Source organism: Anopheles nili, chromosome 2 (genome assembly GCF_943737925.1).
Source record: "Anopheles nili chromosome 2, idAnoNiliSN_F5_01, whole genome shotgun sequence".
Lineage (NCBI taxonomy): Eukaryota > Metazoa > Arthropoda > Insecta > Diptera > Culicidae > Anopheles > Anopheles nili.
Genome location: NC_071291.1, coordinates 37164029 through 37232560, shown reverse-complemented (window position 1 = coordinate 37232560; position 68532 = coordinate 37164029). Strand labels below are relative to the sequence as shown.

At 46.8% G+C, this 68532-nt stretch overlaps 9 protein-coding genes across 9 annotated transcripts; 5 read left to right on the top strand and 4 right to left on the bottom strand.

Annotated features, from left to right (window-relative positions):
• Positions 1–17350: 17350 nt before the first annotated feature.
• LOC128721048 (protein O-mannosyl-transferase TMTC4) lies at positions 17351–19575 on the top strand. The gene is made up of 3 exons (XM_053814757.1): positions 17351–17383; positions 17452–19068; positions 19150–19575. Exons 1-3 carry the CDS (start codon positions 17351–17353, stop codon positions 19573–19575), a joined length of 2076 nt encoding a protein of 691 aa, XP_053670732.1.
• A 516-nt stretch (positions 19576–20091) lies between these two features.
• On the bottom strand, positions 20092–22235 carry LOC128722463 (zinc finger protein 239-like). Its single transcript, XM_053816129.1, has 4 exons — positions 21477–22235; positions 20878–21401; positions 20723–20815; positions 20092–20650 (listed from the first exon to the last, which is right to left on the bottom strand). Exons 1-4 carry the CDS (start codon positions 22233–22235, stop codon positions 20092–20094), a joined length of 1935 nt encoding a protein of 644 aa, XP_053672104.1.
• A 457-nt stretch (positions 22236–22692) lies between these two features.
• Positions 22693–23566, bottom strand: LOC128720520 (uncharacterized). Its single transcript, XM_053814193.1, has 3 exons — positions 23248–23566; positions 23129–23161; positions 22693–23066 (listed from the first exon to the last, which is right to left on the bottom strand). The coding sequence occupies exons 1-3, from the start codon at positions 23564–23566 to the stop codon at positions 22693–22695; spliced, it is 726 nt and encodes a 241-aa protein (XP_053670168.1).
• A 428-nt stretch (positions 23567–23994) lies between these two features.
• On the top strand, positions 23995–25564 carry LOC128720610 (uncharacterized). Its single transcript, XM_053814289.1, has 3 exons — positions 23995–24749; positions 24823–24919; positions 25012–25564. The coding sequence occupies exons 1-3, from the start codon at positions 24004–24006 to the stop codon at positions 25504–25506; spliced, it is 1338 nt and encodes a 445-aa protein (XP_053670264.1). The 5' UTR covers positions 23995–24003; the 3' UTR covers positions 25507–25564.
• Positions 25565–25816: 252 nt separating this feature from the next.
• Positions 25817–26784, bottom strand: LOC128720692 (uncharacterized). Its single transcript, XM_053814381.1, has 2 exons — positions 26478–26784; positions 25817–26285 (listed from the first exon to the last, which is right to left on the bottom strand). The coding sequence occupies exons 1-2, from the start codon at positions 26782–26784 to the stop codon at positions 25882–25884; spliced, it is 711 nt and encodes a 236-aa protein (XP_053670356.1). The 3' UTR covers positions 25817–25881.
• A 422-nt stretch (positions 26785–27206) lies between these two features.
• Positions 27207–28355, top strand: LOC128731804 (uncharacterized). The gene is made up of 2 exons (XM_053824946.1): positions 27207–27345; positions 27546–28355. The coding sequence occupies exons 1-2, from the start codon at positions 27207–27209 to the stop codon at positions 28085–28087; spliced, it is 681 nt and encodes a 226-aa protein (XP_053680921.1). The 3' UTR covers positions 28088–28355.
• A 694-nt stretch (positions 28356–29049) lies between these two features.
• On the top strand, positions 29050–36884 carry LOC128730634 (uncharacterized). Its single transcript, XM_053823711.1, has 4 exons — positions 29050–29099; positions 34272–34558; positions 35511–35638; positions 35710–36884. The coding sequence occupies exons 1-4, from the start codon at positions 29050–29052 to the stop codon at positions 35974–35976; spliced, it is 732 nt and encodes a 243-aa protein (XP_053679686.1). The 3' UTR covers positions 35977–36884.
• Positions 36885–37566: 682 nt separating this feature from the next.
• Positions 37567–38767, top strand: LOC128730649 (uncharacterized). Its single transcript, XM_053823724.1, has 4 exons — positions 37567–37609; positions 37714–37922; positions 38000–38195; positions 38293–38767. The coding sequence occupies exons 1-4, from the start codon at positions 37567–37569 to the stop codon at positions 38574–38576; spliced, it is 732 nt and encodes a 243-aa protein (XP_053679699.1). The 3' UTR covers positions 38577–38767.
• Positions 38768–64371: 25604 nt separating this feature from the next.
• LOC128721152 (uncharacterized) lies at positions 64372–66110 on the bottom strand. The gene is made up of 2 exons (XM_053814874.1): positions 65964–66110; positions 64372–65901 (listed from the first exon to the last, which is right to left on the bottom strand). The coding sequence occupies exons 1-2, from the start codon at positions 66108–66110 to the stop codon at positions 64372–64374; spliced, it is 1677 nt and encodes a 558-aa protein (XP_053670849.1).
• Positions 66111–68532: the final 2422 nt, after the last annotated feature.

Sequence of the window (68532 nt, the reverse complement as noted above, 5' to 3'; positions counted from 1 at the left end):
GGCAACTAATACATGCCCGAACGGATGACGAACCAGCGATTGGGTCGGCAAAAAATGCGGCACCCACGAGGGCCCATTATCGGGAGCTGAACAAGCCACAAATCCCTGGACGACCCCATCCACCGGGGAGTTGGCAGATTGCCGTACGCAATCGAATTACGTTCGAGCGGGAAGGCACGATATTGCTGCTCGACTGGGTGGAAAAATGCCATCTAACGCCGCCAGAGCTTGCCGGCTGAAATCGATAGCATGTTCGGAACGAAATCGTTACGCCAAACGACGTCCATGTCTCCACCGACCGCCATGAAATGTGACCACGAAATGTAACTTTAAACGACGCAATACTCACGAACAATTTAAATTCATTCACCGTCGAGGTTTGCATTGCTCGAATGACGACAAAAATAATCAAACATTTGGCTACGATATTCTATCACGTTTTACATGCTACTTATGAATCACACACGGGAACTGGAACTAACCATGCTTTTGCGTGAGCACGAATAATCGCGATATCATCCATGACGGGGTCTCTATGTAAGTCCGCTCAATGCATGACACAACTCAAACCGGCAAGGCTGCATGGCCGAATGTTCGCTCGACGCTCGTCCGCAGTTAATTTCAACACTTCAGCTTGGTCCGGTAGAGCTAATGTGCTTAAATCTCCGGTGGTGGTGGAAATGGTTGGCCAGGAAACGATTCTAATTTCAAGTGCGCCGGTGGGAGATGGCTAATTTATGTCTTCAACACATCGACCGTAAATGCGAACCTCTCCGGATGGATGGAGCTTGGAATTTAAAGCGCTCACCAGCAAGCTGCGTGCGATTCGCAATCAAGAGCACGGATTTTGTGGGTGGGCAGTTGCAGGCTCATAAATTTCAGTAGATCCACGACGCTTTGGTACTGCAGTGGTGCTATTTTTTCTGGCTGCAATGCATTTAGTATCATCGATTGGACCGCATTGTAGCAGAAACATAGTAAAATGGGGGCTTATCATTATTACTTATCGAAGTAAATTGGCGGCATCTTAACTTCTCATGGGACCGAGAGCGAACCGAACTCCGTTAGAAGTGTTACTCTGAGAAACTTACAGAGCTCCGAACAAAAACATATGCTTACATTTCCCACAAAAGATCTATGGGGTGACCCGTTTTAAGCAATTTTTGGGATTGCCATATAATAACTTCTAAATTATAGATTCGATTTTAAGAAACCATTTTGATGATTGGGATAGAAAAACGTGTTTTTTGACAAAAGACCAATATAGCCGGAAGTCTTCGAGAAACTTAAAGAAAATTTATATAGCACAATGCAAGCTACCAAACAAATGGAAGTTGTAAGCGAACAACTCAAAAAAACTGACATTCTTGTCGTCTTCAAAAGCCTAAACGAACCAGCAAAATCATGAAACCCGTGCACGTGAACGAAGCGCTTCTTCATTGCGCATTCAACAAATCCGGTTAATCAGGATAAACCGGAGCTTCCTTATCTATCTAACTCTCGTTCATCCACCATCCACAAGCCAGCCACAAAAAAGCCGATCCGTGTTTGTTAGAGCTCCAAACCACGCCGAAGGACCCACTGATCTACGAACATCGTGACGTGCTGCGCGTACGTCCACTACCGTCCCACTAACAAGACCCGACGGCAACTCGCGGTTGATCGCGAACGGTACATTCCCAGGTCCGGCGCCCTTCCAACTACCAACCCTTCCAGAAACCACCCCTTCTAAACCCCCGTCGATGTGAAAGCCCAAGCCGTTGAGTGCACACTGCGGAATAAGAATCACCACCCCAAGGCACGTTTCGCGCAGTCCATCGCGAAAGTGAACATCGCGCAAATCGCAGCACAAGTTTGGCCAGTTTCCACGCCAACCGGGCAAAACTGCTGCGTGGAAGCACAGCGCAACGAGTTTTCCCTAATCGTGCGAGCACCGCGCGTACGGCAAGATTTCAAAATACCGTCCCGGATCATATTTGCGCTAGCCAAGGCGATCGTTAGCGACGCTTACGGGCACCTGTTTTGGGACGTTTAGCTTCCCCATCCAACCACACTGGCACGGGAAGACCTGCAGCAGGTCAGTGAACTGTGTGTGTCTGCGCACATTAGCCCTCACGGGGGTCCGCGATCGAGCAAGTGCAACGACCACTGGTACCGACGGTTGGAAAGTGCCCCGTGACGGTTGTAGCGCCGACACACACTTGCAGTGGAAAATGGACCATTTTTAGCATTTCATCGCTGCGAATCAACACCGAGAACGTGTTGTGTGGCGTGCTGGTTGAAAATTTGCCTGCCCTTTTTTCGGGCGTACGACAACATGGCTGCAATTGGGCAGTGAAAAGGCCGCTCGCAAGAAAATACGTTCTCGCTCGTTCAAGCAAGCGCTGCACACATGATGCAAATGGGTTTGTTGGACCACAGCTAGGTGGATGTATCACGGAACGAAATCACATTAATTTTACATCACGTTTGAGCTCCACTCGGCTCGGCACCGCCAACCTTTCGTATCGGACTGGATGCCGTAAAGAAAAAAGATATATATATGCCACGATACGATGCGCATGTTCCATCTGACGGTATCCCACACACTTTCCCGACGTCCGTGGAAAATGTCGCGCACAGGAATGATTTTCCATGTTGCTGTGTTTATTTTCAATCATGCTCCCGCACGCGGGATGCATACCGGTGCAATATGCACCGAGTCGCCTAGGCAAACACCAGAGGGAGTCTTATTCTGCGCTTTTACCTCACTACAAGCTCGATGTCTGACAACAAGGGGCCGGTTTTTCCTCAGCACCATACCACCGTATGGCTTAGTGGTACGACACCGGGATTGAAGCCAGATTTTCCGTCAAGCGTGGTGACACGGAGACCTCGAGTGAAGTTTTCCGCATTTTCCGTTCTGTTTACTCTCTTTCTCACGCAAAGACGTTACAGCGTGTGTTTGTCACCGTTGTTTCGCTGGTGGGCTTTGTTTTTTTCCCGGCTGGTAATAATCCCACGGGCACTTAGCGCCCGTGCATTGAAAACTAACCCACCCAACGTAACGAGAAGACATTTCGTTCGTGATAGAGAGTAATCCATAAAATATGCACATGCAGCACGTGAGTGGTACATACGAGAAACGGTACATGCACGTGAATGCATCTCCAATATTTTTCCTTTTTTGTTTTTATCGGCTTATGCAATATGTGCGCCAACTGGCACGGTTTCCCTGGGAACAATCGATACGGTTCCTAACGGGTATGATAACCAGAAAAAGAGGTCAAATCCGAATCACGAGCCAGTGTTGCTGCTCAGCATTTCAAAGGCTTAAGCTAAACGTGCATCGTTACCAATGACATGGTGCATTTAAAGACACATTAAAGACACAAGCTTCATAAAAAAAGGTGAAAAAAAACTTTCAATTAAAACCAAACAAAACTGAAACCCGTCCCGACAGGCGCGATCTCAAGCGTTTGCATAATTCCCCAAAGAAAATGCGCAAACGTAAACACCGGTAGCGCCGAATCGGCTCACGATCTTCCCCGTCACGCAACGCCGCACTTGCGCAAGCAGCTAGTTGCCCCAATTTGTTGCGGACTAATTTGTCAAAATTTATGCCAAACACCACCGTGAAGCGGGCTGTCGGGCTGGTAGTTTTCCGGATGCTCTTCCCACTTTTCGCTCGTGCTTGGTGGTATAAAAGTGATGCGATCTTTACGCGTCTTGCCAGCCCATCTCTCAAACAAACCCCATACCTCGCCGGGAAAGCGGCCTCGAGTTCGGATTAGCTTTTTTCCCAGCCTGTTCAGGTGTCGCAATAAACATCACCGTTGGCGTGATGTTTTAATTTAAAAACCACCCCAAGACGGCGTCACGCCAGGCTTCCTCCAGACGACACCACCGGTGTCGAAAGTGAAATGACATAGATGACTCCGCTAAACAAAAGGTGGAAAATATAGGGAAAAAAATCCACACCGAGATCATCATCATCGGCGGTTAATTGCGAGTCGTCTAGCTGCCTCGTTACCTCGGTCAGAAGGGAAAACTGCTACTTTGGGTGAAGCGACCATAGTGGCGCGTAATGAGTGATTCGTAATTCACTCTCCATTGGAATAAAAACCTCCCTTACTACAGGTTTATTTGAGCTTGTCCGATTTTTCCTAACGCAATACCCAATGTACCACACTTTCGGATGGCGGTTAACATTAATCCGAACCGGTACTGTGTTTTTTTACCCTTTCCTGTTCACCTTTTCGGAGCATTAGCGCCCACCCAAATAAGCGCCAATAATCACTCAATCAGAGCGCTTTCGATTTGTTCGTGTTGGCGCAAAATGGCTCCAACAAATAGGATAGATTTCAGGGCGCCTACATGCGAGAATTTGATTAAAAGGAAACTTCCGCCTCGGAAAGCGAACAAAACAGCAAGATCGGTTACACCCGACACCGCCGTACGGGTTCTCTCCGTTCCATCGGAAGCGGAATATTGCGTTTAATCTTACACACGCAAAAGAAACGACAAAAAAGCCACACGCAAACTTCCGACGCCACAAAACCCACCAACTAAGCAAGAATGACCGCGAAATTCGAGCCCCTAGAGAGAAAAAATGCACACACACACATCCAAGCTTAAGAGTTCCAACCCCCCAAGGATGCAGGGCGGAAACCATTTCGATGAAGCGAAAATAATCGAATCAAACCGACCGGAGTATTAGTTTTTCCGAGCACCATCGGCGTCCCCTGAAGGTGCCTACCAAAGGCACTGGGGTGGAGAGATTCAACCCAACTTTCACCGACCACCGGCGGTCGGTTTGTTTTCCTTCGCCTGTGGCTCGCAGCTGCAGAACCTCGGGCACGGACTCGTTTTCAAACTGACACAGCTAGCCACCCGTTGGAGTTGATTAAAAATCGAATCTCGAACCATATCCCGGTGCGGTTGCGGCAAACATTCTACACCGAAATAGCACATCAACCCCCCCACACCAAGGCTCAAATTTGTAGCCTCGAAAACCAACACCAGGCTGAGGCCAAATTAAATGCACTCGCATGATACGATGAGGCCAAGCCCCCGGTGGAGCTTGCTCGTCCTAAATTATGCAGCTCCATATTTCGTCGGCCATCACACAAATTCACAGCCGTGCGGTTGTGTGCGCTATAAAATAATCGACTCATTGGTGCGCTTCTAGCTCGGTGTGGAAAGCTCGATCGAGGTAATGAATATCCAAGGCAGGCTTTTTTGGACATGGACACCCCTCAACGAGCTTGAATCAACTCTCGTTCCAACAGGATGATGCACGACAAATGCCTTGGAAGCGAAACCGATGGCGTTGGTGGATGACCTTGAATCCAGGAGTAATAAAAGCATGGCCGATGGTCACCAGAGATTTGGGACGCTAAAATCGATCGAGCGCACCGATGGAATGTCGTCAAGTGTTCAGCCATGGTTGGACGAAAAACTAATTTACGATGGTTCTATCATCAAACGGCGAACTCGCAATCAAGCGTGGTGTATCCGTCGTCACCAACGGCACGCCGTGCCTCGGTTTCATCCCTCAGGTTGGATGCCAAGCGTTGGCTTTGTGCCAACCAACAAAAAAATTGGAAACACCTGGATGGATTTTGGTGCAGCATACTGAAGAAGGGGAATTTACACTCTCTCTCGATTTCAATCTCTCTCGATCAGACAGCCGATGGTTGATTAATGCGCGAATGATGCAACCAACGTGTGTCTTTTACACAAAAGAAAGCCGAAAAATAAACATTTCCAAGAGAACATCCTAACAATCGCGCTTTGGTTTGGCATCCTATGTGCCAGATGAATTATGAAGCCCAATCGCGACCAAATGAGCGCCCTTTTCCCGGTCGATCCGGGAACATAAAAATCCCATTAAAATTCCCGAACAGCCACACCAAGGAAGCGAAGCCATGCTAGCGTGTTTCAAGAAAATTATGTTTGAACAAACGGCAGAACAGAATAAAGCAGAACCCACCACAAAGCCATCCCGGAACGGCGGAAACGTTCTCGTCAATTAGTTGTGACGGCGATTTTTGGGGGCCGGCTCATTTTATCGGCAGGCGCCTTCGATAGAGGCGGTTCCCGGGTCTTTTCCAGATCGGGTTTTCTCTTCCACGACGATAGAAAAACGATCCGCGGGCGTCTCTATTTGGCGCGCCGGAGGTCATCGAATGGCGGCACTCTTCTTGGCTTCATTCATTACACATGGCTGTTGTCGCCACCTCCGCACGAACGCCACGGTTCTGCTCCAAACAGTGCCTAGTGGGTGAACGGTGCGCGATGACGCATAGTTCCTGCAGATAGAAGCCTCGTTCGATCGTTGGAGGAGCGGCTTCAATGCGGCCAACGGCCTGAGGAAGTGGCGCATAAATTGTGCGCTAGTGTGGGCAATTCTTTTATGGTACGCTGATGTCTAACTCGTCAACGACCGGTAAAGCATTTAAAACTTGTATTGAAATACCACACGAGAACACAACACAACAACCATCTGTCACACCGAAATGCGTACATTTTGGTGGCTTTAACCACACAATAAGTTCTCGGTTAATAGTTTGTACACGAACGTTCAATATATAATAATGCGAAGTCAAGAGATTAGCATAGATCTTTCCGAAATAAAACGAAACCTTTCCAAGTAGATCTCAAGAGGGTTTCCATGAGAAAAAAATCAAAGCAAAAATACACACAAGTACGAAGCATAAGCAAACAATCATTTTATGATCGTCAAAAAAGGTCGGTTAAAGGAACAAAGTAAACTTCCGACTTTGGAGAGCTTGCTGAAGTTTATCCTAGGCATGAAGTCTGCTTTTATTTTTGCTAACTTCAAGGTGTATTTCAAAGATATACCCCGACACTTACCGTTTTGCAGTTTAGTTTATCATCTCGTGTGTTGTGTTTTTGGCGCCGATAAAAGCCCTCTCGAGAATCCTTTGAGCAGGCCGGGGCATCGTTTGTTTGTGTGAAAAAGGAAAAATGTGCACCACGAAGAGGAAAAACACGCCACTTCGCAGCTGCATCAAGAACGCACCTAGGTGGGCGTTTTGTATGTTTCCTTTCGATTTGCGTGGCCCGTCTTGAGCACTTCAACCAAACCAACACCGTAAACACCTCGTCGCTGTAAACATCTTGGTTTTTCCAGCCACAAACCGCGATGGACAAGGCGATATCCTCCAGCAACAGCTGCCAACCGCACAAAGAGTGTGCGCCTCGCCAATTCCCTCTAGTTTCGCGGTTCGCGTTGATGGAAAATGTTGCACTAGCTTTAAACAGGCATCATTACGCAAGACAAACAAATCAATCACAATTACAAACCGGCAACCAACTAAACCAACGGCCAAAGATGTCAATGGATAAACCCCAGAGGCGCAAAACGGGAAAAGAATGGCTCCCGCTAAACGGAACAACAAAGCAAACTAAACAACACCGTAAACAACACACCGGGCAGCAACGGGGCATGCAATCAGCAAATTAAATTTGTCAACTTCGTGCCCGTACACATGTGCGTGTGCGTGTTTGTTGCGCCTTCCGTTTGACACATTCTGTTCTGCTGGAAAATGGACGGACGGACCGTTCCATGCTCCATGTTGGTCAGCTTCCGGTCAGTGAAAGGTGTACCATCAAGATTGAGGCAATAACATGAAGTTATTATCAGCGTATATGGGATTGTTATCAGGGTGGTTATCAGGGTACATTTAAAGTGGTTATATCCGACCGTTTCTTTTCGTGTGCTTTAACAAAATGCACTTTAAGCTGTCTCACTTTGTAAATCTTGTTTCATAAGCTTTCAAATATATCTACCACATTTGCACACAACATGCACAATTAATGAGACCCAACCACAAGCACCGTCCAGCATTTCCAGCGACAAACCGCACAAAAGGCAAACAAATAAAATCATTGTTTGGAGGAAAAAGCAAACAGCAACTAAAACGAGCATAATAGCGACACTCGACCACACCGTACTTCCGGTAATGGGGCACGGGAGGGCTAGTATTCCGTTTCCTGTGTTTCCCGCGCCTCCCCACCATCACATCCACTTGATGGAGCCCTTTGAGCCTCCGATTGCTTTGTGCAACATGTTGAATGGTCTCTCTCTCTCTCTCTCTCATGAGAAGAGAAGAGAACGAGAGGGATGGAACAATTTCCACACCTTTCCACGCACTGTATTCCCGCCGACCGTCTACCACGGGACGGGTTGAATTTTCACCACAGCCATACCCTGTAGCTCGATCCGATTCCCGTGAGCTGTAACCTTTTCGTTCGCTTCCACAGCCTCTCAAACCAGCCCCACGGGAAAGGGTGGTTATGTTGCGTCTGGTGTTTGGTGTTTCAATGCTAATGCTCTTTATTTACTCTCACTCTCTCTGTCACACTCGCTCTCTATACATATATCTCTCTCAATTCTTTTTCCTCGCGATCATTTCCACACGCCACAGTACGGTTATTCCCGATCGCGCTGGCAATGAGCGCGAAACGGAAACCTCGAAATGAAACGCAACAAACGTACGCATCCCCCTTGCGCTAGCAGGGATGAATGAAAAAAGCCAAGCCCCCAAGTAACGATTAGTTTTGCGGTCGTATTTTCTTACAACCCCCAAAAATCTCCACCTCATCGATCTGGAGGTACTTTCACGATTCTTCTTTAACCTGCCACGAGCTACCGATCGCTAGTAATTGAGGCGATCGATTCCGATTAAATTTCAACATGAGGCTGCCCAAGAAAAGCCTCCATGTTTTTTGCTGTTTTTCTAATGTTTTAGATAACAACGCACCGAAAACGCACACCCTCACGCAAATGCCGATCGCATAAATGAAGCAACCTAACTCCGACCGGCCTCGACGGGCTTTACACTAACCCGGGACTGTTCCGGCGGTCCCTTCGAAGGGGCCGTCACGGCATCGGCATGCGGGTTCCCGTCTGCCCGTTGGCCCTTCCGCGGTTAGGGGGCGCAAATGAACGCCAAAGTATTGGTGTGACGGTGAAACACCACCAAACTGGTATTCAGCTAACGGATCGAGGAGAAACCTCGCGATCGTTCAGCAGCGATCGTGAGTGTGTGTATGGTTTTTGTTTCGTTTCCTTTCTCACTCACCTCATCCCATTCGGTTCTCCACCCCTTTTTAATCCCACAACAACAGACCCTCCCCACGAAAAACCGGAACGGATCGAAACGAAATGAAAACGAAACGAACGCACCGAGCAAAACAAACAAGCGGACGGTGTGCGAGTGTGAACCACGACAGCCGCCATTGGAGTGGGTGAAAGGGATCAACCGACCCATTTAGGGGGTGGAATGTCCCACAGGAGACGGGGAGGAAGAGGAGGAGCGAGGGTCACATTTGCCTGTTGCTCCTTTGCCACGATCGCACACCGTTAGATTGGGAATAGACGCCGTGGTTTCTAACTTCGAGCGAGCAAGCATTATCTGTAAGATTTTTCCTTTCATCATGCGCCAGAGATGCCTCCCACCACTCACTGGAACATTGTTTCGTACGATTCACTACCCGCAGCCGGTAATTTTCACCCTTCAGCACGTGTTTCACCCCTTTCTAGCCGTGAGCATAAACTCAACTACCGAAAACATACACGCAAACGAAGCGCAACCGTAATGATGTTCCATTCGCGCATTCACGATCGCACACGTGCGGGCACAAACATTCACACACACACACACATACACACACACACCTTCAACAACACTTGGCAAATTATGGAAATTAAAACATCGTTTCCCCGCTCGCCCCATCACAACCCCAACAGATCGAGCGTTGGTTGTTTTTGTTTTGATTTTGCCACATTAATTTATGCCCTCGCCGCCTGTGCACGCTGTTTTTCTCCAACATACGTGGATGACGGGGTGATCAGAGGGAACGGTGGGAAACGGGGTGGAGAGTGCAATAATTTCCCCCTTTCGCTTCACGAACGACGCTTCGCTCTGGTTGAATTTTCTCACTCGCGCACACAATCTACCCTGCAAGCGGTTGCAGCACGGTTGGGAAGCTGAGCCTGCATTTTGCCACCATGTGTTTCTCTCTCTCTCTCTTTCTTTTTCTCTCTCTATATAAGCTTCCAAGTGCCTGGCAAACACGGGGAGCGGTTGCACACGAAACGGAAAACCCACGCGACACACACCGTGGTTCAATTGATCGAACGGACGGAGAATGTCCCACACTCGGTTAGGGGGTGGGGGTTGTTGTGTTTCTTTTCCTTTTTGCCCCTAACCGTTGCGTTCTGCTTATGCTGGCTGCGCCCACTCCCAAAACGGCCGCCTACGGCTCGTCCGGGATGGAGCAGCACGAAGGAGTATGCGCGCAGATTACAAAACGGATAAATGAAGGGAATAAAATCGCGATGCTTACTCGATGCCACTGCAGAGCGCACACACACCCACACCGTTTCGAGGGTGGAAAAGGGCACGGTGAGGCCACAGGGAACGTGAACTGTCACGAACCGCACTTTAAACGAACAACGAACCGCGTCAACCGGTCTCCGGAGCGACTGGCTAGGAAATGAGCTCGAATCTTCTCGGAGACGCACACCACGCGATCGATCCCACAGAGCTTACGGTCTATCTACACGCGGCGCACTCTCTCTTAGGCGCTCACCGTTGAACTGACGGGCACACTATTCGACGTCAACGACGAGTAATAATGGATTTTTTCCTCAATAATTCACCCATCCACCAATCGAACATTTATGAGCATTCTAAGTCACGGCTTCTTGGCAAATATCGAACATAATTCAAGCCCACCGATCGTGATGTACGATACGTGTAGGTGGGCGGTAATAGTGAAACGGAAAGTAGCGCACATCAGAGAGCGTGAGTAATGAGCGAATCTGGAATGAGCGTGCCAGAGAGAGAGTGAGAGAGAGAGAGAGTGAGCCTCACACACGAGGTGAGAGTGAAACTGATCGCTCCGATCGAGCGCTCTCAAGTTAGGTGTTAGCATAAAATGTAACAGGTTATCTTGCGCGTTTATAAATGCCTTAGTTAAATGTCTAGATAAAGATAAAATATAAGAAGTACCTTCCCACCCTATCCTTCCCTAGCTATCTCACGTGCGAAAGAGCACCACGGAAACTCTCATAAAATCTCATTATCGTAAATAATTACATCTCGGTGCTGTTAAAAGCGCAAAAGATCACAACGCAAGGGATAAAAACCGATGGGTCATTCGAGTGCTTCAAGCGGTTTTAGCATCTCGGCGGGCGCTCTACCTAATCCGGCAGTACATGAAGAAGCTGTAAGATCTCCGCAGGGAGCCCGTCTCTCTGTCCGTCTCTCAGTACCTCACATCCCGGAGGGGAAATGAAAAACGAATGAAAAACTACCCCGTGCCGAGTGATCGAATCCATAAGGCCACCCTTTCTGGGCACGAAGACGCCGAAACGCGCAGCGGCACTGACCTGGGTGGGTTGATTTTGGGGGTGAATGGTGAAAATTTTAAGTATAAAGTGTGATAAATTGGCGATACCATAAAATCGATACATTTATAGCGAACCCTCGCTGGTAGCACGTGCGTAATATCGCACCAAAACGAGCTTGCAATTGGCGCGGCAAAAACAGAAAGGAAGACAGGAATAACAAGCGAAGAAACGTTGTGCCAAATGTCGCACCAAACGCTTCGAGACTGATGGTAAAAAAAAATTAGGCGAATAAGAAACACGGGAAACAAAAAACACTTGGAGCTCTAGGTTCCAAACCCGACATGCATAAAGTATATTCCATCATCAGTCAGTTTCAACCACTTGCACCCTCTTTACACGGTCCATTTTACGGCTGAAAACGTCACATCTGAAGATTGAGCCAAGTGGCGCGAGCTTTCTGGGTAGCAAGTTCTCTCTAATTAATAAGCTCGAAGCACGCATCCTGCTTGCCGTCCTTGAGACCGTTCGCGGTGAAGTCATTAGGAACTGGCGGCGAAGAAATCAACGGCTATCCCCTCAATATGAAGATCCAAGGAAAAAATAAATAAATAAATAAATATAACACAACCCGCACGAAGTTGGTTCCGCCAGGATGAGCAATGCGTCCTTTTGGTTCACCCTCAAAGTGACCTAACCAACGTTTCAGTTAAAAAAAAACTTGAACAGCTAGCCATCAAAAAGAAGGCACCTTGGACCAACTCCAAGAGAACGTCAGGGCTATGTGTCGTCCTTTTTTGCTGCTTGAAGAGTGCCACCGTATGCAGGTGTGCTCGTGTCCTTATGAGATCCTTGCGAAAACTCGCCCCTAAATCGGACATCACAGAAAGAAACATGCACCAATGACCAATGTGACACGTTTGCACGAACTAATTCCACAAATGGATAACACCGGTTTTGAGAAGAAGCTCACCCCAAACCTGCACAACCTGCAAGAGTGTAAGGCGACCGAGTGATCGTGCCCCATTCACGGTGCGGTAAAAATTCGCACCAACAAACGGACCATCGTCGGAATCGCCCCGTGACGAGGCCAAAAAACCCTCGTAGCCTGAAATCGAAAGTGACGTAAACGGATGCAACCATCGCACTGCTTCGATCGACCCAGTAGGCAACCGAAAGGAAAAACTATTGATCAAAAGGAAACACATACACCTTTACTCAATTGTTCGGTGGGTGCGACAAAACAAAACTCAACCCAACAACGGCCGCTTGGTTTGCCTGGCCCAACGGCGGCGATGTCGTAGATAAATTTAGATTTTCGAAATTTAATTTCAATTCAATCACGCGCCCAACCACCCCAACCTGGTCGGTTATTCGAACGGGGTTGGCATGAGGCGTTTCGGGACCCGGCATTTGTTCGACTTTACGACTGCGACAGGTCGTGCTCATTATCCAGCGTATTAGGTTTCTCACAAAATCCCAAAAGATCACCCAAAATTCTGCTGTTGAAAAATTTCCCATCCCCATAATCCTTCCCATGGCATTTTTCCTAAACCCATTTGCTTCTCCAGAGTAAATCGGTCGTTTTACTGAAACATTTTCCCGATCGATCGATCGGAGCAAGGTAACGGGCTAACGACTTCCGTGATTTATTGCTCGTTAATCTGGGTGGCGGGAAAGCAAGCAGAACATAATTTCCTCAAATTGCTTCACTTTGCATAGCAGGCGATTTTTCTTTCTACCTTTTTTTTGTGCCATCGGGTTTGCCTCCAATAAATAGGGCAAGGGTGTGGCCAAACGAAATCCCTTCGACGCCGGATGCATCCAACACACACTAATTAGATTCTTATCAGCTTTCCTGAAAGAACCAAACAAAATGACCCCTAAATGTGACGGGTGTAGCGGTCAAGCCGATCCCAGCCCAAAATGGTGGAGAAAAAGCGCTCGGTAATCCCGGCTCATAAGGGATCTTTTCGACCATTGCCTCGCGTGGCGAGATCGTTTTGATGAACGGGCTTTTATTGAAATTAATACAGTACGCCACGGTGGAAAAAGCCCATCAGTTGGAGCTGGTGTTACTTCCTTCCTGGGAAGGTGGAAGGTGCAGCAGGAAAAAGCCTCCCACCCAGGCGGAAGGAAACGCAAAAATCAGGTCATGCCACGCCATATTTCCCCCAGCGTCTGCCTGGTTTCGATGCCTCACCTTTGCTGCCTACCGTTGACCGGGATTTGTTTCCTCGGAAACGAGGATCTGGGCACGGTTTCGTTCGTACGAGCGATGCACTCCAACGAACGAACGTCCGGAATCCTTGTGGGGCGAAGGTCACAATGTGGCAGCCATGGGCAGAGGCTCATCGTATTCGGTACGACAATGCCACTAGAATAAGCGCTTGTTGTTACTTATGCAGCAGCTGCTCACACTTTCTCGACACACTGGACACTCCGTGATATGGCCTGCGGGTAAAAGAAAGAAACACGCAACGTTCGTTGGAGTGGCTCTCCTTGTGGCAAAGGACTCCACTCTTCAAGATGTAGCGGGTGGAAAATAAAGTGCGGTGTTAATATTATTCTCTTCTTCGTGCAGGTCCGCATATAAGCAATTAATGTTACCAGATCCAATGCTTGTTTCTCAGCTTTTTGGTCAATATCTATCAACACTAAACTACAAAAATATATGCAAAAATGTAACGATATGGTTTACACATTTTGAAATGCTGCAACCAACTGTGTAGGTGATTTTAGATAATTAAATTAAGTCATGAATACCCTAAAATGCAAAACTGTACGCTATCCTAGAAACATCCAATACACATGGTTTTACGCAAGCAATAGTTGTGAAAGGCTGAGTATGTACAAGGCTGTGTTAAGAAACCAGAAGTTAAGATGGTGTTCGAAAAATAATATATGACTTTTAAACCTATATTTTGTACCTTTTTGATTTTAATTCGTATACCTGAGTAAAATTAAATCAATTTTTAAGTGCTCCAAATTAACTGACTGTGCCCAATCGCATAGAATTTAGACGATGATTTGAGCAATGCTGGATATGAAAGATTCGGCGGTTTGCTATATTATGGAATTAACATGACTTAACAGTTCCTGACTTAACACTAATCAACCTGGTGATTAGTTGTTTATATATACGTTTATAAAAAACGGAACACTTTGGTAGTGCGTTGAAAAAGATGTTGGAGCCTCACTCTTAAAATTGTTAACCTGTTTTGATAATACAATTTTAACATTTATTATTTAAAATTTGTTAAACAATTTGTTAAACAAATACTTTTGCTTCAACAGTCAACATTCATAGGTACCAAAACCCCAATCAACTATATAATTTAAAAAATTTATTGTTGGGGTAGATTCAATGGATGTCTTCTTGCAACCACAACTGCGTACATATATCAAGCCAAACATATTTAAGTGGGTTCCTTTAATAAATCTACTAAAAGTGCGGAAAATGGGTAAGAATGTTTCCTCCGGTGAAAACCACCGAATTAACCAAACAAAACAAACGTAGCCAGCATTCCTACGCAAACCCGCGACAACCACCGCTGCTGGCAGTACATATAAAAACCCCTCCCACGGTACTCGAAAATCTCGTAAAATGTATTTTTTTTCCTTCACTCTCCTCCCAAACGCACAAACACTCGAAGTGCCGCCGGAGAAAAAAAAACCTCTGGAATGGAGCCGCCACCCTTCAGATGACATTTTGTCGCATCAACTTACGGCCAGTGGGCAGAAGGCGGTACCGAAACTGTAAGACAAATGCTCTCAGAAACGCACCGGCGCCCAGAGCGCCAGTAGTAGGGAGGCCAATTCCGATTGCCGGTAGATCCGCACCGGCGATGCCGAGGAACGACGAGAAATTGCTGGTTCGATGCGAGCGGCCCCAAAACCACGACGCCGATGACTGGTGTGCCAGCGCGTGCAAATATTTGCTCTGAAACAGAGCTAATTTTAGGTCCTCTCCGATCGTTAAATCTCAGCTACACGCGAAATAAATCCACGAAAGGGCGCCCCCCAGCAAAGCTTCAGTAGACACCGTTTGCAAAAAGTAGGCTGAAAAGCGGCTCGAACCGACTGTCTCACTTGTTTGGCACAGAAGGCCGTTTGATTGTGTACGTGTTTTCACTTTCCATCTAGTACTCCGGGCATACGTGTCCGATGGAAGCGCATGGTACTTTATGCAGCTCCGAACAAGTGCTTGGCGAATATGAACGAAATTTTACACCCATTGCTAACTTACCACGAAACATTAGTGATCCAATTAGTTCAGGGCACCGTTGGATGGACTATTTTGTACGCTTTCATCGCCGGCCATGGCCATATTTGCTTCCTGCTGCACACTGATGCAGAAGGCAACTTTGATATTGGTTTTCCGTATCGTACGTTGGCCTCGGACCGATTCCACGAAATGTCTCGTTCGTGCATTAACCGAGTGCAGCTAGCCGGGTCATACCGGATGTGAAGCAGCAACACGACCATACAAATAATCGCCACAGGTCTTTGTTCTCGGAATGCACTTTCGTTCCATGGCAAGGCGATGCCGGAGCCCAGGATCACAGGCTTGACGGATTCGAACGTCCGCTTGGAGCTAGTTTGTACAAAGAGTATTTCCGGGCGGTTTAAAGCGAACTTAAATTTCCATCCCTACCGTTTGCGTGTGATGTTCCGCAACACGAAAAATCACAACTGGCTGCACAAACTTTATTTTATACGCTGGTTTTCCACACCTTTCAACGTTACACGGTATTCCCTTCCAGCTACAACCAATCGAACCACACTACATCTATGCCATTAGAAAAGCAGCAGGCATTACAATACTATGCTCGTCGTAGCTTCATATGCTAGTCCGGGACAAACGCCAAGGCCAAAGATAGACGGGAAAAACGGCACCGGAACAAGACAGTTGCTAGCCGTTTTCCCCGGCACTTGAGAAATCGAGGCTCTCTGTAGCTTGCGGAGTCTTAGGCACGGACACTCTTATACACATACATCACACACACGCGAACTAGACACTTAGAAGCTAATAAATAATAGCTAATCTTGTAAACCGTTCACTTTTTCAATCCGATGTTTGCTTCAATCCTAAGAGGCATCGGTGAAATTTGGTAGAAGAAAAAATGGCACCGTACGTTGGCCTCGAGGGAAAGGAACTATCGCGGACAGCAACCCTTCTTTGCACAACAGGAACGAGGCTGTTGTTCTGCGATAGACATTTAACACTAAACTAGCCTACCGCTAGAGGCCTGCTAGGATTGCGTCGCACCTTAACAAGGATCCAATGTAACACAAATTTTTGTACACACGATTCTTTGCAGCTACAAAAATATCGTGTGAAAAATCACAACCTCGCACGCAACTCGCGATGAAAATTCGTCCTTTCTGTTCAATTCTACGCGTGTCGTATCCTTAATCGGCACGCACACATGGGAAACTCGTTTCGATGTGTTGGTGGGAAAATTCGAAACTGTCGACCAAAGGATACGATATGAAAGTGAGCGTTATGAAAAGGTAAGCTCATGGTGGGTAGCACTCGCGCCATTTTGGATAACAGATTGACAATCGAGACACAATTGAGTCGGAATATATATAGTTAAACTTTGAGTAAAATATAAAATGTTATTTAAAATGTTACCTTAGCTTAAATACTTTATTTTTTGTGAAGTATTTTGGACACCATGTAAAAATTGTACAAAACTTATATGGCCAACGAATGGTTCATGGGAAATGTCAAATCTTATCGTTTTTGGGAATTGTTTTGAGCCGACCCTTCGCTGACATAAAATATCGCAATAAACACAAAGTACAAAACGTTTAACAACATCACATTCGCCGGAATGGGAAACCATGTAGCGTAAAACCAAACAGTAGTTATGTGTTTCCTAAAATAGTTTTCCCGTGTACAGAAAATGGAGTAGCATTTAAGAAGAAGCTATTTCCTGATAGTGAAACTTCTCTAACATGCAACTTCGAACGGTGATGTCTTCCCTTCGTCAACAAACCATAGTACAGGTGTGCCCGGTGTGACTCTTCACTAGAAATTCATTGTTAATTCGCCAAAAAACATATCCTCTTTCCAGTATGTCTTGCTTGTTGCAGCGTCACTACTTTCTTACGGTGGCGCACTGTACGGTACCTTCGTCTTCGATGACTCGGCCGCAATCGTGAAAAACATGGATGTGCGTAACGTAAAAACACCGTTCACCACGTTGCTACAGCACGATTTTTGGGGTAACAATCTGACCGATCCAACGAGTCATAAATCCTTCCGACCGCTGGCCGTACTAAGCTACCAGCTGGAAAATCGTCTTATCGGTTTGAACGCAGGGCATATGAAAAAGGTTAACTTTATCCTGCACACGATCGTCTGCCTGCTCGTACTGAAATTGTATCAAACTCTATGGCGCGACTCCGGTCATTTTCGGACGTCCTTTTGGGCTGCATTCGTTTTTACCGTCCATCCGATTCACACCGAAGCTGTAGTTGGCATTGTAGGACGAGCCGATCTGTTGGCGTCGATCGGATACATTACTGTGCTGTTGTTGTATCAACGATGGTTAACCAACGGTCGCCGATACGGTGTTCTCGTTTATCCCGCTCTCTTTCTGCTAACCGTGGTTTCAATGCTTTTCAAGGAAACAGGCATAACCGCTCTAGTTGCTTGTGGTGCGATTGATCTCTTGAAAAGGATCAAGTGGCACCATTTACAATTTTCATTCCGTGACTTCCTTAGCCTGCATCGATCCTGCTTGGTAAGAGTGTTTACCTTGGCCTGTTTGTCACTTGGCACGCTCGTCCTGAGGCTTTGGATAATGGATTTCGAAAGTCCGAAGTTCCATCGAATGGACAACCCTATCGGTGCAAGCAACAGCATCACAACCAAAATTCTTTCTCAAAGCTACCTGTATTGGTTGAACTTTTGGCTGCTGGTATGCCCGGACTGGTTAAGCTTCGATTGGGCACTGGGATCCATCCCGCTGGTGGAAAGTGCATTTGATTGGAGAATACCGCTCATCTGTGTGCTGTACGGTGCGATCCTTGCGCTTGTTTTCCTCTCAAAAGAGTCCAAATCAAAGGAAATTACTCTTTCGCTTGCATTAGCCATTATTCCTTTTCTGCCGGCATGTGGTATCGTGCGTGTCGGTTTTGTGATCGCCGAAAGACTGTTGTATCTTCCCTCCGTTGGATTATGCTACCTGCTAGCGACCGGATATCGTCGTCTGATAAAACGCTCCATAGTATTCTACGTACCGCTGTGCTTCGTGTGCACCATGTTCATCCTGAAGACGCAATCCCGTGCGTACGAGTGGACCTCGGAGGATCTGCTGTTTCGGTCAGCGATGCGCGTGTGCCCACGGAACGCAAAAGTGTACTATAACATTGCCCGGCTTGCGACGGATCAGGGCGATCGGGAGACGGCCTTTGCATTCTATCGACACGCGATCGAGCTCCACCCGGAGTACGAGGCGGCTCACATGAATCTGGGCAATTTGCATCGTGAAATGCAAGAGCTCGACATCGCCGAGCGGCATTTGCGGAAAGCGATCGAGATACACGAGCCGTTCCCATCGGCATGGATGAATCTCGGTATCGTCCAAGCGGCACGAAAGGACCATTTGGCGGCATTAGCCAGCTACCAGAGAGCGCTCGAGTTGAAACCGAACTATGCGAATTGTTTGTATAATTTGGGCAACTTAGTAAGTATCACTTATCCTTTTGTATCTGCTTATTACGAACACAGTACGCACTACATGCTAATATCATCACTTTTTTTTCAGTATATCGATAAGCAGAATTCTTCGATGGCGCTACGGTACTGGCGCGAAGCGATACAGCAGAACCCGCGTCACAGCAAAGCGTGGGCTAACATTCTTGCCCTGTACGACAACAGGGGCCGCACGGAGGATATTATTCGTACGTCGGCCCTAGCGCTTACCTTCCTGCCGAACGACACCGCCATCCTGTTTACCCGTGCCAACGCGTTCGGTAAGCTCGGCCAGTACGAAACGGCCGAATCACTCTACCGGCAGATCATTACCGCGCGGCCCGATCATGCGGTTTATCGGGCAAACCTGGGAGTGCTGTACCACCGCTGGGGCCAGAAAAAAGCGCAAGCCATTGAGCAGTATCGAGCGGCACTACGGCTGGATCCTAATTTGCGCAGTGCCAAAACGAACTTGCTTAAACTGATGGACGCATCGTAGGGCGAGTTTGGGTGACCGCCACGGACTGATAGAAGTATGGCGTTTTAACGATCAAGCGAATATTATAACAGCTAGTTAAGCGATGTTTTACAAATATTTTTAATTTCCAGGCCAATGTTCAAAGCACTGATAGTCGGTATGGTAATGCATTTTAGATAGTAAGTTCGTATTTCTTTTACTTTGTGAAACAAAGATCTGCAAAATACCAATATATTTTATGCAATGCGATCGTTATCCGGCGTCCTATGAAGCATTCCTCATTCTATAGGTTGTGGTCGCAAAGGGGTTCGCGTTTAACAGCGGGATTCTCGATTTGTGAGAGCTGGCTAAGCTATTATTAACATACTTTTAACTACTTCGATTCGACGATAGCATATCGTGCTCGGAACAAGCAATAACTTATACATCGAATGAACCATTCAAAGAAATAAATACATAATCACGAATTTTACACAAAAAAACAGCCTACAGTTTAACACCCGAATGGGGCTCTCTGTTTTATTTACTTGGGCGTTATCAATCGTCGATAATTTGTATCGTATTAAAGGTCTGATGTACCGAATCGACAACTTTGGGCAGTAAAACCGTCATCGCTGTCTCATCCGTCATAATCCCTTCGAGGCCTTCAGTTTTCATCATATAATCGCTAAAGCTTACGATCGAAACATTTTCCAGCTCTTCCTGTTCTAGCGTGACCACAGACGTGCTGGCCATCGGTTGATCGTCTTGAGACGATCCAATATTGGTGGTTCCGTTTTCGATTCGAGCCGGATCATCGGCCAGCGTCCATCCCGTAGCGACTAAGCGTGACCCATTGTCATCATAGCTATCGTCAAGGGAATCGTGTCCCAATCGTTGCGATACTAAATTCTTCTCCAATGTCGATTCGTCGTTGGACGCGATTAGTGAATCTTCAAGTATATCCGTCAATTCCGCTAATGTGCGTCTCTTGTTAGTGAAATTTTCAGGGTTTTGTTCGCCGCTTGATCGTACATTCACTTGATCGGTGGGATGTGTTTTGCCGTGTATCTTCAAGTGGTGCGATTTGGTGAAGCGCTTTCCGCAAACCAAACAACTGTGGGAGGACAATGAAATTATTTTTGTAACACTCCCGTTCCTTGGATTCTAATCCTACGGCTCTCCTTACCTGTACTTTTTCTCTCCGGTGTGAATATGCATGTGATTATTGAGGACGTGGGAATATGCAAATGTTTTGCAGCAGTATTTGCACTTATACGGTCTACCATAAAAAAGACGATAAATTATATGTTTCGTTAAGAAATGCATCATGTTCAGCCTTACCGTTCACCAGTATGTGTACGTTCATGCTTAGTTTTGCTGCTGAAATCAGAGTACGATCGATCGCAGAACTGGCACGTATATGGTTTTTGCCCAGTGTGAATACGCATGTGACGCTGCAGTTCAAACGGCACGACGAACGATTTTTCACAATATTCACATTTGTGCGGCCGCTCACCTCGATGCCGGCGCAAATGTGTCTGCAGGATGTGTTTGTACTTGTACGTGGTATTGCAGATCGTGCAGGCATGGACTTGCTTTGCAGTGGTTCGATTGCGTTTTATGCGTATGATCGTTTCGAGCCCATCACCATCTATAGCCGGCTGCGTCGTAATCGTTTCGATCGTTGGTTTCACATCATGTAATTTGTCCCTTTTGCGAATGCTTCGCAGAGTTCGTACACCATTCGGTTGCGTACAATCTCTTTGTTCGGGTTCAGGGAACAATTCTTCGGTATCGGATTCCCGAGCAGTACAGGATATAAGGATGGTTTCCCCATCATTGACATTTTCAGATTCATGTGTATACTGTAATGTAACATCATATCATGTTAGATTGGTGAAAAAAAAATAATATTGAATCATCTGGATCTCTAAACTTACCGATATTTGATCCATTTCATTAGTCATGGTGATCGCGTTATCGGACTCGTTCATTTGTTCAGAATAATACTCTATAATCTCATTTTTTACCTCGTTACACGGTTCTATCATAAGGTGGATGCCTCCATCCATATTCGAGTTTTGGCTAGAATCGCTTATCAATTTACTCTCAGGTTTTGGCTTAATCATATTCGCGTCTCGGTGATGCTGGGGATCGCGAATCTCCGTTTCAACGGTTTCGGTAATATGAAAATCTTTCCTCTCAACTTCTACATCTTCTGCTTCGTCTATCTGACCAGCTAGCTCCAACTTCATATCGGAAGGCGGTTTGTACATGTACAGAAAGCAAGAATCAAGAGGTATGGCAATGTCTATCTCTTCTTGTAGATCCGACTGGCGTGACACTGACAATGGTACATCGGTGGACTTTTCATCCACACGGTTGCTGGAAAGGTACGACTGCAGAACCAAGTGGGAGCTGATGCATTTTTTTCGGAACTGGAACGCTAGCCGAAGCTCTTCTATGCATGTTAAACAAATTCGATTAGGTAGATTATCGTCCGCATGGATGATCACATTCGCGCACTGCATTATCATGTCGGAACAGCACATCCGCGATTCGTTGTCCATTTCGAAGAGTGATTGCGTTTCACTAGACTTCAAACATGTTCGGCAAATATCACTCCATTCTGGCTGCAGGACTATTACGGAACTTTCAGATAATGGTTCCGGTGAAAGTTGTTCCTCGTACGTTAGCATTGTCTCGCGAGATAAACCTTACATCAACAAATTATCTTCTACGAGATAAAAACGGAATCCAAGAGCCATCGAAGCGTATGTTATTGTTTACAACTGTGGCACTGTGACATATTGTAAATTTTGGAGGTATGCTTACCTTACATTTAAACAGCTTAAGTACCTTGGTTTGATTAGCTATTTTGTGTAAGTTCCTTAAATCCTCAGCAATAAAAAATATTGAAGCTATCAAGCTAAAATAATACATAAATGGCCAATACAGATGGTAGAACATGTCTCCTAATATTTCATGTTGAAAGAAAGTTAAAAAAGAAAAAAAATTACAAAATTTTGCTTCCAAATAAAATCAACGTTTAACGAACTGGTCAACTGTGCATTTCAAAATACAAAATATTTATAATTATTAAAAAAATACGAAATGATTATAATTATAAATTGGTTATATAGTAATTAAACTGCTTTATTCGAATTTTATTGCATGTAAAAATTCCTTAACGGTGCCTTCGGTGCCATTATTCATGGTGGTTGTTTCAATTTCAATTACATTCAGCTCATCTAAATCTTCATTTGGTTGACTGCTTACGGCGATTAATTGTCCTGCTAGTATGCTATGACATTGCTCCTTTAGATGTACTTTACTGTCTTCCAATATTTGATTCATCACATTGGTCTGCTCCTTTTCTTTCCGCTTGTACAGTTTGAACTCGTAATCATTCAAATCGTTCCACTTTTTGGAGAATTCTTCAGCATTCTCGCTTTGTGCTTTGGCCAATTTTGTAATAATTTGGTTCCGAATTGTTTTAATTTGACTATTGCTACGTTTTTTCACAGGAGCTACAAGCAAATATTTACATTAGCATGTGGGTTAAACCAGATAATAATGAATCAAAAGTTACCTGGTGCACCTTCGATTATTTCGGCGGGTGGTTCTAAAAGAGATTTGATAAAGGGAGAATAAATAAAATATAATTAAACCAATCGTAGTTTCATTTCACGTCTATTGGTATTAGCAAACCTGGTTCACGTCTCTTCAAGGCACACGGTTGCTCCAGTATATCGGCCAACTCTTCAGCAAATTCGCAGATTGCTCTACCTTTATTTAACTTCTTAGACTGGTAAAAGGCTCTCTTTAAGTTCTTCCATTTATGATAAATCTGGCCTGCGTCCTTGCCACCGAATCCGTTTTTCTGCATTTCCTCTTCGATCATCCGGTATACATCGTGTTCCTTCTGACCCCGTCCGGCGGTGGCAAACATTCGCATGAAATTATGCTCCTTTATGACCTCCAGCAACTCCATCGTTTCCTCACCGCTCCACACATTTCTACGAGCCATCTTCGCACGGGTACCGAAACTGTTTTGTGTTTTTTACGCAGCCTGACGCCATCAACATCCCTCTGATTTGTTGTGACGTTAAATTCACCACACTCACTAGCAGGACGCTGAGGTGATTAGCTCCAGCTGTCTTCAGCGCGTCCCAACTAGCTTCACCAAAACCTGATGTCTACAATTACTGTCGAAAACAGGTGTTCTTTTTTAAATCTACGAATTAAACCTACCCTCACGAAAAGACATATTTAGGAGCTTGCTTTGACGACAGCAAACATTGAGCTGTGAAGTTAGTTGGTGGTGAAATTTTCTGACGTTTCAACCCAAGCTTCCCAGAGAGACAGTTACGAGCCCTGCTCGAAGAGTGTGCGCGTTTTTTTCGATCGCCAGCATAGTTGGATGAGCTATACAAGCTTCGTTTATACGCGGTAATTTGGTTAACCATGGATCTGGAGCATAAACGACAGGCAATAGAGAACCTATTCCTAACGTACTCGACAAAGCAGGCCGAGACGTTCAAACAGTACGATACAAACAGGAAAAAGCGCTATAAGATATTCCTGCAACGCTTGCGGTACCAGCTCAAGCGGAATGGGGAATCGCACCGAAAGGATTGGAGCAGCAAGCTCGAAACCGAGCTATTGGACAACATACCGACGCGCAAAATTTGGAAGCTGAGCCGCAACGATAAGTGGTTCCGAGAGCTGTTCGAGCAGGAGGATAACGACGAGGAGCTACTGGAACACTTCCGGATGGATCGGGAAATGTACGAGGCGCTGGTCGACACACTCAAGCAGGATCTCGCGCCGCACCCACTTCTGGCGGCGCAGTCCTGCAGCACGGAAAAGAAGGTCGGCATCGGCCTGTACAAACTGACGACTGGGGCAGACTACACCACCATAGGGAACCAGTTTGGGGTGCACAAGGCTACGGTGAAAAACTGCGTGCATCAGTTTTGCAAATCGATGGTGAAATACTACATGGACTCTGAGATTTTTCTCCCGGATCAAGAGGAAATACTTGAACTAAACAAGGCCTTTGAGGAAAAGTCCGACATTCCGATGATCATGGGAGCGATGGGGAGGGCTCACATACCCATAACACCATCGCTGGCTGATTCCAAAAACTATATCAACTCGAAAAAATGGCCTTCGTTGATATTGCAAGCCGTGGTGGACAACAACCATGTGTAAGTGGTTTATTGGTTCGGAAAAGGGAGATATCATTTTCACAGAACGCATCCATTTTATTTTACCCCGTAGATTCCGGCACATCACGTGTGGACATGTCGGAGCAACTGATGATAGTGCCGTGCTCGGAGATTCGGGATTATATCAACATTTCACCGGCTCGGAATTGGTATGTTTGCGAGCGCCCTGCAATCGACTGCAATTCGATCAAACGTCCATCATGAATTGATTCTTTTATATTTGTTCCTGCAAATTTTACAGCCTTCGCAGAATATTAACGGAAATAATGTCAAATCGTTCATCGTGTCCGAAACTTCGTACCCTTTGCTGCCTTGGCTGGTGCACGGCTACGTAGCACCGCAGACGGCCGAAGAGGAAACGTTTAACCAACACCTGGGCAAAGCGAGAGTAGCGGTTGATGAAGCATTCGAGAGACTCCGTGCGCGGTTCCGGATATTACACAAGAAAATAGACATCGACATCAACTTTGTGCCACAGATACTGCTAACGTGCTGCATTCTGCACAACATCATGGAAAAGAGGAAGGTTCCATTCTTCGAATCGTGGAAAGATACGGCCAAGGAATCTGAACAAAAGTTTCCGCAACCGGATGGCTCAACTACTAATAGCTACACTACGACGTTAGAGGGAGAATTCACGAGGGATGTGTTGAAAGATTACTTTCACTCGAAGTATGTTTATAGATCGATCGATTACAATCATCAGGTGTACTTTATAAACGAAACTAATAACTAGTCCTAGGACCAAACCGAATTTTCCGTTGGCTCAAATTGCAACTTCCGCTTTTGTTGATATGTTCGTTTTTTGACCAGCAGCTTCGGGGAACAGGATTTATTTTACCCGGAAACTAATAAACTATTCATGAAACTTGATGAACAAACCTTAACCTGTTTATGTCGTTTTAGCAGTTTCGAGGTTCGGACCACCTTATGAAACGTTATGAAAATTGACCCCCAATGATTTAACTTATTTCGGTGCGTACAAACATAAAAACATTATGTTTAATATGAATGTTTCATAGGCGGGAAAATTTATATATTACGCTTTAACTAATCGTGCACAGGGCAAATTTATTAGCAGATTCTTTGGGCATTTCCGGTTCGGTGCAGTTCAGTAAGTTTCCTCCTCTCTCCAAGTCTGATAAAACTCTTTCACTTTCTCTTTTTTGATTACCATTTCCTCCGCCGGATCAGCTGAAATAGATTCTTCCGCTTCCACTGTAAGTTCCATGTTTGGAATTTCCCCATCGAACTCTTCGCCTCCTATAATTCCTTCCAATAGTAAAATTTTCTGCGCTCTCGCGCAAAAGTCGTCGGTATTTTTGTTCAACAGCTGCGAAAGTTTCGAAGTGTACATGCGTTCATCCTGCGTATACAGATCAAACTCGTAGTCTACCAGATCCTTTTGCTTTTTGAAAAAGTCATCATTATTTTCACGGTCAACCTTTGCAAGCTTGCTTAGCAAAAGGTCAAAATTTTCCAGCACAGCTCTCGGCCGTTTAGGTTGATCGGAACCTGGTTTGGATAGGTGTAAAACAAATGAGTGTGTTTTAATAACTTATTCTCCAGTGCCATCTGCGTTAAAGTAAGATAAACATTGTAGTAGCTACAAAATGAAATATCCTAACGATGGGCAGTGCTCTACTCTAAATGTTATAGTTTTCCTATCGTTTGTTCGGATTGTTGTCAATGTTTTTTCAAGGTTACCTTTGGTTTTGTTTGTTGATACTGGTTTCATAGCCATCAGCTCATCTAGTTCCTCGAAAAATTCGCACGATTCGATAAGATAGTTCTCTCGCTTCGTTTTGTAGTACGTCCGCTTAAGATTCTTCCATTTGTGCTCGATTTGAAACGCGTCCTTGTCCAGGAAGCCCCGCTGCTTCAGCTCATCCTGGGCAATTTGGTAAAGTTTATTATTGCGTTCTTCGCCAAAAGACTTCATCAAATCCAGCTCCTTGATAACAGCCAGCAGCTCTCTGGTTTCCTCAGGTGACCACACATTTCGACGCGCCATGACTGTACGACTTTTTGCACAGCAATTAACTATTGCATTTAATTTGCTAAATAACAACAGAGCAAACAGAGTGCGATCAAGAGCGTCAATGCAGTTTGTTGAGTAGCTGTTCGTTTATTTACGTTTACTTTATCCCAAGGTACATAGAGATGGATGAAAACATGCTGTGTCTTTGTGGTGAATGTATATTACAATGCAATTTTAAAATAGCATACAAATGAAGGGTTGTACAAAAAATAACATTAATTTAGCATATAGTTGCTTGTTTCAACGTAAAACTAAACCATTCATATTATTGTATGCATTTATGTGGTCCGCGAGTAGATAGTAGAATACTTCCTTGAAGGCGTTGCTTGATTTCGATTCCTTCGCATTGATGAATTGTCAAACAGATTAGTTTTAGTTTATTCAAAAACGTCAAAATGGGCGCAAGCACAAGAACGGGAAAGTTTGCGGTCGGTTTTACGGCTTTTGCATTTTTATTTATTCTGATCGCTTTCTGCTCGCCCTACTGGCTGCAAACAGATGGCGAGCTGGAGCACCCGAAGTTCACCAATCTCGGTAGGTTACGCCGTAGCACTACACTTTGCGGAGCGATCTTTCGGTGCCCCATGTCATCTTTGGGTGTGTCATGATGATCGCTGCTGGGCAAGCCAAACCAGTGGGGAGTGAGTGAGGGAAAAACTCGTGTATACAAACATTGGACTATGCCGATTTCTGGATTATTAATTGTAAAATTTCGCTTTATGTACCTTTTACAGGCCTATGGGAGCTGTGCTTGCGCAACTTCCAAGATATTCACCGATGGTACGATTACCCCTTCGATGGGTGCATGTGGATATTCGAGGAGGAGTACTACATCATCCACGACTACATCCTGCCCGGATTCTTCATTGCGGTGCAGTTTTTCTTCACGCTTTGCTTCACCTTGCTCCTGATGGGTGCTCTTATGACGCTCATGTTTTTGACATGCTCGCGGGACAACGATCGATACGTAATGCTGTTGTTGACCAACGGTACCGTTTTGCTGATGGCAGCATTTTGCGGTCTCATAGCGGTGGCCACGTTCGGGTGTTACGGTGATAGCCGCGACTGGATGCCAAACTGGGAGCATAATGATATGGGGTGGTCGTTTGCAATGGCCGTCGTCGGCACGTTTGCCCTATTTCCGGCAGGGATACTGTTCATCGTGGAGGCACGACGAGCGACCTATCGTCGTTTGAATAACATCGCCAATACCGAGCTGGCCGCGGCATACACCATGGACGAGCGAAAATATCGCGGAGGACATACCGATATATAAGATTATAAAGCATTCCGACTCGGAATGCAGCACTAACGATGCCTTTTACCGATAGGTTAAATCTATTTTTTATATTAATCATACATTTCCATTTCGATTAGAACGTGTAACGCGTACAAATGCAGGCAAGTGGGCGAAAGTTAGCTATAGGTAATAATCTCGTAAAGAACCGAAATCCGTCCAAGAGGAATAAATGTAAAGTTTACCTGTGTCTTACAACATGCGACAGTTCCATTAAATGCTCATTATTGGGTCGTTAGCGCGAAAGAACTGCAATGTCCGGGGATTTTTGAAACCCCATTACTGCATGATACGTTTGCACTTTTAGAATGGTATGGATGCTGAAGTACTGAGACAAATTTGCTGCTTATGATATTCTAAAAGATTGATAAATCATAATCCTATTAACGAATTTCGCGAAATTGAATTCAAATAATTTTATAGAACGTGTTAAGGAAAAGGATTACATGGAACTGGGAATAAGGATTGTATCAACGCAAATGTGTAGCGAGTAAATAAAACCAAATTAATGTAATTTTTAAAAACCATAAGCCTGCAAAAGATTTTCTCTGGTGCCTAATAAGTGCAGCATATGCTAGATTCCAGTAATTGCAGCTACTGCAACCATTGACGCTGTTGTAAGGTTTCGTCTAGCAATGTTTTAACCGTGTTCATGCACCTTAAGCGTCGCCTAAAGACTGATGAAACAACCAGCGAATTTGTAGTTTTATAGTGATCAATATCATATACTTTAAACCCCAAAATTGCCTCTAAACATACTTCAAAATGGCCCACACAACTGATTTTGAGGTATGTTCAGTAAAATGCAGTTAATTTGTGCTCGTCTTGTACTGCTGTCGTATGCGGGCTACTTCAGCGGGGGCGCTGTAGGCATTTCAAAAAGGTCCGCTAAGAAACTGGCAAGGTTTCGCCCGCAGTGTGTATGTGTGTGCGTCGAAGTAATGCAACAAAATTCGGAGCTTCTATCTGGGCGTGCCAAAACGACAACAAAGTAAGTGCCCAGGAAACGCGTGCTCCCCACCTTCTCCGGGTGGCCGGGAGGTGCATTTCGATAGATCATTATTTCCGTGGATCGGGCAGCTTTTGTTTCCCATACGCCGAGGCAAATTTTCCGTCAACTTCGGCAACGCCAACACAGTACATAGCGCACGGTGACGACGGTGCTACGAGCAAGGCGTGGATAGAAAACAAGTGTACCGTCGCTGGCAGCAGGCGCTGTCTCCCATTGTGTAAACCTTCATCGTATGGTTTGTGCGTGACATTTTTCCCAATCCTAAGCAGTTTTGTGATAGCTCTTAAAGTAATGTGGCATCAAATCGGGGTCACTGGTCAAGGGGGTCCCATGTCCCCTTCCAAGTGATGGAATGAAACCTTCGTAAAAGCCCTTCTTCGAGTGTGGTTGGTGCGAGTTACATACAGGGGCCCGTACGGCTGGAACCGTGTAGAATCATCGATGTGCTTCTTGCCATCCCGACAGTGACTCATTTCGTGTCGTATAGCTAACAAACCCCAACAGTGTGTTTAGAACAATCCAGTGACAGTCGTAGAGCAACGCCATCTAACCGATTAACTCGTCCTCTACTAGGGAGGGGCTCGCGTTACGGGAAACTGACGCTTACGACACTTGTGAACAACTTGAAGAAGAAGAGTGTTGACGGCGCGGCGACGTGGGGTGTGTTTACGACGCGAACAAAAACATCGGTTGCGCGTCCCTCACACCTGATTCGGGAAAATGCATTTTTAATTGATAGATCGGATCGAACGGTGGCGCTCAAAAAGATCACCTGTCATTAAACCATAGCCCTTGTGTGTGCTCTTTGCTACCGTCGAAGCAACAGTTGGTCATCGCCGCCAGCAAGGCATCATCATAATCATGGCATGCTCCTTTTCGCCCATCTCGAGAAATGGGCTGCTTTGTTTGCTGCGAGTAAATATTTCGACAAACCCCCACCGATTTGCGGTATTTCGGTGGGGCGACTGAAGAAAAAGGCGCAGAAGAGCACAACCGTAAACCCGAGTTTCGACCCGTGAAATTCTCACCGAAGTGGTCGGGTTTTTGCGGGAAAAACCCCAACCTCGTAACCGTGGCGCGCTAACAGTACGAAGGAACAGTTGATGGATTGTTTACACTCGCCAAAGGGTAGCGGCGAAGCTCGGAAAACAGAGGCCCTTGTTTGACCATCTCCTTCTGTACACACACACACACGCGCGCGCGCGCCCGCGAACGGTTGTTGTTGGATCGGGAAGCCAATTAGTGCTGTGACCAAAACGGCACTCTTTTGAAGGGTTCCGATCGCGAACCCCACCGTCCCACCGAGAGTATGCAGGGCTTTGCAGAAATATGGCACACATCGGTTACTAGCAACCTATCTTGAGAAGACGTCTTGAGCTCATTCCGGGGAGCCACTTGCACTTTTGGGGTGGGAAATTACTTGCCGTGAAAGTTTTATTTTACCATCAATTGGTCGCCTGTGCCGACGCCGCACGGGAAGACGAGATAAATGGTTCTGTTGTTGAATCGGCACCTACTGCGGCGGAAAAAGCTGCTGTGGTGAAATTGCCAGACAAATTGGACCCAAACGTGTGTCCCCAACACGGTTACGCGGGAGCATTCGAAACGCATGCAGATTATTTACCGGCAATTAGCATAGTTTTGTAGCAGTAGCGTAGGAACGATTGTGTAAGTGTAAAACGCCATAAAATGAATTAGTTTTCTGCTGCATTTTTGGAGGGCTGTTTTACTGTATGTTTATACTAGTCTCCCAGGCCAAAGTATGTCGCCGTTGTTTTGTACTTGAATCGGTAGATTAAAATGCATTCATCTGGGAGCAATCGCCAGGGCGGCAGGCCGGTCTCACGATAGTCTCAACAACAGAACGCCGTGTGAACGCATTTTCCCTGTTCCTTTCTTACCCACGTGTTGTATAACCTAAACTAGCTGGAAGAATCGAACGATAGCGGCTTGTGTTGGGGATTGTGTTTGTTTGATAATGATATAAAAATTGTCACCGGAGGGTTTTCCTCGCTAAGAAACGCATTCAAATGTTCCTCTCAATAGCTTCTTGCAATGATTGTTTTTCAAAACCTCCACACCGTTGAGGTATATTCTTTAGTCGAGCACACGACAGCCGGCCGCAAGTCCGTCGTCCATCCAGCACTGGTGCGTCATGTCGAAGTAACGCTCGGCTACAGCGCCACGAGCCTTCAGAGCACAACCCGCCGCCTCGAGAGCCACGTTTACGCACACCGGTTCCGTCCGTCCGGCCAGGGCGGCCACAATAAACCCACTCGTGAAGCTATCGCCCGCACCGGAAACGTTACTAATTTGTGACAACTTTCGAGCGGGATAGAAGCGTCCCTGGGAACTGCCACGGTTCGTGACCGTTCGGTACTGGCTGCTGGCGTGAAAGAATGGATCCGTCGGTGGGTTACGACGGAACACGGCCACACCATGATGGCCGAGCGTTACGAGCACGTGATCGATGGTTTCGTTTACGTACAACCCGAGCGGTTTGATGTCGGCAAGCAGCTTCTCGATGCTGGAGTACTCGTCCACAGCCATGGCCGGTATCGTACCGGGATAGTGAAGCGCTTGAGCGATTTGGGCCAGTTCGCTGATGTTAGGCGAGGCGAATTTGATCGCTTTTCGAGCGATCGCCGCAAGGGACGCATTTCCGGCAAAAGGTCTATCCGCGATCCGCATGTCCGTTGGTTCGAAAAATACTGAAGCAGAGAGAGAGAGAGAGAGAGAGAGAGAGAGAGAAAGAGACGCACGAATTATGGAAGGATCAACACACCAAATGAATGGATGGTTTTGATGGGTGCGAAAAGGCATAACGCCTTCTTCCTGCGTGGGAATGATGGAATGCCATCACCCCCCACATCAGGGGAAACCGTGCCAAGGACGAATGCCCAATCCCACAACAGCCTATGGCACTCGAGTCACACGGCAGTGAACACGTTAATCGTCATTTGCGGTCTGCACGTGTGCTATTGTCGCCTTGCTACCAGGAGTGAGCTAGGCGGAGAAGCCACAGCACCGTGTCCGTGGTGTGGTGTGGAACCAACGATGGTGAGGATATCCGAACCCATGCGGGAATCATTTTCGGTTGGCCACTTTATGATCCTCACCGTGCGCGATCGTGATAGCGGCTTGCAACCTGACCGACACGCGGCTCAAACTCTCGTGGCCATTGTGCCCCGTTAATGCTCCCATGCTTGAGAGACAATGAGGACAATGTTTCTTCCACCTGTCCTACCGGGAGGGTGGAGGGTGGAGTGACCTTTCCTCCCACCCAAGCTCCCACATTGTGGCTGATATCACCGATCGCATAAGCATACGTGTCTGTTTTCTTACTTTCCGCTCTTAGAAACGCCGCCTCAAACGCCTAAACGCCCGTCAAGGATATACGTCTGCTCGCTAAGTAAGCAGGGCCAGTCGCTTACGTTCGTGGCTTAATTGCCGGTGTCTGCAGGTCAACCGGAACAGCGAGCGAGGGTGGGGTTATTTTTTGTTGCTTGGTTTCGCACAAAGATCATCCAACCCATTGTGAGTACCCCATACGACGTGCTTGATGACGTTAGATAAGCTACTGCTTGGCCATGGCGACTTCTGCCATGCTTTCGACTGCATGTTTGCTTCAGAGACAATGTGCATGCACAATTTTTTCGACGAGCTTTACTAACGGCCACTGCTAGTAGTTGCGCTTTCCGCACTAACCAAAAGGACAGGCGTAGACGTCTCAACAGAAAGGTGCATTGTAAACGCGAGGTCCGCGGTAGTAAAAGGCGTTGTGTTTAGTAGTGTTTAGAACGGCATGTTTCCTAGGTGACACTAAACTCACACAACCACGCTTCATTTCACACAGTTTCACCCACTGCACTAACGTGTAATGGCGCGCACCGGGAAAGATAATTTTCTTTAAATGGCACTCGCCATCTCCTGGACGCTAGTAATTGCGGTTATTTATCGTGCTTCAGGTTGGAAGATGTAACCCAACTGCTAGCAGTTGTAGGGTAGCTAGTAGTAGCCCAGTAATCCCGATAATTTTGCCGCGCAGTTTAAGTGTTATGTTCCCCTTTTTTTTGTTCTTGCGCTATGTTCGCCTGATAGAACGCCGTACGCTCCCCCCATTTTATGTTAATGCAAACAAGTATAACGTATGCCACCGTTTGGGTGACGTGCGTGACAGGGAACAGTTTTCCCTGCCGCCAACAATAGCACGTGGTGAGAACTGGGGTTTTTTTCCGGGGGTTAGGTGCTTTTTCTTTGGGTTCATGTTTCCTGATTCCAGACGGGTCGAGTCTCAGGAATATCATCCGTAAGAACCTGATAGCCTCGTTGAACTACTATAATCCAATATTCAACATTCATTCAAAGCGCGCTTAATCATTTTAACAATAAACCGATTGGAACATCTTCTCTAAATAAAAAAAAAAATATTCCTTGAATGCAACGGTCATCGTTAAACGTATTACAGGAGCATAAAACTTCTTTAAATCGTGCCACTTCGAACGCTTTAACTAAAATACCACCCTACGCAACAACGGCAACAAAATGGAGTGTACTTTTTTATCACTTTCTCGACCGACTGCAAATTATTCGCCTTCCTTCGATGCACTTGTTTTTCGTTCTTCCCCGTTTGCATGCATCTCCCCTAGGGAGGTTTTGTTCTTTTTAGGGGTGCGGTGCCTTCACAGTGCCTCCTGTGTGGGTAATTGTGTGTGGCAAAACTTTCCCTGGAGCGCACCACCAACCGCACTAAAGTTGTCTGGCTTCCGGCGCCCGGCAACAGGTTGCATTGTGGCCAGTTAGCGTGTTTGCCCCGCAGCGGGGCATTAAAAAGGGAATGTGAGCCTGATGATGTTTTGCACACACGTTCCACGGTGCCGATCGGTGATAGCGAAACCCGAACAATGCAATAGTTCTGCTGGGTTTCGCAGGTTTATGGTAGCCACCCTACTCTTCTTTCGGTGGATGTTTTGGTTGGTTGAGTTAGGAATTCGACCAGAGAGACAAGTGTACGCTATTAAGAGCATCTTAGCTGTTATTCTTCATCCATTTAGCCGCTTCCGCTCATTAAATTTCCTAATTCATGCAATGCTATTTCATACCGTAAATCATGAAGCCTATCTATATGAACGTTTTTAACATCTTCCACAGCAACATCGCCACTATGAAGCGGCGCTCACTGTCCGGGAACTGCGGCGTTGGCGTGTTTGTGATCGCGCTCGTGACGGTGTTGGTCGCTTTTGCCACACCGAGTTGGCTGGTAAGCGACTACCGGATCACCGGTGCCAAGCTCGATCGGTTGGGCCTGTGGACACATTGCTTCCGGTCGCTGCCCGACGTAAACGATGACTACCAGCGGCGGTTCTTCGTCGGTTGCCGCTGGGTGTACGATCCCTTCACGACCGGATACGATGAGATTCGCGGATTCCTTATCCCACGTAAGTACGAGCGCCAGAAGCATATGTGCTTGGCCCACCCCCGGCAGCAGACGACAAATGAACGGAGAGAGAACCTTCAATTGAACTAATTAACGCTAGCGACTCCGCGTGGCGTCGCAGATGAAATGTTGTCATCGATGGGTACCCCACGGGGCGAGTGCGCGCCCAATGAATCACAATCGCAAACGGTCGAGCGATCGAGCGTGCTCCATTTTTCGTACATTTTATAAGTGTAAACGAAACATTTTAATCTTCTTTTTAGAGGCGTTTTTTTTTCTTCTGACACGCTCACGCGACGAGAGCGTTCAGGCGTAAAATTATAGAAATGGCACCCCATCGGCGTGCGATCACGCACGTACTTAAATTGCGGTTGATGTTAGGAGCCATATTTAAATATTTTACCGCACTGCAACTGACCTATAAACTGTCTCGATCGCGTTCCATGTTGGGGGTACAGTGGAGTTGGGTGCTAACAACACATCTAATGCTGTCTGCTGATCGCTGGACAGTGGCATTGCATGACGGTGGCGCGTGCGACGGAACTAGTCGGGAATGAATTAAGGCGTTAACTGTATGCCACCGGTTGGATGGTTTCTGACTCACGCAGCATCGTCACACTTTTGTGTGCGGTTAATAAAGTCCCATTGTACATACGTGATCGACGTTCCATTCCAGAGGATATATGTTTTCTTTTGGAATTTGTTTTTGCCAGTTCCAAGCTAATCGATTCCCTTCTCTAATAGCGTAAATTGATTTAGATTATTGTTTCCCTAAGAACAACTTGTGTGCCCCCTTTGCGTGATAGAAAAGTTCTCGATGCAGGAAAACTTTCGCAACAGGCACGAGGTGGCAATTATTCGTAGTTGTTCGTGCTAAACCGTGATTAGGTTGGAGTGGCTCGCAAAGTGCGCACCACCAAGTAGTAAAGCAAACTATTCACTCTCATTTCCAGCGTTTATGGTAGCGACGCAGTTTTTCTACACGCTCTGTGCCATAGGCGTTATCCTGGCGATGGTGTTGGTGCTGCTGTACTTCCTGTGTGCCGGACCGGATCAAAAGTTCTTTGTCAAACTCATCAGGGTAAGGTTTTATCGCCAGTGTCTCGGTTGTTGTAAACTTGCGTCTCATCATGTGACCGCTTCTTGGTACAGGCAATCAGCTACATCACGCTGGCGGCATCGGTTTGCGGCAGCATCGGTGTCATCGTGTTCGCATGCTTCGGCAACAAGGACAAATGGATGCCAGAGCACGCCAACAACTGGTTCGGATGGTCGTTCATCCTGGCTTGCATCGGTGTCGTGGCCTGCGGCGTCTCGTCTTCCCTGTTTTTCACCGAGGCACACGTACAAGCCCGAAAGCGGCGACAGCTGAAGGAATCGCAAACGCAGATCCAGATGGACAGCGAATCGAAAGCTTAATGCTGGCTGGCGACCCGCACCCAGCGTCCAACGCAACTGTACACATCATGTATCGCACAAAATCCGCGCCCGTCGATCCATTCCAAAAAAAAAAATCCCATCGATCGATCAAATTCATTATCGCAAAGTACAACAGTTAACAGCGGTTGGGGGTATGATTGACACAGGCCGCGCGGAGATGCAGATTGACCATGTACACTGCCGCGAATAGGAGGCAGGAGCGGTCGATACATTTTAACGAATAAGCGACGATTAGTTATCTAACGTAATCTCAATCAACAAACCGTCCATGCCGATGCTTTAGGAGTGTCTTCTACTTTTTAGAAAAGCAGTTCGTTCGTAGTAATCTTATATTTTTACGCTCTTCGGAAACTGTCCGTCCAATTTTTAACCTTTATCGTACGTAATTTTAATTGCCTGTGCTCTGTTGCATGTTTAAAATGGAATAGAGTAACGACCGGAATACGAAAACCCGCGTTGGTCCTTGCCGTATGTTTTGCGGTAATTCTCAATCAATGATTCGAATCATGCATTTGTGTTACTGCAGCGTTAAAAGCTCACACATTCCATCATTCAGCACAAACAATGCGTTCTACAATAGACGGCCCACGTTGAGCGTGTTGTACAGTTTTGAAAACGTTTGTGTAAGTTTGCGTATCCTTCGAATAATTTCATATCATGAATTTTTAGCTCTCGGTACAACGAAAAACTACATATATAGAGTGAACATATGGCCTTACTAGAAAAAAATCAAACAGACATAAAAATATTGAGCCTGATTACTTTTTTACTACCGATTCTGAGGGAAAAAAATCAAAATAAGCGAAACGTGTTCAGGAGGGGCTGGAGAGTTTTTAAATAACAATCAAATTTATTAATAATGAAATAAATTCTAGACGAAAAATCTTTTAGATTTATACAGAAACAGCTGTTTTCATAACTCGTGTTTTAATGTTGAGAAAATATACGAACCGTATGTTGATCCAATACTGGTAATGTGATAATGATACATAGTTCGTATTTAATTCAGCAACTAATTTCACATTTGAATACATTCCAGGGGTTCAATAGAAACTTTCAGTCATAAAACATGTGCTCTTTGGTGACTCAGTTTCAAATCATTGCCCATCGCCACATTGCCAGATGGTCTTAAAGCAAACGAAGCGTGTCGTTAATACAAAACTGCCACACATATTTATACAACAGCAGTTAGGTTTGTAAAAAGAAAACGAAAGAATTGAAAATTCTATCGTTACACCGCAAGCCATACTAAAGTGCAATTGAAGTGCATTTTCCATAATGCATGCATCTGCTATGACTGTTGTAGGGTTTGTTGCATCAGGCATGGCGGTCGTTTGCGTGTACCCTAAGCGTTACGGCCTGTACGGTAACGCTCGAGACTGTTGTCAAACGCCCGTGTCAGTTTCGTTTGTTTGCTCGTTTTCGTTTATGGACACACCCCGTTCCAGCTACTGCTGCCTCATTTGGGTTGCGTTTGTGCCGTGCCTGTTTTAATTTATCAAAACCCATCCTTTTGGCGTCCGCTTCGCTAGTTGCCCACCGCCCCCCCCCCAAGTGCCTTCTGCCGCGATGTCGTCGACGGTGGAAAAGAACGAATATCCTAAAGCGTCGAGTAAGTGCGGCGGTACAGAGTGAAACCCGAATCCAAAGGAATTCGCCTTCACTGCAACAATGCGAATATGTTTACGTTTGTTTCCTCATTCTCGCTTGGTTTAGATGCGCTCGTGATCGGAGCTGTGCTCTCGTACGTCGCGGCAGTGTTTCTGCTGATGAGCTTTTGCTCGCCCTACTGGATCGTGTCGTATCCGGAATCATTCAGCAGCTTCAAAAACATGGGCTTGTGGGAGTATTGTTTCCGTGATTTCACCTACCCGTACTACCAGTTCCCGAAGCAATTCAACGGCTGCCATCACATCTTCAGCGAGGTATGTCCAACTGGCTAATGACGCGCGCTCTGGCGCCCATCTGTGCGCGCTAATTAACGAATGCTTTCTGTTTGCAGGAGTACTACGTCATCAGAGAGTACCTGCTGCCGGGGTGGCTAATGGTGGTGCAAGGATTCATGACCATTTCCTTTCTGTTCACATTCGTTTCACTGTTTATCATGGCATGCGAGATTGTAAGGTGGCCACTGAAGATCGTGTTGCGCTACGAATGGCTGCTAAGCAGCTTTTCTTTCGTCGGCATAGCCTCGTCATGTAAGTGTGTCTAGCAAGCGGTGGCCTACTGTGTTATGTGCAGAGCACCCTATTAAGCTTTGATTCAATCATTCATGCATTACATTCCCTTTTCTAGCACTATTCATGTTCTTAGCCGTGGCCATCTTTGGTGGAAACGCGTACCGGCGCGATTGGCTCATGTACCCGAAGTTCAACGTTCTCTCGTGGTCGTACGAGTTAGCCGTAGTATCGTTCTTGATTCTTGGGCTGGCTGCACTGCTGCTGTACAAGGAATCGCGCAAATCGTACGAGATGCGCCGTGAGGCCAAGAATTTGGTTATGCAGATGCAGATGCAAGAACCGGGATACCACATGTCGCGTCACACTAGCCGTAGCCTGCACAGCGGTGGGTACATTTAAGCGAGCAAACCCCCACCCATAACGAATTGTAATCTACCTCTTCGTACAATGCACAAAACGAGGAGTACTACTCATTATCACCATATCAGTTTATACAGCTTCGGCTTATAAACACGATCGAATGGAATCTCTAACGAATCCCCTCTATATTCTCTACGAAAAAAAAAAAAAAACAAACGATGGCCGTATAATTGGAACGTTTCAAAGAATCATTGAATAACCGTGGCCTTACACACATTCCTTGCTTGACGAATCTAATGCGTAATCTTCTGAAGAGCTCAAGAAGTGCCTCAGTATAACACACAAACAAACAACAACAAAAAAAAACATTAGAGGATAATTTTAATTTTAACTAATTGTAAATCTTTCTCACGAGCTTTACTCTCGTGCACGTATGCACACGAGCTCCTCTTTTAGCTCACCCTTCCGTCCGTAGCTGGTTAGATAAACTTTTGTTTCTTTTATAAATCGGATTTTATAGCATTTTACAAGCGTTTTACATAGCAGTGTCTTGTAGTTGTAAGCATGATTTCTGGCATTATTTTAATCGCACTTGAGGCTGCCAAGTGGCTTGTAGAGCGTTGCTTTCAAGTGTAATCGTTCCCAAGCACACCAAACGAGTGCTTGGGAAACGATCAAAAAACAATAGGGTTTGTTCTATTTTTGTTTGCCGTCCATTATCCATAATTCACTAAGTTTATGAAACGAATAAGCATTCCATACGGGAAGACGAAATATCGTTGTACGTTTATGTGCGTTCTAAATGTTCGAATATGTTGCAATACTAAATGCCCCCAGAACATCGGACCAACATTATACGTTCGACACAATCATTGATGTAGTAATTGATGTATCAAAATAAAACTTTCATAACTAAACAGTGAGTAGTTACTGGAATGTACTTTGATGTACATCGTTTCATGCATCTCGGAGGTTGCCTCAGGAGCTTTAAAGGCGCAGCTGTGAAACATGGTATAGTCGATAACATATTTATAGAAACTGGAAACTTACCTGGTTTGTTATACCGCAGGCATTCAGAAAACACCGTCGCCATTGCATCTTCACTTAGGTTTGCGTCAATAATCGTCATCGGGGATTGTTGGATCAATCGAGTCTGCGATTTAATCTGTAGATGATAGCCAGATCGGGATTAAAACAAATAAAAAGTGGTCGAAAATTGGTGAGCAAAATGGAAATTCATTTGGACCGAAAACATGGCAATTTATATGGTGAAAATATATCCAAATATTCCACCGCTTTCCCTTGATTGATTGAAGTTCGTCGATCTTCATTAATGTGATGTGACCAAACATTTACATTGAGCTGGGTTCGTTCCGTAGCGTTGAACGTTGCGAACGCAAGTCAGTAAAATAATGACGACGATGAACCATTTATTTCGATTGCAGAAGGATGGGGTGATGAAATGCGTTTCACGTAGCGCAATGCACTACGAAACCGCTCCGAAACGAGATGCATTAAGCAAATATTACAGAAAAAAACACAAATAACTGCCAGGAAATCGTAAGGCCACTCGCACGCGGTGCCGATTGATGGCGAAGCACGTGGTGGCCTTGGCTCTGAGCTGATTTGTGCAATTTATCGTTGCAATTGCATCGTTGCATTTCAATGCATTTTGGGCAATCGTTGGGTTTAATGTAGTCCAGCTTACTGCTCGCATCAAATGAGTTTGAGTGAAAAAAATACGTTAGCCGTTCTTGTTCGACTCAGCAAATGTAGTTCTTTCTTAGGTACGAGTTCGAAAAAAAACGCTTCTCGGTTTGATTCCATAAATCTTTGCGCACTCTAATGAAACAACTAACCCTTGGGCGTACTTACCCATTCCGATGTGATAGCCTTGTGGGCATCCATGTCACCCACGACCAACCGGCAGTCGCCCTGGCGATCCAGCAGCACCGAAAAGCTGGCCGTTGGGCAGTTGCCAAGCGTGACAATCGATGATGCGCAATGTTTTGGCAGCAGCTTACGAATGTAGCTCCCGTTCTGGAAAGTGAAAAAGTGGAAAGAGTGGAATTCAAGACGCTTCCGGGAGGGTGGACAGACAAAAAAGGAAAAGAAAACTGCCCCGAGCCAGTGGACGGCCAAGCAATTAGTTTTATTGTTTTAGGGGTTTGTTTTTGAGGGCGCGCAACCCAGCGAAAGAAACCGTCACTACTCACTTGATCGTTGCCAACCGCTGAAATCAGATTAACGTTACCATAAATTTTGTAAATCCCTTCGGCGATGTTCCGGCCGACACCGCCCGCCGACGATTCCTGCTTGGCGTGGTACGTAGCGCCATCGAGCTGAAACGGGTCGAAGAAAAGCAATGGCGTCAGAGTTGGGTGGCGTAGGTGAGGGAGAAGCGATGGGTTTTGGTGGGGTGGGACGTCGGACGAGTACTGCATGTTAAAAACAGACAAGACAGTCAGGGGAACATGCAGTTATGGGTGTTGCATTTTGCCTAGCTTGCACTGCCGAGGCCGTACGATGTTGTCTGTCACGGATATAAATTGTCAAAATGTATGTCTTAATAATTGGCATTCTCTTCCTGGGTTTGGGTGTTTCGGGGTGGGAGGTTTGAATTGGCTGTATGATTTGTGGCTTTGGCGGGAAACGTTGCGGTGGGACACATTTCGTTTGAAGGACACAAAGAATTGGAATTAGATGCATGCACGAGTAATGGTTGTCCTTGATGAAAATGGTTCATCCGAAATATAAGCTTTGTTTCGTTACTTGTAATATTTCCGAATTATGACTTATATCACATAGGGGAAAAATGTTTTCTCTTGTGCTTTTCGTTCTCTAAATACAATACAATTATGTATGTAAATGAGCGAATATTACAAACAATTATATCAGAAGATATATTATTCATACTCTGGGCTAGAATAGTCTAAATACGATTTTTCCTCTACGTATTTTGCTAACTGAATCGTCGGTGTTAGTTTATAAACTACAAACAAATTCGAACAGGCTTGCATATATCAATGAGCTCAATTAAATTATATATATCCTTGTCAGTTGGTTTATCTATCACATACAGCTGATCAGAATAATTATCATTAAATATGTTTGCATGGACAAGAACATTTTCAGACCATTTTTTAGTTGTTAAAAGTCCAACAACATTATACGTAGTACATATTTTTTTAACTACTTTCCTATACAACAAACATTTCCACGTGTTTAAGGACTAATGCCACCCGAATGTAAGGTTATGATGCTGTACAGTTCTGACTGGCAATCGATGAGAACAGCGCAAATAATGACGCTTCATAAATATTAAGCATCCAAATCGCGTGCATTCGCGAACTATGAGAAAAGTTGCGTTTTCCGCAGCATCCACGTAAGCCGGCAGAAGTTTTACCGAACGACAGGAGTTTTTCAGGAGTGCGCAAATCGAGTAGGCTTTGCGAGCAACCGCATCGAACATAATCATTCCGAAGCTTCCATCGTTTGGTCACGTGTTGGCATTTCGTGTCGTACCATCGTACATTGTTAGTCCATTAACTGGGTTTCTGTTCGGCTTTAGAAATTCTACATTCCAGTAGTATGAAGCAAAATTCTAAAAAAGCTACGCCACCGGCACTACCGAAAGGTAAGTAAAAAAGCGGCTTAGATAACTAATAACGTCAGATGCAATCTGTAAAAAGAAAGAAGGAAAAACTGCGAATTTTGCAGCCCTTTGGGAGTTGTTTGGTACGGTACGGTAATCTTTGAGTTTCTTTTCATGCCACTGGGTCAGGCACGTGCATTCTTCCGATGCATTCAGGACATCCTCAGCAGATACCTTCCATCCACTATCCGCTAGTGCAGCCGCCAGTCGTGCCGTTTCAACAGCAACCCATGCTGCTGCAGAACCAGCAGTTCCAGCCACAGCAGCAGCCAAACCAGCAGCAGCAGCAGCAGCAGCAGCAAAAGCAGTACCAACAACATCCGCCCGGGTGTATGACTCTACCGTCGACATCAAAGCAGCAGCCACAACAGAATGCTTACATGCGTCAGCAACCGGTACAGCTGTCAAGTGAAGGTACTTCCGCTGGTACTCCCATCTATCTAGGTACGTCCAGTAGTATGGTCCACCAGGCTGGTCAGTCGCTCGGTTCGGCAAACCATCCCGCTACCGCACCGATGGGATATCACCAAACATCACCGTACCAGTCGCCATTGCCACCGACCAATGTCTATCAGCCAACGGTGGCCGATCATGTACAGTGTCCCACCGGGTTTTCCGGCGGACAACAATCCTACAAGCAGCAGCAACAACAACAACAACCGTACCGGTACCAACCAATGCAACCCTACCAGGACGCGCCCGTCCAGTTGCCAGGCCAAATGCAACCATCGTTTCACCCGGAAGGCTCATCGTCGGATGGCCAGTACTTCTTTGGTAAGCGAAATCAACCGTTCTCTGTTCCGTGCAAGCTCGAAAGCGATTGCTTTGATTTATTCTTTACCGTTTTTTTCTCTCCCCCTGCCATACCCAAACCCGCTGGACGTTCGATTTGCATGCGCTGTCGCTGTGTACCATTGGCTTGTTTATGGCCGCAGATGCAAACTGCACGGTGCCAGTCGTGCAACAGCCCTCGCAACCGTCCCAGACCGGATGTAGGCACCCCAGCTGCACCAGCTGTAAATCCTTTAAACGCAACTAGCGCGACGGCGACAACCCAGAGCGAACAATCACCGGTAAGCGCGACCTGGGGGACCGATGAGCGTCGAATAAATGAGGCTCCTTTGCAGCCGTGGTGACCACTTCCGGTGGCACGAAAGTCAAACCGGGGCCGTGTTGTGTGACGTTTTTCTCTTCCCATAGTCCGGTAGCTTCCTGCCGAACTGCCGGTAAAGGTCACCACCGTTACACATGTTACTCCCGGTGATGGTGCCGGTGCCCCGGCAGTCGTTTGGAACGGTAATGGGAGTTCACTGACCCGGATGTGCCGATCCGGTGTCATTCTTATGTTAATTTTAAAACGTCCGGAACAGTAGTAACGAGCTCCGTGTGGATCCTTTTTCCCCCTTGCGAGTGCATTCCATGGGTTCGCGGGTTTGTTTTTCCTTTTTTCCTTTTTTGAGTGCTGCTGCATCATGGCGTCAAATAGACCCACGTGCTTTATGGGCTTCCGATTTCTGGCCTGCCAAGGGACAATCAATCAACCCGTTATGGGCGTTCGGAACCAACGTGCGCTGGTTTCGGGAAAAAAAAACCGCCGCGGTGGGAATTTGCGAGTGACTGGCGGATGTTGAAGGAAGCGCTGAAGATAATGTTCTTCGTCCGTCGGCGGTAGTGATTGATTTGAGTTTGTGTTTTCCCTCGAGGGAAAGAAAACAGATCCGTTTTCTTCAAGTGCATGCGTCTACGGGGGAAAGCCGGCGATGGGCAAAGGGTTAAAGATCTATCTAGCTCTTGTATCTCTTCAAACATTATCACAAATAAAATCTTATTCAACGGATCATCGTAGCTTGTTTGTTTGCTATGCAGCCAACACGAAAGCCCAATGTGGGCGTTTTGCTAGAAATTTGAATTTGTTGAGATTTCTTCTTTCTGTTTTCGAAAGATGTTGCATCATTTTTTTTTGTTTCTTGGATGGCAAATGAAATAAGCTATCCACAATCGAAAGAAAAACGAACAGAAAGCACTCCATTAATCACCCGCGAGGATGGGTACATTGAAGAATGTTGGCACAATCGAATTTGGAATTCTGAACTGTGATTCTACCAGTTCTTCGACGTAGCAGTGTTTGTCCCTGGTGTGAATGCAATTACGATCGGATTCGTCGATGCACACCAACATGAATGCACTTTTATTTCAACCCATCGCAAAAGCGCTTAGAACATGTTATAACTTTCAACGCAGCGACACGGTGCATCGTTTTACGCCATCCGTCTGCTATGGCGCCCATTTCCGCCTCCGCTCGGACGATTTATTAAAGTTTTGAGCAGCGAACACGATGCTAACATGCATATGCATAATGCATGGGCTGCAATTTACATCAAACTGTTAGGACAGAGTGTTGTGCACGGATGCTGGTGGAAGCGTTCGTGCGTGCATATTTCCTAGCGAATTTACAAAAGACTGATGTTAGGAGCAAATTTGAGCCTCTTCCGTGATAGCGGAAAAAGTGTATGCTATACCAAACAATTTAATTGTTAGTTGTGATTTACAATAACTGGATACAATCATGAAAGGCCTGCCACAACAAGACTGTTAGAAGAGCACAAAATTGTATCGCAAATATAACATTCAAATATATTTATTTATCTAATTAAAAACACGCGAAAAGGGCTCAGAATACGAACACGAAAACCGACTGGTCTGAAGAACAAACTGGTGCAAACAAAGAGAAAAGAAAACGTTGTTACGCAAAGCCATACAAAAGCAACGATACTGGTAGATGGGTGCACATAATAAAACTCATCATGAAGTGCTTTTGAAACAAGAACTTGATGTGTAGCGTAGCGTAGAAAGCTTGCATTAATTCCAGGAAAATGCCAGAAAGCCGTGCCACTGATTGAATAGAGTGGAACAAAGATTTAACAAAATGGAACATGGAAATACGAACAAGGCTCCGGCAGTCTACAACAGGGCATCAAATAACCTCTGTTCGCGAAGTGGTACCGCGGAAAACTGGCGAATACGCCGTAAAGTGCAGTGCACTCGAGTAAAGTGTACATAAATACTCGTTTCCGGTGTGTTGTTTGTTCTTGGTTCGCGTGTTTCGTCTCAACGAGGTTGTGAGTTTTAACGAGTGGTTTGGTAAATTGGCTTACGCGACATTGTGGACGCTTATCCAGAATTTAAGGTTTTGCTTTTTTCCAGCAGGCTTTGGAATACGCTTTTAACGTCGCAGAGCATCCACGCACTGAAGATCAGCAGCTAACTAAACAACATTTCTATCGCATCGAGCTACCTTTGGCCGTTGCTATGGACATCCGCTCCAGGCGGTTTGGTTCGGGTATCTTGACCTGACATGGACAGTGCCAAGGATTCGCATTCGTTGCATGATTTGTGCTTTTCAAGCACCACCCCTGTTCGCTTTTCGATCTCCTCACTAACAAGTGATGCAGCGAAGTGAGGATAAGCGGAAATAGAGAGAGAGAGAGAGAGAGAGAGAGAGAAGCAAAACAGAACAAAAAAACAAATAGCACCAAAAACAGGAAACAAAACTCTCCCCGATCGGTCGCAAAAGGACCACGGCAGCGATGATGCTGGAACCGCAAGCTGCACATGTGGAGCTTTTACGTAACAACGGAAAGCTGCACCATACTTTTTTTTGTTCATTTTCCGACGTGCGGCCGAAGCCATAGGAAAAGGTGTTGCCCACAATTAAGTTGAGAACCCTTGCTCCGGTTTTACATAACGATGAACGCGATGGAGGGTGCTTTCGTCGTTGGTGGCGCCTGGGCAGTTCGTCGGGGCAGCTTTTGTTCGTTAGAGTGGTGGTTTTTTTTCTCTCTCTCTTCTTCTAGCTCGTGTCCGAGTAACGTGCATGTCAAACGTGAAACTAATATTGCGCAAGAAAATGAACAACGATGTCTAAAAAAAACCACCCCTCCCCACACACACACACAACACTCTCCAACCGAGAAGGGCAACGTGAAAGGAAAGAGAGAGAGAGCACATAACAGATGCCTGTTATCACAGGCCGTGTGCTTTTATCGACCCAGCTACGAGTAAGCACACTCGCAACGGGGAAAGGTATTTGAAAAACCGCTGCACCAGCCAAGGGATCGATTCGCTGGCCCGGTAATGGCCCGTTCGTTTCCGGAACTGCGGAACGCGTCCCACCGGGTCCGGCCATTAATTTTCAATGCTTCGCTTTTATGGTACGGCGGGCGCATCTTCCGTCTAAACACCGCGCGAATGTTACCGGTGCGGATCGGATTTAAATTTTATGCGCCAGTAGACAAACAAAAGGCAGACCACGTGAGCGCCCGCGCGCGCGCGTTCGCTTGCCCCGGGCTGAAGGAAAACAAAAAACCAAAAAGGACTCCGTATCCGTATCAAGGTATTGGACCCGGAGAAGGACGAACTTTTCGGTGCGAAGCGACCGCGGTCTCATGCAGGTTACGGTGCACCAACCCCGAACCCGGGTGGAGTTGGGATGAATATTACGCATAAATTAGAGTTCAAAAAAAAAAAAAATAGAAGCATAACGCCCGCTGTCTAAATCCGCGCGAAGAAAAAAGAAGATTAAATCGTAGACATACGCACACATCGGGTGGAACCTACCCCACCGGGAAGGAGGTTCGTGTGGTTCGTTCGAGTCGCAGGAGAAAAAAAAACCGCGTGGCACCGTGGCATGAAATGGTTTTAATGGAAGGTGGTGTTGTGGAGAGCTTATTTTTGCTTCGATTTTTTTGTTTATCGAACGCAGCTTTAACGTTTAATAAGCGTTGGCGTGCAACTTTGGAAACTCCGATCCCGGTGAGGTCGGTTGCCCGTTTTTGCGAATGCCACCGGTGGGCGCTCGTGTGGTTGAGCCAGCCGGTATTTAGCGCTGGTTGTGCTTCAATTTGGTTGTTGATTTTTTCTTTGTCAAATGCCTCGTTTCACCGGCATGATGGATGTGCATCCATGCGTGGGAGTGCTCAAAAAGGGTCAGAGCGGATTAAAGCGTAGCTTGGAAACGGGATGCTTCCGTTTGTGCCTGTATTTGGGACAGCAAAAAAAAATCAACAACAACATGCTAATGGCTGCCATAGCGCGAGTAAATTCCATGGAAATTTAATATCGAACACAAATACTCAATCGCATATATAGTAAGTGCATATGTATCTTTTTCCACAAAAAAGGACCCCAATACCCAATTAGGTGATTGGAGCATCTTCAGTAGTAACCACTAAAGCTTAAACATTATAAAAATGCTGAAATAAAGTAAAAAAGTGTGTTTGAAAAAGTTCAATTGACCCAAACATTGATAGTTTGTAATTGTTCGAAGTACACGAATGTAAGAAATATAAATTTACAAATTTCTTCTCCCAAACTCAGGCCCTGATAACGAGAATGGAAGAAAATAACGTTACGATTGTAGCACAAACAAACCTAGCACGAAACAGCGCGCAGTAATTACTCAACAACTAAACTCGACGGACGGTTTGTCGACAAAATCAATCGCTACCCGGTTTAATTACGTCGTTTGAAGTGCGAAACTAACGGCCAACCCCGGCGCCAATTGCACCACGAGGGTGAGCATTGCAAAACGGGATTCAAATAACAACCACTCAGGCCGGAAAACGCGAGAAAAGCGTTCGTTCGATTGATCCAAAAGAAGCCGGAAGCGAGTAAGTAGTCCGTGGCACTTCACAAGCATTCCGTTGCATCTCCGCTTGCGAAAGGATCTCCGCTTCGTTAAGGAGCTTGTTGTTTTTTCGTTGTTGTCTTCAGTTTATGTGTGTGCCATTGCTTTACCAGTTTCCCTGGTAGAGGCTGGCACACGGAACGGGCGCATGCACAGCAGCCTCATTACCATCGATAGTGGTAATTTCAGTAATTGAAACACCAGGTTCGGTAGGTGCCATCTTCGAGCACGTCGCGTTTCCTGCCGTTGGAAGGGGGGATTAAAAGGAAGGGGGATTCGAAAAGCTCGTTCCGTGTGTCTCACGGCCGTGCTTGAGCATGCAAAATCTGCACGCAGCCATCGGGCACAGGCCAATGGAGACGCGGCGAAGCAAATCCATCCGATCCGGCACTAAAGCACGCCCGTAAAGGATGGAAACGATTTATAAGTATCACTTTCTTCATTCAACCACCCGCCCGAACGAAACCAACCAACAGCCTCTCCCGCATCAGGTCAACGGCCAAACAGGGGGTGGGTGGTTTTGCGAATGTATGCATGTTTTCTGGCCGCACGATCGCACGAGGAAACCCCAAAGACCCCGTTACCCCTGAGCACCGATGTGATGATGTATAAAACATACGGTGGCATTAATATTGATTGCCATTGGGAAACCGTTTGCAAAGAGCGCATAAACTGCAACCCCGGTTTGGTTCGGCAGCATCCAAAAGCAATCGAGCAGCGGTGGCCGAAACAAAACAAAAAAAAAAGAAATGGCCGATGAATCATCGATTTTGCCCGCTAGCTAGGCTGGGGGGGGATGCTAAAAAAAAGTCATTGAGAGTGATCGTTGGAGGTGGGGCCATAGCAGGATAACGAAGTCAGGGCCCGTTTTCGGCCGACGGTGGCGAGTGGCGAACGGAAAATGCTATCCAAACGGCTGAGGATGATGAAATGAAAAATTGATTTTGCAAGCAGTTTTGCACCGCGCCGCTGGGTGCTGGGCCGGCCAGGAAGAAGGACACTCTCGAGTGGGAAGAGGATTTCGAGCAAGCGATTAAAGAAAAAGCACACTCACACACACACTAACGAGAACTAGCGAAGCTAGGGCACATTCCTTGAAGCTCTGGCTACAGCGTAGCCCAGAATGTAACGCGATGTGGATGATGTGAAATATCGAGCCGTTTGTGTAATGTGTGTGGCGCTTTCTTCGCTGCTTTGTGCTGCTCGCCAAGCAAAACGAGGCTGTGTGAACTGCTTTTAATGATTCAATGGTGGCGGGTTTCGATAGAGGGTTGCTCTCTGGGTGGTGTTCGTCGACCCGTTCACCCACCCACCACCCGGAGTTGGAGGGTTTTCCACGAGATCCCCACGGACACCCCATTGGACCGGTGAAAGAACACTAAGTTGAGACCGGGAATAGCTTCATCTCGAAGAGGCAGATGTGTGATTTTTATTGCTGCTCGTTGCTTTGTATTTTGTATTTTTTTTGTTGTTGGCCGGAGCGTGTGTGTGTGTGTGTGTGTTTTTCTAATATCAGTTTTGTGGTTGAAAAATGAGGGTTTGCTCTTTAGCTTTATTTATTCAGTATAACTACCACTCTCACCAGCTCGCCTGCTTTGCGAGAAGGCAAATATTTTGAAGGGTTGCTATTTTTTTCTTACGGTTACCATCGTTACCAACCGGTTTCAGTAATCAGTCGGTCGTTGCTCATTTTACGGCCTACGCGCTTCCTACTCGCTTGCGTTGCGAGTATGCTTAGCTTTTGATATTTGCTGTAATTCGAAGCTGGTGGGCTTTTATTTTATTTTTTATTTTTCATAACGACGCCATCAACGCGAGTTAACAGCATTAACGAGAGAGAGAGATCGTTTCGTAGGAGTTGTTATGAAGCGATTTCCACGGAGCTAAGTGGGACGTATAAAAAACAAAACAAAAAATCAACAATACACAAAAAAGAACATCAAGAAACAGGACACATTGCACAACAACAAAAAAAAGCAAGCAAATAAGCAGAAGATGAAGAAAGTCAAGTGCTGTCCCTCGGCCCCCGGTTTTTACGATGGGCGACTGGGGGAGATTAATCTTTGAGAGAGCCTGGTTCTAAAAACGCTTTCCTCGCCCTTGCACTCGGTGGCTCGTGGTTGGCACTGGCGCGTGGAAACTTCATCCGCTCGAAACTCGTAAGGCGGCAAAATAATTCCTTCCGCCGGTTGTCCATTTGCGCGGGGTCTATTGTTGTCGAGCGGACGGGCGGCCCAACTGAACCAACTGCTGGCAAATTGCTGGCCCACCTCCCAAAGGGCGGATTGTGAAAAACTTTTCAGCAGCAGCCACCCCCCACCCACCCCCAGTGGGCCGGTTGTTTATATTAATGAAAATGAGCGAAACTCATTTGAAGTTTGGCACAAATAAACGCGAACCAGAGGGGGCGAAGCAATCATCAGCACATACACGGCGGCCCGCGAACAGCGAACACAACCGCGTGTCCTTCGGGAGGACACGTCCAGAATACACGGGCGAGAGCGCGCACAAATGGCACACTAATTGTCACGCGAGTGGAAGTAATTTTTCGCCGTAATTTAATCAGTCTCAGTTCCTCCCCGGTTCCGGGTCGGTACAATTTTGAATGGCTTGATGAAATGAGCAGCCCGTGTTTGAAGGGAACGCCACACGATTGCCTCGTGGGATGCGCGCGTGTGAATGAAACGCCTCGAAAAGGCTTCCCCCCCGTGTGTGGGTGTAGTTTTCTGAAAATGCCCCCCCCCCACCCCCAAACCATCCACGAGGGGAGCCGATTCTGAACGAACAAAACCCATCGGTAGAAGGATGGCGTTCGTTTAACGCAAGTCCAGCGTGGCTTGAACCACTCTAGCAGGAACCACCAACGCACGGGTCAAAATAGTGACCCAAAAGTATGAGAAAAAAAAAGAAAACCCCCCCCCCTCACTCTGCTAATGGATTCGGACGGTCCCCCGGACGGTCGTGGGACGGACGCACTTGCTGGGCGTTAAAATGTCACCGTTTTACGGACGATCCCGTACGGATTTAGTTGTGCAGGCAGCCTCACGCTCACACGCGCGAAAATGCCCACCAAACCTGAAAGGCTCATTAAAAAGAAACAAACCGAAAAGCGAACGGATGCATACGAGTGTGAAGCCACCGTTCGAAGAGGCGACAACAAAAAAACCCTTTCCCTTTTCCAAACCCAACATCGTTAAGATGATCAATTCGATGACACCGAGCGTGCTTTGCCTTTGCGCCCTGAAAGCCTAGCGCACTTATGGTGGTGGCTTCGTTCCGTGTAATGGGGCGTGCTAAAGTGGGGTGCACTGCCATCGACCCAAACCATACCCACCGCAGGAAGCCGGTCGGCTGCGGCCGGTGGTCATTTATCAAACTGCCAAACTATTGCGCAGAACGCCCGTAAATCGTCCATCGGAGAACGCACGGCACGTCGGATGGAGGTTTCCTTTTTTTCCGTACTTTTTTCGCTGCTCGTGCGCCGTACCATGTCACCGATAATCTCTGGAGATGTGCCGTGTCCAGGTGTAGGACCGACGCCGCCAGACGCCTCTGCGCGCGTTGTGCGTGGAGCGTTGAGCGAAATAAAACGAAAACAGGCGGGCAACGACAAATTCAATCAATATAATAAACACGTGCGGGACGAGCAGGTGGGTGGGTAGGTTGGGATGAAGCAAAAAGGGTGGTGAAAAATTAGAGCAAACAATTTTCCTCGTTCTCGGGCACACTCGCTCTCTCTCTCTCTCTCTCGCTTCTGAGCAATGTGGAACATTGCTGCGTGATCCTTTTTGCCGGGTTCGGTTTGCGTGACTGACGGGACGACGGCGACGACGACGACACGATGGCAGGATAAACCAGCCACTAGGCCGAGGACGTCGAATTCCAGCAAGGGGGTTTGGAGATCCCAGGGAAAACCGAGCGGCCAAACCCATGGAGGAGACCCAGATCGCGTTTTGGCGGCATGCCAAACCGAAGCGTCACACGCCGCGATGGCGCAGGCTGCTGATACGGATCGATGGATGATGGGGAGTTGGGAGATTCCTGGATCGCTTTTCTTTTTTGTTTCTTCTTCTTCTTCTTCTTCTTTTTGTTTTGCTGTTGTCGGTTGTCTGTTCCCGTTTCCAGCGAATGGAGAGAGCCATCGCGCGGTCGAACGGTTTCTGGCCACCACACGTCACCAAATCGAGGGAAGGATAGCTAACCCGGGTCAGTTAGGGGTCAGCCAGGAATCGGTTTGGGGGCTTTGCGCGTCAGGAAAAGCGGGACAGTTTTCCAGGACTCGGTGCAACGCGATGCAGCTGCACGATTCAGCGAGAGGCCGATGCAAGGGAGAAATAGGGTCCCCCGTCTCGGTGGAAATAGTCTGTAAAGTATTTTATGGTGAAATGCAGCGGGCGATGCGATGGAACACCCACACACACACACACTGGACCGCAACCGAGACCGTGATGCATCGCGTGGGTTTATTTTGTTAGCCGGTTTCCGAGAGCGAGGACAAGTTTTCTCATTAACGGTAATAGGCAAAGCTAACACGGGGCGGGCTTTTTCAACTGGCTGCTGTACGCACGGGGAGTGTTTTTTTTTTGCGCGCGCGCGCGTGGGTGTGTGTGTGCGATGAAAACGTGAGCTTTCGATCGTCGGACTCGCCGGAGCTTGGTGTTGTTGCAGCGCGCTGAAGCACTTATTTTTGTTTCATCTCATGGCTGTTTTCGCTCAACGTTATCAATATCGATCGGTTGGCAAATAATCGGGTTTTTGGGGGGTGATCGCATTTTTTTTTTTCGTTTACCCATTGTCAATAGTTGCGATAGTCGCGAGGATTGGAATATTTCAACCAAATTTTGATCATTGTTTTCAGGGCATGGGATGTGAACAGCTTGAGGAAATATTGATCCACCGGTGCAGGACAATAAACGATGTATATTTTCCGTTCAACGTGGAACGGAATGCGTTTACATAGGTGGTATGGCGTGTAATGAAAATTCTTGAGTGACCCGGGACCAAGAAATCTATGAATATTCTAGTGCAAAACGCAAAGGTTAAACCAAAGTTTAACCCCTTCAAAAAGGGTCAAATAATTGTTACCCTGTTTTATTTGTGTTTTGGAAAAAAAAACGTGCTCTAAAATACATCAAATTAAAAGTTTGTATTGTATTTTGTTGAGATTTAATGCAAATAAAATGATAATTGGCTCAGTGTTTCAGAACATTACTTAAAAAATACTTTGTTGTTTTAAACATCAATGAATTGTGTTTTTTTGAATTGTTACATAATGTAAATTTCACCGTTGTTTTCTTTTGCCTGGAGCAAAGAATCCTATTCATAGATTCTATAGTTTTTATCGAATTCGCTTTTGTACGAACAACAAACTTTGCAGCTCGTCACTTGAGCCAAAAAGTTCATTTTACTGACGACCTGGCCGTATTGTTTTTAAAACTAAATTTCTTGTTCAAAAATTCATAGTTCATTTATTCTAATTCAATAATTTCACATGATCCATGGCTGGTGGGCATTTCCTTCTTTCGAAAAATTGTAATAATTTACAAAATTATTCCAATTTAACTAAAAAAGTTTAAAAATCTCAACATATATTAATGGAGAATCTATATATACTCATAAAAAGTGAAGAAATAACAGCGCGCAAGGCAAATGAGGAGGAATAAAGGAAAACCAAAACTGTGAAGGGATTAAACATACATTAGCAAACCTTATCGATATATGTTCTATGTTCGTTATACTGTTATACTCAAAAAATGTGATCAGACTCTGCAAATAATCGTCAGCGACCATTTAAGCTTTGTCGCCTTTTTAAAACGCTGTTCAACTTTCACGATCAAATTAACGTGTGCGGAATAGACATTTTCCAAATTGCGTTTTTAATGATCGCTTTCTCTCGCTGGCAGATCAAACCAGTAGCCATTATACCAATCCGCAACGGTTACTGCGATCAGGGCAATAAACACGAAAGAACGTAGCTGTCAGGACGCTAATTTTGGCCCAAGCAAATTGTTGAATTTCAATTTGTCGTTGCTCTGGTCCGAGGGACAGACACACACACCGCCGATTGACATATGATTGGCATTCCGAGTGCGGCTCCAACTCAGCCGTGCATGAACGAACGAACGAATGAACGAACAACCAAGCAAAAGCTCGACGCACTCGGGCTCATTTCAAGCACCCGTGAAATCCGAAACCCGCACCAAAATCTGGCTGAGCGAAAGCGAACCGAAGTGACACAAATGTTCGAGCCAAAATTAATTTGCATACTTTGATCGCCTACCCGGGCATCCAGTGCAGCTTGCACAAAGTATATAATTCTTCGCGGACTTGCTGCAATGGCTGCTGCTGCTGCTGGGTTGCAGTTTGCAACGGAGCGCTTTTATGCAGGACGCAGCCCGCTCGTTCCAGGACGGGTTGGCTGTTGGCCAACCCGGCTGCAAGTTCAAGGTTCACTGTTTTTGGCTCGTGCGCAATCATTCGGTGCGCGCAATCGTAATTGTTTGCCTTGCGGTGGTGCCGCGCGCGCGAGATGTAAATGGAAAATTCAATTCCCGTTGCTCTCGTGCTCGGTTCGCTCTCTCCGGTTTGCCATTGCAGATAATTATTGAAAAGGAGTTCGCTTCAGTTGTTTGCCGGAGATCAAAGACAGTGCTGCCGGTGCCGAAGTGCATTTGCAGCGCAAGGACATGCTAATTTGCGTGCGTAATTAAATGAAATTAGAGCTGGTTTGCAAGCTGCCGTCGAAGCTGCGCGTCGTCCGCGTTTTTTGCTTGCTGTTGTTGCATTGCAAGATTTTTTCCTCGTTTTAAGCTGCCACTGCATTTGCTCACTTCAAGCCTTGCGGTATGACAGCCATTTCTGTGCCGTTCTGTGCTAGTTCACCTGCCTGGTAACAAGTCATGCATATATCCTTCCGAACGCACCCACACACGCGCTCCCACACAAATAGCACCATCGAAGAAAATTGATCCAAAGTAATCAATCGCCCATTACCGCATTACGTACGTCGATATCCTTGTTCGTACCTTGTATTCTAGCCGATTATTTAATGCCTCCGCGTGTGGACTCTGCCGCCGTGTACGTGTACAGCACAGGCACAGGAGTTAAGCGGCCAGTTTCTTGTCCTTTCGGGGCCTGCGCTCGGTGGAGCGGTGGTTGGAGAATGGCGTGAGACGTGGGAGCAAAACAAAAAAAACAACAGGGCACCAGGGTGCTATAAATAACCCACCCATTATCGTCAACCCTCGGTTTCCCGCCGACGACCAGGCCCAGGCCGACGGATTAAATCTGATATTTCGTTCCAACGCATATGGCTGGGTGGGTGCGCGTGGGCGTTTGTGTGTGCGTGTGTGTGTGGGCACGGGCACGGGAAGAAACAGCGGGTGGGAATGAAATTTGTTTTGTACGGGGGGTGGGGCCGGTTGGCGTTGGCGGGTAACCGGGTTAAACGCCGAGGGCTGAAATCAGCTGAACGATGCGATGTGAATTAGTGCCATAAATAAAATAAGGACACGTCCTTCAGCGGGCCCATGCCATATCTTGGCCCAACCAGGGGCTTTCGGGAATTATGTGCTTCTTCGTTCGCCCCCCGTTTTTGTTTGTGGTGAACGGTTGGCCACACACACAGACACACACACGTACACACATTTGCTCACAGGACTTTTTGGTCACGACAAACACACGGCGGCCAGCGAAAGTGATCTAAATCTAAGAAGCGTACTCGCGCGCGCGAGAGAGAGACAGAGAGAGAGAGAGAGAGAGCAATGGACGAGCGATGAGATTATTTTCGTCAGCCAGGAGAAGCGGTATATCTTGAATTTCTCCACCACCCATCGCAAAAATTATGAAACAGGAAACGATAAACCCAAATGGGTGCGGCCCGGTTTTTTTTTTGGTCCCCCAGTTCCCAACTGGAAAAACCAGTTAAACTTAATGACAAACCGATTGGTACCGGCCGGAAGGCTTAAGGCTCCCGAATCCCATCCGCTAGTGGGTGGTTAGCAACTGGTAAAAGGACCAACCGGCTGAGAGTCGTCGGGGATCCATCCATAAAGTTTCCCATTTCCCGCGTCCCGGTCAAATTTGCATTTGGCGGCGGTAGTCCTGTGATCCTGCTCCCGGCTGTATTTTATGGCGCCCGATGTTGTCTCACGCACGCACGCACGCAAGCGAGTCCTGGCCTCTCATCAATCGGGAACGGCGTTGTTCCGGCTGCTGTTCGCATTATGCTCACTTCTTTCTGTCTTCTTCTTTTTTTACTCCTTCCCCCCCCCCCCCCGAAGACGCCACATAAAGGGGCAGCAGTTTTTATGGCTCATTAAAGTAATTGGATTGGCTCGCATTTGACCTACATCACTTTTACGAGCCGTTGTAGATGCGTACAACGGCGTGCCATGATTGAGTGGATATGCACCCGACCGACCAAGTCCGGCCGGGTTCCAGTGGCAGGTGCTATTGATGAGTTTTTGGGGGGGGGCGGGAATGATTCGTTTGTATGCTCACCACCCGCTGGCCCACGGTATCGGGTGGTAATTGTGCTTGCTTCTTTTTTTTCTTTGCCTCCCTCACTTTGATTGTGCAAAAGGTCGGGAAATGGGTCTCTATTTGCTGTTAGCTCAACCACCCTCAAGTACGTAAAGCAATCCATTATTGTGTCGCGAAAGTTTGTTTTATGATTTACACAACCCGATCCAAGCAACCTGTCCATCTCAGCAAGCGATTCGTCCGGTGCGCAAGGATACGCGAAGGTATGAACCACTTGTTGCGTGTTGTTGTGCGTGGGATAATATCTTCACCACAGCTACCGTTCGCGCGAGCGTTCCGACCGTTGTGGTGGTGCTGTCCTGGTCGATGGGATGGGTGTGTGGAATCGAATTTTCTCGAGCGCGAGCAACGATGAGCATTGCTTCATCCCGCGTTTCTCGGGGGGGGAGCGAGCGAGCGCTTTCCAATCAATAATCGGCGTGTCGCGTACCCCGAAGCCCTTGGCCATGAAATGCGAACTTTGCATCGAATCATAAATCACCGTTCGTTCGGTTGCGTTGGTGTATGTGACACGCGCAAGGGAAAATTCCCACCCTCGGAGCCTTGGAGTATCTCGCCGTTCTCGTCTCTGGCACAAGATTCGACCGTACGGATCGATCCCGGATGCTCTCCGAAGCTCTCCGCTCGATCCTTTTGCTCATCCGTGCGGGATTGGCTCTCGCGTTTGCTCCGCTCGAAATTTGCTGCGAAAATGCGTCGTAACTCGGAGACCGGTTCCGGCTGGAACAGCTGTTTTTTCGGCGACACACTTTTACAACGGCGTCACACTCCGGCGGCTCTTGGGTTGTACGGTCGGTACGTACCGGTCGCTCGCAGCTTCTCCAATAAGTTGAAGGTGCGCCAGCGACCGGATCTCTCACGCGAGCTGCGAGTAATAATCACAGCAGTTTAGAGCTCGGAGGAAACGTCCGCTTAAAGCCAACCAACCAAAAACGTCTTGTGCGAAGGGAAGCTGTGCCGATGGGGGAAAAAAAAACAAACAAATACTACGCCAAAGCGAGCGTTCTGGCAAGCAAAGATCGATCGCAAATGCAAATAGAAGCGAATAAACAATAAATTACAGCCACGGAGCCACCTTTGCGGAGGGGCACTATTTCCGTGGAAAACAAAACCGCATCTGCCGAACGGGACCGACTTCGCTACCGCACACCATAAATCCGCTTGTGGCGCGGACAAATGATTTCACGCTTTCCACGCTGCGAAAACCGTTGCGAGCAACGTTTCCTGGGTATCAGCGTTAGCGCGATGAGGAACGGGCGAAAGCTTGGAACGCAAAATTGGTTCAATTTCACGTCCGACTGCGTACGCGAAGGAGTTATTCGCGTGTTTGCCGGTCAGCAGGCAGGCAGCCGGTGGATGGAAAATACAAATATAAAACACTTGTCAAGCTATCTGCCCACGGATGCGTATTACGGCTATATTCAAATGGAGAACGCCAGCAAAATGGCCGGCACCGCTGGGAGCGGCTAATTTTGGTACCGATTTTCAGCCGGTTCTTGGAAAAGCGTCCATCAAGCGGTTCATTCCCATGCGGTATAGCACAAATTTGTCCACCGGGACGGGAAAAACGCACTACCGTGAGGGAGCTGAAACACGTAACGAATTTACTGAATCACGCGTTTTTTTTCGGGTGGTACATGTATTGCTTTCTTATTTGGGTTTGGGTGTTATTTTTGATATATAGCTCGAGTGTGAATAGAAACGTGCTGTTTAGGCTTGGGTAAATGCGGGTTCGGTCGACCATATGGCGAAAGGTATGGCTGTTTAGTTGAACTAAAACATTAACGTAGTAGAAATATGTAAGGCATGATTAATGTTAACAGTAATTGGGAATTATTTTTCTACCTTTTCTGGTTTTACTCACTCTATTTGAAGCAAATTTACCACAGCCATCGAAAACCAGCATAAATTGAAAGCAATCTTGTTTTGGTTTATGTGTTGTACATATAAATATTAGTTTGTAAATAAACCAGTTATAACAAAGACAAAAGCAAACAAAAATCAATGTAATTAAGAACATTATTTTGAAAAAGAAAATTGTCATAATTCATAAAGTATGATTCATAGCTGATATCCCGGAGGCGTTATACCTAATATGGTACAATGGTTTGAAAAAAAAAACCTATTTTCAACCATAGAACATTTTCTGATGATCCAAATTTAAAACCCCTCAAAAACCAGACGAAGCTGACGTCGCAGGTAATAAGGAAAATTAATTGATCGGTCTGGTTTGCGGTCATAACCGTCACGACTAAACAGTGTCTCAGGTGTAGCTATGGCCACGCCAAAGCCCGGTGTATTGGCGCGGGTCGTAATTCTCGTTTCGTTTCGATTGATTTATTGACACATTTTGCGATGCACGGCAAGACAGACCCCCCTTTTTCGTTCGGTTTTCGCTCAATTCGCTTTTCTGCCGTCGAGGGCTATGGTGTCTTTATTGCACTTTTTTTTCATACCAACACCAAAAAGCAAGCTTCAAAACCATTCCCCAGCGGAGTTCTATCGATTGGGATGTTGAGGACAAGATGAGAAAAAAAAATAAAATAAAATAAAAATGACACAACATGAAACACGTGAGACACCAGGCGCCTCCATCGGGGAAGAGACGTCAATGGTGCGTCCGACACTGGAAGTTGTATCGCAAAAAAAAAGATAGAAAGAAAAGGTCCTCCTCCCGGAGAGCAGTGAAATGAAGTGAATGATGCGAAAACGATCCTTGGTGCAAAAGTTTGTCATGTTCAATTTACTCGACTTACGGCCGGGAGGAACGACACCGTTTGGCGATTGGTGGCAAATGAGACGAAAGCAAAACGGAACCAATCAAACGAGACAGAGAGAGAGTGAGAGAGAGAGAGAGAGATACATAAATGGTGCGAGTACGGAAGAGTGAGAAGTAGGTGTGCGGTTAAGGGTGTAGCGTTGAATTAATTTACAATTTGTTGTTATGACAGTACTGCTAACGAAGCTGAGGTCTCCTTCTTCGCACTAATCAAGTATCTGCTTCACCGCATTGGACCTAGTTTCTCAGGCTGATGGCACACCCAAAAAAAAAAAACAAAAAATGAAACCATCACTGACCGAAACCATCGAAACCGCACACAAATTAGGTGGCCCCTTTCCAGCGTGACCGAGGACGATACGCGACGTACGCGCGTGGAAATTAAACCAAAATCAAAGAGCAAAAAAAAAAAACAAAAAAACGAGGACGCCAACCGTGCTTCCCGAGCGGAACCGTTGACCAACAAAAGTGTAAATTGGCCAAAGGTGTAGCAGAAAACCACGGTGGAGGACGGCGTCATGCTTAAATTTTCCATCGCTTTCCGAACCTCTGGCCGCCGCCGGCTGGCCGTCAATTGACGGTGGCGTGAGTGTGTTGTGTATACATTTTCCCTTACCTCACTCTATCTCTCTCTCTCTTTCTCTCTCTCGCATCCACAACCAGCAGATGGAGATGCTGAAACGTTGTTATGGCAATACTTTGCTCGGTTTGGAGACGCCTGGGTTGCTTCGATGTACACACAGCGGCTTCGTGTTCGTGTGCAATCAGATAAATAGGCACAACAGAAACAACAACGAAAAAAGAAAAAAAAAACGCGGAGCAAAACTCGGAAACAGGAACGGCACCGATGATGGTTGGTTGGACTTCCCTTCTCCCAACCACGGTGGTGTGTTTAGCTTTTGCTCTTGTCCGCGGTATCGAGAGATTGACGTCTCGTAGGGCCGTCGCAACACGAACCGACACCGGCTGCGCTCTATGCGGTCCGGCAAAGCAGAAAGGTGTCGATTGCTTTGCGGGCGGCGTTGCGGTGGGAAGCGGAATTGGGAGCGTGGAAGAGAGGGGTAGCGGGCGGGTGAAAGGATGGCCGGGGAAAGTCACGTAAAGAAAGAAACGTAAATCCAAAAACGCAATCCCCCGGGATAAGCCACTAAAATCTCGAACCGGTAAATATTTACACCAAGCTTAATTACGATCACACCGGGAGGGCTTGTCTTTGCCATGGGTAAATATGTGTGCATGTCTCCCTGTGTGTGTGTGGTTGTACGTGGGTTTGTGTTGATTCCAGCTCGGACGCCTTTCGGTTCCACGGTTGCAGCAAATGGTCGGTTAGAATGGAGAAACGCCCGGCAAAGAAAGTGGTCAGTTGTTTGTGGTATGATATGAATACTGAAACGAGTGGACGGAGTGTGTTTTTTTTTTCATGCTGTGCTCCTTCCATTACCCAAAGACGTTCCAGTTGGTTGGTTGCCAATTGACTTTACTTTGAACACTCAACTTGGGTGTATTTGTGCGCCTTTGTTCAGCGCAGAAGTTCGTGCGGTGGTAGTGTGACATGTAATTTAAGCTATATTGCTAAATGAAAAAAGAAAAGCGTTGAAAATAACTTACTTTTGAACACAAAAAAAAACAGTTTTCAAAACATTTCATTTGCTAACATTTTCTTGAAAGTATACAAGTTACTATTTATCGTGAATTATTTTACGTCTTCAGTTAGTCGCTTACTCGTTAGCGTAATGCACGAATTTAAAGACATACATAATTAATAAACTGATTCAACCCGATCGCACATGATCTAAATAACATTATTACCAACACTAAATATGTGAACGGTGAGCACCCGGTTCGAAGTAAAACGCTGAAGCTAATTTATTCTCACCAACAGCGAGACAGCCCCGGGTGGACACGTGTGCATGCCAGAAAATGATTTCTAAGCCACCACTGCAGCGAATGCACCCGGCACTGCATGCCACCTCATTCGGTGCAATAAAGCATCGATTGTTAAATTCTAAACGCATCGCGACGCCCCCGCCCCTCCGTGGTGGTCCCGATTGTGGCGGCATTCGAAAATCGGAGCGCCCCCCAAAAGACCGACACGTTGGCGAGCCAAAGCCATTGAAACCGCATCATCGCGCGCCGGTTATTTACGAGCTCTTATTTATAACCTAAATTTCGAAAGTCCCCCACATCCCGGGGTATCGGTCGGTACCTGAAACGGCACTCGGCTAAATCCGGGAAGGGGGAGGCTCGATTTAGCCATCGACCTAGATGGTTGGCGGGAAGGGCCAAGATGGTACCGCAGGCACAAACTACCGGTGAACCTTCGCATCAGCCACGACCCAACAACACCGATCGCTGGCACAAGGGGGGGGGGGTTTCCTGCTTTGTTCGGGCGAGTCAACGATTTAATTAGCATCGTTTGTGATTTTATTAATACCACCGCGTGTGTGTTTTTCCCCGGGTGCGGAATGCAGTTGCAGCAGCGATGCAGTTTCGCAGCTGTGAAGCGTGTGAATCTGGTGCTGACACTATGATGAACGGCGCACCAAACAGGCCGATGATGAAAAATAACAAACAGCCACCAGCTGGGAGGGAGTACCTGATTTTTCCTCACGATTTCGTTTTTCCTTTGCTGCGATGAACGAGATGGAGCGCACGGTAACGGAAAGCTATCCGGAGAAAGCCTTCGTTGGTTGAAAGCATCCACTAAAGACCATTTGTGGGCATTTTACAAGCGTTTTTTCCATCCACAATTTCCAGCACCAATCGTACATCGATTTGATCGACTCTCGTACGACTCCGGTTCCCCTTCGATGAGGTTTCAATCGTACAAGCCACACAGCTGCACGCAGTTTGTGCAGTCGAAGCCCTTTAAGCAGAATGCAACGCAAACGCAAGGACGACGATGGATGCAGGTTGTAAAATGCACACACGTGCGGGTGGAAAATTGCCGGCAGCAGGACGACGACGACGACGACGTTGGCGCTGAGCACAGGCAGGCTTTGCGCCAATTCCCATCACCGTACCGGGTTTTTCACCGCGGGAGCAAAACCGTGGGAATTGGCAAACGAAGGCACCCACTCTGCGGCCTGCACCATCGGGGGGTCTGTGCGTGTTAGCCGTCATCACGCGTCATGATTGAAAAATCGATAGCAGAAAAAGTCGATTCCGTGAGGCGATTTTCTCTCTCTCTCTCCATTAGCAGAACCGAATGGGTGGTGGGTTTCGCTGGGTACTCGTTTATCTGATCGGAACAGCAAAGCATTAGACTGAAATTGGTCCGAACGACCTTCGCCCGGGTGCGCTTTGGTTACTGCTTGTGTCCGTTAGCGATCGAGCGCTTTCTCAATCGGCACTTGTGTTTTTGAAAAGAGCTGTGTCGGTTTGGTTACCCGCTGGTTGAAAGCACAATTTATGTCAACTCGATGGTGAAGCATCATCATCAGCTAGTTTGGTGATAGTACATATGCCAAAGAATGCATAATCTCACGGAAGGAATCTTCGAAGAAGATCACAAGCAAACAAGCGAAACACAGCGAGCTTCGAAGAGCGTGCAAATTGCAGCCGTAACGGTGGTCGAGATTTCTCGTGTCCTCGTTTTCCTTTCCAGCCAGCCGCCTGCCAGTGGTTCTCATTACTAATGCAGGTTGGCCGAGCAGTAACTACCAATTAGTTCGTAGGAACGCTAAAATAATAGCTTCCTATCCGTAAGCGAATCCATTGAGCACGGTCTACCTTCGAACTTTTGCGGACGGAAGTGGCACGTTCGGCAGCAAAGGGGTAGCAAAACCAATTGAGGACCTGGGACGGTTCACCTGGTTTCCCGGCCCACCGTGGGTTTTCCTCGAGACGATGAATTTGTGCTAAATTATTCATACACTGATTGATTTATGTTCATTGCAGCCCAGCCCGTCGCATTTCGGTTTTCGGTCGATTCCGTTTCCCGTACGTTCGAAGCTCGGCTTCGTCTTTTTCCCGTGTCCGGTTTTAGAGCCAGACGGTGCTGGTGCTGGTGGAGTTTACTGTGCAATGCAATCCGAACGTTACGCCGGCTTTCATCGGTATGAATCTGGGCAACCGTTTTCCGCTTCGTCTGTGGGGAAAAGTTTCGTTGATATTTCGTTGCACTTGCAATGGAAGGCAGCCATTGCAGCAAGATGCGTTTGCTTTAGCTTCTCGGAGTTTCTGTTTCCGTGTAGCGCAGCTCATCAGCTGAATCAGCTATTAGACTTTTAATGCGAGATGAAAATATCCCGGCCATCATCGTAACCCAGCGACCGGGAAGAAATGAGGACGCGAATCTTCGCAAGGTTACACATGATATCGTATGCGGGTGAATTATTAAAGCTCCTGGCCGAAGCCGTGTGGCATGGAGTGAGAAGATTGACCTCTGAAAGCAGTAAAAAAGCTTCAAACGATTGGAAATAGACCGGTGGAAAAGCACAAATGGCAGGAATTAAAGCACAGCGAATGGATGCTTGATATGAGCGCATGAATTAATATGCCAAAGCAAACGCAGAATACGCAATGCGATTTTGTTTAAAAACAAACCCCTCCCACAAGCTTTACACCTACGAGCGGAACAATGTATTGATAAAACAATGAAACAATTGCGTAAAAAACTTTCCTTTCAGTGAATCAACATTTGCAACGCACGAATTCCGCGGGTTGCATTTACGGAAGCGATGATACTTCAAGACCAAAAAAAAAACAAGCACGTTTGATTCGTGGTGATTTCCATTCTATTATCAACCAGATCAACCAGAAATAACAATGTGTGTGTGTGGTGTGAATTATAGGAAATCAAAACGCAACATGAAATTGGTATTATGTTCAACAAAATTTGCTAAAAATTTTCCGTAACATGTTGCTTTTTCAATGACAATTTATTTACAACTTGCGGCATTTTATAAGCCTTACGTTGGGCTAGAATTCAGATAAATCCTAATGGTTCCCATGTTCGTTTTGCAATGGAAATTTGACGTACAAAACCTACAAGTACAAAACCGGTCCATTAAAAGATTGTCTCATAAAAACCAGTCACTCCGTAGAAGCAAACGAACTATATTTCACTAAGCTCAATTTACCGACTGCAAATTTTTCAACCCACGGAACTGAGCACGGAAACGACACAAAATTTAACCACCAACAGAATGACGCTTTGCCCGGCTGCTCACATTCCAGCCAAGATGTGCAGGGAAATGCCATTGAGCCGTCGCCTGCGATCGCGGTTCATGATGGTGCTCATCCGGACCGGTTTGGGAATTTTCTCCTCCGCGATTCGGAAGCACTTCCACAGCCCGTACCGGATCTCGAGCGTGTCGAAAAACAGCCACCGCTCGTACCACGAGATGTGATGTGGCGCGTACCGGTAATGCTCGCGCAGTGGCGGATTAAGGCTCGGTGCGTGATCGAACCGATCGTTCAGGATACGCGTGACGTACGCGTTCATCGAGCCCGTACGATGGATCCAGTTGATCAGCGTCATCACCGCCATGATGGTGCCGTGAATGCGATTAGCGTGCTGCCGCTTGTTTTGTTCCACCACGACCGATTGCATATCGGCAGGATCGTCGAGGAACAACTTCTGCACCTTCAGCAGCAGGCAGCTTACGACGGCCGCAGTAAACCCACTCGGTGCTTCGACGAGCATCGTGCACAGGAGCTGATAGAACACCTCCAGGTTCATCTTGCGCTTGCTGTGCCGCTCGATCGCCTTCAACAGCGCCTGCTCCAGATTTACACGATGCACCACGAGCAGCTGATGAAGCGGCAAAAAGTCCGTAGCCAGCACGATGTCGTAGTACGTGTCCATGTGGAATATGATGGGCGTCTGGAACTGGTCCGGGCCATGCTCACCTCGATCGAGCAACTTCGTCAGCACCTTGCAAGCGAGAATGCACCGTGTGGCTTCGTCGGAGGTGACGTACTGCAACAGGTACTGCATCACGAACGAGCACATCTCGGCCGTGTGCTGTGAGCTGCGCTGATCACAGATCACCATCTTCGAAGCGGTGTACTCCACGGTAGACCCAAACTCGATCCGTGCCTCGTCGGACATCTCCGTGTCGAAAGCGAGTGGTAGCATGACGGCAAAGAACCAGTACACATCAGCCACCGACAGCAGTGGGATCAACGTTTTCAGACACTTTTCGAACCCACGTCGTAATTCGTAGATCTGATTGCGGCTAGTTCCAATCATCACGCTGCTATGGTAGAACCGCAACAGTTTCGACAGCTCGGAGTACTCTATGTCGTCCCAACGTTGCGAAGCGATCACGTTTTGCAGCACCGACAGCACGTGGCGTACCTGCGCAACGTCCGGTACCGTGAGCGAGCGCTCGATACGATCGATCAGCTTCGATAGCAGCAGTGCGGATGGTGAGCGACACTCCAGCACGAACAGCAGGATCTCCACGCAGATGAACTCCACCTTCCAGAGGTTCTCCGTCTGCAGAAACTTAAGGATGGTGTCGATGACCTCATCCTGGAGCTCCGGTATCAGCAGATCAACGGCCGTTTGGAAGAGCACTTTCGCGTCCCCGAATGCCTCCTTGCGGAAGCGCTTCAACGGGCTAGGTCGAAGCCGCAAGTGGGCCACGTAATTTTGTACCAGCACGAGCGAGCACTCCAAGATGGCGTCCCGCTCCGGGATGTACTGGATGATGTCACGCTGGGATCTGGTGATGATTTTACGCAAGATCTACACGGGATGTAATGGTACGCAGCTACACACCACTTGCTTTCCTCGAACGTTACGCATACCTTTAAAGCCTTCGTTCCCTGGATGTTGGGCGAGCGAATGGTGGGGTCCAAAAATATACCGCAGGACGTTTTCAGCTGATCCACCAGCAGGCGAGTCTTCGCGGGCGTCAACTTTTTCCGGGAAAAAAATGCCGAAAGCCTTCCCATCCTTCTCGGTGAAGAATGTTCCCTCGCGTCCTAAATATAGCCTACTGCGCAAAGCGTGTTTTGCAGAAAATCCCCGCCTTCTATGTGTGGCATTCGAGGAGTTTTCGTTTCCGAATGTTTCATTAAACCCAAGGGATGCATGTGTTTTTTTTTCGCTTCTTTTCGTGGACGAGCCTATTCCTTCGCTGAAGGAGTCCTTCGTCGTTGGGGGGAAGGCGACCAGAAAATGCGTCTGTTCCCATGCTTTAAACAAGTGCCTGGGCCATGTTGTAGCCGGGTGGCGCGCGCTCGTGCAGGCTCTCGCTGGCAGCACTTTGAAAACAATTGTTTTGAAAGCAATCTGACAACGGCACTTGCCTTCAAGTGGTTAGGTCGCCCTTCAGGGATCAAGCCAAGCCAAGCGCGTATAAAATTCGGCACCGGCTCTGCGTAGCCGTTTTGGAGACCGTGTTTGACCAACGCTTGGAAGCAACCGTGGCAACGGGTCCATCTGTTTTCCGTGCGCACGTAGTGGTGCGAAGGTCGGTAAACACCGGTATCCTTGCGTTTCGAGCAGTTTCCATCCTTCCCCATTCGAGCACGGTTCCGTGCGCTAAGATGGTGGTGTTGTTGCAACGAGAGGTGAGCAACCGTTTGCAGGAGTTGATGGTTTTCTCTCGCATCCGTCTCTCTGCCGTTCTCGCATTCGACACTTTTGGCAGATTGCATGGGGAGCATGGCTCCCTTACATGTGGAGCAGGATAATAATGCAGCTGATACGCTCCCAGCTGAGCGATGTATCCCACACGAGAGAAGCTGTTCGAGGTGGAGCACGAAACCGGCACGAGTTTCGATCGTAACACAGTGGGAATAGGAGATTAGTGTTTTACATTGTCTTATGATGGAGCTATGTGAGCATGTCGTAGCATCAGTTGTAGCGATAAAATAGCAAGAAGAAAAAATCCCAAAATATTGAACAATACATCTACTGTCTATTCCTGGATGATATTGGTAAAATTTTTAACCAAATGAAAATTGTTGATTGAGAAAATGATTAAGCCAACAAAGGGGACCCATACGATTTTCACTCGTAGTACACGTATATTCAAATGTGATGAAATAATGAAGCCCAATATCTCCTGCCGGACACATTTATGACCATCCGTGCGGCCAGGATTTCCCCATAGTGCACTGGCGCGCGCCGTACGATGTGGCACGCGAACGGTTGGCGCGTTGAACGTGTCGTGGCCGATGAAGGCATCAGTTCGATTTCAGTGACGTTCAGTTTCGGTTCGTCGTGGACCGTCGCGAGTCGTCCTAGGGCAGGATTTGAAGCCGAAGAAGAAGAAGAAAAAGAAGAAGCAGCAGAAAAGCCACAACCGTTCTCATACAAACCCCACCAGGGAAAGGAACCCACCACACTGTTACACAGTGGGCGCGGGATCGCACTGGTGGCAGAGGTTTGGCTTCCACCGAAAGGATCCGAACCGCGCGGACGATAGTGTGTAAAGCGTGGATTCAATCGAGCCCAGCACGTCACGCCGGCACATCGAAAGTGGAGGGCAAATGCAGCCAACCTGCCTTCCTGCCAGCTGATTAACATAACTCAGCCATAACGCCAGGCCGGAGATGGCTGCCTGCAGGAACGTGGGTTTCCCAGCGAAAGCGAACGTTTTTGAGTGAACAAATGGTCCCTAAAAATGGTGAACAAAGTTACTACCGCCAGTTGAGTCGTCACAGCGGCCAACGGCCCTCGGGAAACTAACGCCTCCCGCAGCTTACGGAAGAAAAACGACGATCCACGACGGGCGATGGAGCAGTAGTGTGGTTTTGCATGGATTACACGCGTGTTTGTTTGTTTTTTTTTTGCGGAGGAAAAATTCGCGTGTGCATTAATAATAAGTGAAGTGCAGCAGGCAGAGGATGAAGAAATTTAAATAAATTACGCTCCACTAAATTGTTTCACGGAGGAAGCAAGCGAGCGAAAGGAAAATGCGGTGCACGCGGTGTTGGTGAAGATTACTCAACTCAGTGCGGGAAAGTGCTGCCAGCGAGAAGGATTAACCAAAACCTACCAGACCTCCTTGCGGTTGCGTGCGTGTGTGTCCCGTGTTTGTGTGTGTGCGTGTGTGTGCGCCCTTGTGGCCGGAAGTGAAAAGGGTAGGCGTGGAGATTAAACCAACAACCAAACACCCACCCAACCCATTACACCGTCGAGGGTATGGTGCCGTTGTTGTTGGGTGAATAAAAATAATCAAATCAAATATTCAACAATTATCGACCGAAAAATCCCGATTCCACCTTTTCGGTTCAGACCGGCCTACCCGACCCGGTGGCGTACCGATTGCGAAAGTGCTTTGCGAATGTGACCGACGGTGGTTTTTTTGTTTTTTTTTGCCCGTGTGGTGCCGTGAAGTAAAACATATCGTGTAGTGTAGTGCGC

What these genes read in the sequence shown, in the direction of transcription:
- LOC128721048 (XM_053814757.1), top strand. Translation starts at nt 17,351, where the DNA reads ATGTCTTCCCTTCGTCAACAAACCATAGTACAG. An exon ending in GTCAACAAACCATAGTACAG is followed by an intron (nt 17,384 to 17,451) that starts GTGTGCCCGGTG and finishes TCCTCTTTCCAG; the next exon opens with TATGTCTTGCTTGTTGCAGC. An exon ending in TGTATAATTTGGGCAACTTA is followed by an intron (nt 19,069 to 19,149) that starts GTAAGTATCACT and finishes CTTTTTTTTCAG; the next exon opens with TATATCGATAAGCAGAATTC.
- LOC128722463 (XM_053816129.1), bottom strand. Translation starts at nt 22,235, where the DNA reads ATGCTAACGTACGAGGAACAACTTTCACCGGAACCATTATCTGAAAGT. An exon ending in CGTACACATACTGGTGAACG is followed by an intron (nt 20,816 to 20,877) that starts GTAAGGCTGAAC and finishes TTTTTATGGTAG; the next exon opens with ACCGTATAAGTGCAAATACT. An exon ending in ACCGGAGAGAAAAAGTACAG is followed by an intron (nt 20,651 to 20,722) that starts GTAAGGAGAGCC and finishes GTCCTCCCACAG; the next exon opens with TTGTTTGGTTTGCGGAAAGC.
- LOC128720520 (XM_053814193.1), bottom strand. Translation starts at nt 23,566, where the DNA reads ATGGCTCGTAGAAATGTGTGGAGCGGTGAGGAAACGATGGAGTTGCTG. An exon ending in CTTGAAGAGACGTGAACCAG is followed by an intron (nt 23,162 to 23,247) that starts GTTTGCTAATAC and finishes AATCTCTTTTAG; the next exon opens with AACCACCCGCCGAAATAATC. An exon ending in AATAATCGAAGGTGCACCAG is followed by an intron (nt 23,067 to 23,128) that starts GTAACTTTTGAT and finishes ATTTGCTTGTAG; the next exon opens with CTCCTGTGAAAAAACGTAGC.
- LOC128720610 (XM_053814289.1), top strand. Translation starts at nt 24,004, where the DNA reads ATGGATCTGGAGCATAAACGACAGGCAATAGAGAACCTATTCCTAACG. An exon ending in GTGGTGGACAACAACCATGT is followed by an intron (nt 24,750 to 24,822) that starts GTAAGTGGTTTA and finishes TTTACCCCGTAG; the next exon opens with ATTCCGGCACATCACGTGTG. An exon ending in ATTTCACCGGCTCGGAATTG is followed by an intron (nt 24,920 to 25,011) that starts GTATGTTTGCGA and finishes CAAATTTTACAG; the next exon opens with CCTTCGCAGAATATTAACGG.
- LOC128720692 (XM_053814381.1), bottom strand. Translation starts at nt 26,784, where the DNA reads ATGGCGCGTCGAAATGTGTGGTCACCTGAGGAAACCAGAGAGCTGCTG. An exon ending in ATCAACAAACAAAACCAAAG is followed by an intron (nt 26,286 to 26,477) that starts GTAACCTTGAAA and finishes TATCCAAACCAG; the next exon opens with GTTCCGATCAACCTAAACGG.
- LOC128731804 (XM_053824946.1), top strand. Translation starts at nt 27,207, where the DNA reads ATGGGCGCAAGCACAAGAACGGGAAAGTTTGCGGTCGGTTTTACGGCT. An exon ending in CCCGAAGTTCACCAATCTCG is followed by an intron (nt 27,346 to 27,545) that starts GTAGGTTACGCC and finishes TACCTTTTACAG; the next exon opens with GCCTATGGGAGCTGTGCTTG.
- LOC128730634 (XM_053823711.1), top strand. Translation starts at nt 29,050, where the DNA reads ATGCAACAAAATTCGGAGCTTCTATCTGGGCGTGCCAAAACGACAACA. An exon ending in CGTGCCAAAACGACAACAAA is followed by an intron (nt 29,100 to 34,271) that starts GTAAGTGCCCAG and finishes CATCTTCCACAG; the next exon opens with CAACATCGCCACTATGAAGC. An exon ending in TCTTTGTCAAACTCATCAGG is followed by an intron (nt 35,639 to 35,709) that starts GTAAGGTTTTAT and finishes TTCTTGGTACAG; the next exon opens with GCAATCAGCTACATCACGCT.
- LOC128730649 (XM_053823724.1), top strand. Translation starts at nt 37,567, where the DNA reads ATGTCGTCGACGGTGGAAAAGAACGAATATCCTAAAGCGTCGA. An exon ending in GCCATCACATCTTCAGCGAG is followed by an intron (nt 37,923 to 37,999) that starts GTATGTCCAACT and finishes TTCTGTTTGCAG; the next exon opens with GAGTACTACGTCATCAGAGA. An exon ending in CGTCGGCATAGCCTCGTCAT is followed by an intron (nt 38,196 to 38,292) that starts GTAAGTGTGTCT and finishes TCCCTTTTCTAG; the next exon opens with CACTATTCATGTTCTTAGCC.
- LOC128721152 (XM_053814874.1), bottom strand. Translation starts at nt 66,110, where the DNA reads ATGGGAAGGCTTTCGGCATTTTTTTCCCGGAAAAAGTTGACGCCCGCG. An exon ending in AGGGAACGAAGGCTTTAAAG is followed by an intron (nt 65,902 to 65,963) that starts GTATGCGTAACG and finishes CATCCCGTGTAG; the next exon opens with ATCTTGCGTAAAATCATCAC.